The following is a 72,089-nucleotide window of genomic DNA, read 5'->3' as shown; positions in this document are numbered from 1 at the left end:
CCGACTTTCTCCTGGCCCATGGTTCGGAGGTGAATGCGGCCCTTCCTCCCTGTGAGGTAGAGCTTTTGCATTTAGCTCTCAGTGCAAAACACAGCAGTGCTCCCCTGATCCAAGAAAGCATAAGTGACAACAATTTTGGTTCCTTTATTAGATTTAACCTGTACTGGTACAATAGGCAGTTTGCAGTCCTGGTCTCCAGCCCCTGTTAGACCACTTGACATCAGTGCGTTATCAACACGCAGCTCTGGGCTCCACTGCGTCCGCAAGGATTCTTTAACGGGTTCCTTGTGAAGTACAGTGGGATTTCCGACTACCAAGCAGTGATGAGGACCACTCAGAGAAAGAAGATTTTTCCTCATCCAGTTTTTTAGGCATCAAACCCAAAAGAAACAACAGATCACAAAGACAACAAAGCGCAAGACCAGAAGAGGAAGAGGAAGACGTTGGTCCATCAGGAGCCCGACACACCAGGAGCAGAAGCAAGATCAGGATGAACAAGTAATTAACATCTCAGGTATCCCTCTTCTAACCAGCCATGTCTCAGTTCTTTCTAAAGGCCTCACTTTTGCCCCCAAGAACACAGCCAGTGAATTCCAAACTAAAGTGGATCTTTTTAAGTTCCATCGTAACCTCCAACTGAAAGTTTGGTACCACACCACACCCAGCCAAGCTGCCTCTCGTTCATGGATACAACCTACTACAACAACTCCATTCAGACCCAAGTCCACCTTCACACCAAATGTATGTAATCACACTCTCAACACCTTCTATAGAAAAGTAACGTATGAAGTAGACCAGCTTTTTGCATTAAAGAGGAAAAAAAAAGGAACACAACTTGACAAAAGAAGAAACAGAGGCATTGAAATGGCTGTCAACTAATGAAAACATCATAATAAAAAGAGCTGACAAAGGAGGAGCTGTGGTCGTGTGGGGTAGAAACCAGTACATCACAGAGGCCATGAGACAGCTGGATAATCGTGAGTACTATGAACCTTTACTGTCTAACCCAATAGAACAAATGAAGACTGAACTTATGGAAATACTTTCACATGCTAAAAATGAGAACTGGATTTCACAAAAAGAATATGATTTTTTATTTTGTAATAGCCCCAGAATTCCCTCGTTCTATATGCTTCCCAAAGTGCATAAGAACCTAGAGAATCCACCAGGAAGACCAATAATCAGTGGGAATGGGTCAGTTACAGAACCAGCTTCTCAATTTGTTGATTTCTTTATTAAACCATATGTTTCAGAACTTCCTTCTTTCATTCAAGATAGTACTCATGTATTAAATAAAATCAAAGACATTAAGAACATTGGATCTTCTCTTCTGGTTACCATGGATGTGGAGGCTCTTTATACTAACATTGATCATACAGAAGGACTAGATGCCTTATCACATTACTTGGAAGAGAGGCATCCAGAACAGATGCCCCCTGCTGCCTTTATCCTGCAACTGGCTGAATGGACTTTACATAACAACGTGTTTCTATTTCAGAATCAATTTTTTAAACAAAGAAAAGGTACAGCAATGGGAGCCTGTTTTGCACCAAACTATTCGAATCTGTTTATGGGAGTATGGGAAGAAACGTTTGTTTACTCTGACCTTAATGTTTTCTTGGATAAAATCATTTGGTGGGGAAGATATATTGATGATATCATTTTACTCTGGTCAGGTTCAAAAACTGAACTTCTTTCATTTCATTCATATTTAAATGACACTAACAGAAATCTTAAACTTAGTCTTGATTTCTCCCCATCTGAAATAAATTTCTTAGACTTAAAAATCTCTAAAGATGGCAATGGAGATTTACATACCTCCATCTTTAGAAAACCAACTGACCGCAACACAATTCTTCGAGCAGATAGTTTTCATCCTCCTTGGTTAACAGATAATATTCCTTTTGGTCAGTTTCAGAGACTTAAACGTATATGTGATTCAGAAGAAGATTATGAAAAAAATGCTTTAGATATGACCCAGAGATTTAAGGCAAGAGGATATCAACATAAAACTATATTCAGAGCTTACAACAAAGCAAAATGTCTCCCTAGAGAACAACTGTTAGCCCCTAAACAGAAAGAAGAACAAAATTCTGATCAGGTATATTTTGTGACACAATACAGTGACCATGCAAATGCAATTAAACAAATTGTTCAAAACAATTGGGGCATTTTGAAAAGTGATAGTCTTCTTAGAGAAGCTCTTCCAGACTCACCAACTATTAGCTTTAGAAGAGCTCCTACTCTGAAAGACAAACTTGTTAAGAGTCATCTCCCTCCTGTATCACAGAAAACCTGGCTTTCAACCTTAAAGGGTAATCACAGGTGTGGACATTGCAATCACTGTAGCAATATGATAAATGCCAATTATTTTACTGATGTGACATCTGGTCATACATTTGACATAAATGCATTTATTAATTGCAATACCTCTTATGTTGTTTACAGACTTGAGTGCCCCTGTGGACGCTTTTACATTGGGAGAACAAAGCGTAAATTGAAGGCAAGATTGGCAGAACATAAGCATGCCATTAGAACTAGTAACCCACAGTACCCCATGGCTGTCCATTACAAAGATGTAAGTCATGGTAGTTGCGACTCTTTAAAGATATCAGGCATAGAACATATTAAAGACTCTATCAGGGGAGGAGATAGACTCAAAATACTCCTGCAAAGAGAGTCATTCTGGATTTATACATTAAAGGCCACTCAGTATCCAGGGTTGAATGGAGAACTCGATTTTTCTCCTTTTCTGTGAGTGTGTTTTGTGACTATTGGTGTGTTTTGTTGTCCTTTAAGATTGACTCTGATGACGCTTCCTCAGTCTCTTATTAGGCTCAATACTTATATTGTATGCATTTCTGATTTGTTTAATTGATTATGTAATGTGCAATGCTGATTTATTGACTCTGTGATTTTATTATTTTTTTCTTTTTGTACAGAGTCTGCTTGTCATTTGCAGGTCTTGCTGTTCAGGTCATGTGACCTCCTACCTGCTCACACTGAGCAGCTGTCTGCAATTACCTACTTAACTGTGAACTGAGACTGACAAACATTTCACTTTTGTCCTGACGAAGGCCAGTTTGGCTGAAACGCGTTGACTCGCTTTTAATAGATTAGCCATGTACCAATAAAGGCATTTTAATTGGTCGTACCCTCACGAGTGCCTCGGTTTTCTGTCTGCAACCCACTCTTTATGGATCTCCCCAACTGAAGAGCACCTGAGGGATACACTTTTCTGCAACACCCAAGAAGCACTCCATGCACTGCGTTCCTGTCTGAAGTACAGTGGGATGTTTAAGGTTATGGAATCAAAATAAACAGCCATTTCTCAAATCAAGCCAAATATACATGTAACCGGGTGGTAAAACCCGACATGTTTGTGTTTTCACTTTGGTTGTTAAATACCTGAGAAATGTAAAGTTTATTTCATATGTCGTTTGTTGATTTATTTTGATTGTGCCATTTCTATTTGTTAAAACTGTGAAGGAGATTGTAAATGTTTCGCCACAGTCAGTTCTTAAATATGGTCACTAGAGGGCAGCATTTAGCCTGGGGATTTGTTACTGCGCAAAGTGCATTATGGGTTTTGTTTTGATGCGTGTGGACCACGGAGAGATTTCAGCCAGGAAGGACGGTGATGTGATGCCATTGTGTGAGGAAGGAGGTAAAAAACGAACAAATTGTGTTACATATCGGTGTATAAAACCCTTAAATAAAGGTACCTGTTGATATTTGTAACCGATGATTGTATTTACTGTTGATCTCTGCGGATTTTGGGCACGAGTCGCCGATGCACTAATGTTCAATGACATAAGCATGCTAGCTAGTGTAACGCCGTGCGGTGTGATGTTGAGTTTGAATGTGAGCAATGCTGTTTTAACTACAGTTATTTTGTTTAGAGAAAAAGACTAAAGACTGGTGAAATCTATGGTGAAAGGTCCACGTGGCACTAAAAGTTCAAGATGTAAGTGCTTTGAATTCATTAAGTGACATTTTGACATTATCTGAGGTTTGTGATTTTGTAATGTATGTGTAACTGATTGCGTCCTCCATTTGCAGTCGTGGCCACTGTCGTATTTTATCACGTTTTATTGTTCTTTTTTTTACCACATTTTATTGTATTTTATTTTAAACAACACCCTCTGTCAAGATGTGGAAAATGGTGTTCAACAAATAAAACTAAGGCTACAAAAACCCCAGAAGTAATTGTGTCCTGTGTGGCATCAAATTCCACGGGCTACATACAGCACAGACCTCTTTTGCCAGATAGTCTGATTTCCCTAATGAGTACTATGTCATTGTGACATCCCAGGAATTGGTTGAGACGGGCAGAAAATTAGTCCCCTATAAATTCGCAAAGAATGAAATGCGCCGAATTATGTGTTGACATTTAATAAATTGCAAAACGTAGGTGATAGTAGCTTCTAATAACAGACGATGCAATAACATTATTATTTCTTTTGTCATTTGCTTATCGCAGGATATCCTTGAATGGCAAACATCCCGTCAGTTCTTTTATTGGCGCCTGCGGCGCCTGCTGCTGGAGGACACGGTGAAGAGCAAGATCCAAGCAGCCAACAGCGAGCTGACAGACGGCCAGATCCAGGCGATGCTGCTCCGCTGTTTTGTGAAGGCCGTTAAGGTAAAACCCACCGCTTACTTATCGGCTTCGTTTTACAGTCGCTCAATATTCACTGACTTGTGAATATGTGAACTGGACTTTGTATTGAACTCAACATGAATTATTTAAAGCAGCATACCTACATGATGAGTGTATTGATGATGATACTATTTATTCAGCTTGCACCGATTCTTAATATCTATTTAATTTGAGTGATCAGTTTGTGGTTCTGTAGAGTTTTAAAAGGGTAAATAATTACCATATAATTACTCCAAACATCTTCTACAATAAAATCCAAATCGAAGTAAAGCTAAGAGATTGAATATGCCGCCCCCCCCCCCCCCCCCCCCCCCACTCACTTTCACACCAAAACAAAAGACTGTGATAAAGCATGAGCAGCACATTTGCTGGGACTTGTCATTTTTAAAAATGTATTTTTAGATCCACACAGTTGAAGTATCCCCTCATATCCAAAGACATCATGTCCAGCCTTCTGTGAGAGACTTTGATTATAGTTCAGAATTAGCCATTTAATGCTGGCAGCAATCCGTCATTTCAGGGGAGTGTGTCGATGCTCAAGTAAACACCCTCTTAGCCCCTGGGAATGATTACAGACGCCTTTTCTTTTTATCCTGAAACCCCTATCCCGTCCCCTCAAGGTGCACCAGATAAAGAAATAGTAAGCAGTCCTATTAAATCATGGTGATGGAATAAAGATGGTCTGATAGCTGGTAGTTAATGAAAATAAACATCCCTCAGGGATACATACATGCTGTACCTTCCAGCCCAGTAAATAAGTTATCACATGATGTACAACAGTATTCATCCTTGGAACATTCCTGCCATCTTTTTCTCGGTTTAGTCACTCTCATGCACGTACTGATTTAATTTGCCCAAAAAGAGGTCGCTGTTCTCCCTTTGAATATCTCGTCATGGTTTTGAGGAGAGTTCTTGTTGAGTTTCAATCAAAATGCGATGCATCAGAAGGAGGAGTGGCATTCACATTTCACTGAACGTCGTCGTCGTAGCATTGGTAAGTCCGTCATATTTGTGTACTCAGTTTATGTGATTATGTTGTGTTTTGTGCTTGAATTATTACGGTGATTGTCTGCAAATCATGTTTAACTAAGTTAATTTTGACGTTTAAGTTACAAATGAGTTGCGAATGCCACTGAGGTCGTATGATGTTAACTATCAAGCTAAGGTTAGCGCAAATGCCAACACATTTTTATTTATGCTACTGTGGAAGAAAAACTCTTCAGGTCCAATTCTGTGTCTGGTTCAAATGAGGTTTAATCACTGACAGTGGAGAAAAGAAATTCACAGTGTATCCATGAAGATCCAGTCTCCCGAATGGCCTGGCCGAGGTGGATTTATACAGAACATTTGGGAGAACAAAAGGGAAGGCGTCATGATTTGCATTGAATCAACACATGTCTCTCTGCAGAGGAAGAGACATCTGTGGATGTCTACAAGGTGTGACTGTTCTCGGGACAGCTAGACGATGTCACTACAGGGGTCATCCATCGGGCCCTGATCAATGTATGTGAGACAAATGTTACGGAGACAGTTCAGGAAGAGGGAAAGATCAAAGAGTCTTTTCATCAAGACAGCAAGGGTTAAACACAATAAAAAAACAGCTCAGCAGGACATTTGATGTTCCGAGAGAAAGGAACATTATATGAGATACAAATAAGAATTGTAAGGTACATTTTCTCCTACAATTCCCCATTTTGTCCTATAGGACAACACTAAATACACAAGAAAATGTAATCAAGTGAAGTAAGAAAATTACAATACATCAATTCTACACAATTCGTCGAAAAAAAAAATAATTCTTTAGGTATGTCGTGAGTAGTTCGTTGAATCAACATTTTAGTAGTCACCTTAGCTGTAATAATTTTGCACATTGCTCTGATACAAGAAAAAATAACAACAAAAATATAAAACAGATTATACCAACAAAAACATATTGAACTATATATGTACCCCAACGACAAATTAGTGTTTCCAACCATTCAAAAGGGCTACTAATATCGCTGGTGTGCACTTCATCAGCAATGTGTTTAACGTGTGTAATGACATTAGAAAGGCTAGCATTATAATCTGGCACATAAGTACAACATTCAACACCAATCACTGCACAAGTACCACCCTGGGATGCTAAAAGATAGTCTAAAGCTGCTCTATTCTGTAAGGCAACTAGACGGGTTGCAGCCAGCTGTTTTGATAAGAGAGACAAACCTAGGGAAGTGGTATTAGCTAAATCCTCTATACGTTTGGAAAGATCTCTTATCTGATTCAGGGAAGACAATACACCATAACTGGGAATAAGCATGCCGAATAGAAGGCTCCAATATGTGTGTTAGTGGGTGATTAACACATCTCGTTTAGATCTTGTTGACCTTAATCCTGAGGGAATTGTAGGCAATTTATCTACAACTCGCATTGCTGGGACTACGTAGCCCAGGCCACACACTCCGCTCCAACCCTTAGGAAGATATTCATATGCTTTTTGTCCACATATCCAGTACATCCCTTTTCCAGCTAGGACGCAGCAAAAAGAATCCTCTGTGTCTAACCTAGAAAAGTTAATGTCAAGTGTAGAACAAGCTGTAGGTGGAGGGCTGTAGTCCGAAGTCCATATTCTGGGAGAACTTCTTGGTATTGGATAAAACAGCGAGTCACAGTTCGAATGTCCCATGTCATGACCAACTCCGTTACCTTTAATGCACCACTTTAATGGTCGTGGGACTACTCTAAGAGGGATGGCAGCAGGGACATCAGTGCATGCCTGACACTTGCTTGTGGATGTTTTGCAAGGTAAAGGTCTCAGTTCAGGTGTAACTGGGCACAGTTCATGGGTGTAAGATGTGTGTGTATTTAGGTGAAGTAAATGGCACGTGTCGCAGTCAGAAATGAGCAGAGCCATCAGGGGGAGGCCTTCATTTGTGCTATGTGGGATGAATCCACATACATAACAATTGGTAGAATTTGAGCTGTGATAAGCTACCATTCTAGTCAGGTTGATAAAAGTGTTTGTAGAAATAATTTGGTCATGTGTGAGAAAGAGTTTCTCGTCTCTGTTGAAGGATGGAGCATTTAAGGAGGGATGAGATATTGCTAATATGCTTTTTTTTTGGTAGCTCCGTGGTTTCAGTATTAAGAGGGGGATCTTCCAAAGCAACTTTCTTTCTGTCCCCATTGCTTAATACTGGTACTGCAAAGGAGCCACAGAAGTGATAATCCGGTCACAAGCAGCAGCCATGTTGGTGTCGTCCATCAGCATCTGGTCAGAACAGCACCGTTCCGGGTTGTCCTCCTGCTGGGCTGTTGATCTTCACTGGTCCATGTTGGCATCCTGCTGGGCTGTTGATCTTCACTGGTCCATGTTGGCATCCTGCTGGGCTGTTGATCTTCACTGGTGTGAAGAGTGGATCCATGTGGGGTGTCACACACTTCATGACAGTGTTGTTGGTCAGCAGTATTTGAGATGGACCGGTCCACCTGGGCTGGAGAGCGTTCCTTCCCTTGAACTGCTTCAGGGTTGAAATCACCAGGCTGAAGGTTGTGACAGCCCCCGTCAGTGGGAGGCGTGTGGGCTGCAATCACCTGTTAGTGCAGAGCTTAGACAGAAGAACACAGTTCCTTGCAGAGTTCTCGTGTGATAGAGGAGTTGAAATGGGTGCCTTTTGTCGCTGTTAATGCAGCGCAGGATCCCAAACAGGCAGACAATGTCTCTGAGGAGCAGGGTAGTCACTGTTGTGGTGTCTTCAGTCTATGTTGAAAACATATGATTAAAAAAAAAAACAATAACAATAACATGTGAACATATGACTTTGTACAAAGTCAATCTGCATATTTACAAAAGAGTCCTCACGGGGGGAATGCGCTTCTTGGTTTGTGTCGACGAAATTGTTTGAATTTAGGGACGTAACAGGAGCAACGTAAATCTGCTTATTGCAGCAACCATTCCCCATTTGCTCCTGTGAGTCACACCATGTGTCATACAAACAAGTTGAGGAAGCAGGAAATGTGTGGCTAATGCGCGGCCGTCGCAGGAGCTCCACAATTCATAAAACAACACAACCAGGCAGAGCGCTCAGAGGTGTCGGGGGCAGCTTGTAACGTAAATTCTGGGGTCTCAAAAAGGGGACCAATTGCATAACCTGAGTCAAATGTAGGGCTCTCTGTTTCCCACTATGCGCATTGACTGAATCGCAAAATCTGACAAGTATACCTGTAAAACGTGGAATTTGTCAAAAGCTGAAAATCAATGTTTTCTCGAACATTATAAGAGTTTGTTACCATACCTAAGCAAAACGTTGCGGAGAGTCTCTATTGTGTTTTAGTGTAATCAACGGGAACACCGCCTCATCCAGCATGTCTGAAAAGTGAAACATAAATAGTGGCGAGTGGATCGACAGATACGCTGATTTTAGACACGGCGAAAGTCGGGGGCAGGGGGCTGCTAGAAATGTCTTTATTTTGATTCATCACCTACACGATTAGACACTATTTGATGAAAAAAAAATGCTATAAAATTGTAAAATACAGAATTTCTATAAATGAAAACGGAAAACAGAATTTCAAAAATAAAAACGGAAAACAGAATTTTGAAAAATGAGAACGGAAAACAAAATTTAGAAACATTTAAACGGAAAACACAGAAGTCCGAAAAATGGAAAACAGAAAACACCGAATTTAGAAAAATTAAACAGAAACCGGGATTTAGAAAAATTAAAACGGAAAGTACGGAATTTGGGAAAAATTAAATGGGAAAACATGGAATTTAGAAAAATTAAAATGGAAATCAGAATCTAGAAAAATTTAAACAAAACCGGGATTTAGAAAAATTAAAACGGAAAGTACGAAATTCTGGAAAAATAAGTGGAATCTTGAAAAATTAAAACGGATTTCATAGGGTTCTAGTCTACAAACAAAATTAACTCAGGTTTTGCAAGTGGTTTGTCTAGTGGATCGGGACGGGGTGAGCATAATGGTCAACTTTCACAACTATATGGCTTGCCATAAATTAGGGAAAGGAAGGAGGGAAACAGAGTTAAGAGGTGATCAGCACTCAATAGTAAGGTTAGGTTTGGAAAGAAGGGTGAACTCATAACAAGTCTGTCTAGAGGAGGAAAAATGTTGCAGAGCGGAAGACAACATGGGAGACAGAGTGGGGGGCAGATAGTGTTTAGTGGAGATCTCAGTACCATGGAGGAGGTAGTTTCTACAGCGTGACTGAAATAAAAAAAATACTGGGATCTGGGATGAACAGAACAAGAGGAGAGGATAGTGGTTGGATCTGGAACTACAGGGAAAATAGGGTTAACACAGTCATTAACTGCACTGAGGTCTTATAACTTGTCTTATTTGTTTTTTTGGTATGGGCAAAATGGGAGTGTTACAGAGGCTGGAGGTAGCTATTATTATGCCTTGTTCTAACAGGGACTCTATCACAGGTGCAATTCCAAGTTCTGCGTCAAGTTTAAGGGGATACTGGCGTTTCTTTGGGAGTGGTTTATCTGGGTTGACATTCATTTTTACACTAGAAGCAGAAAGAATCAGTCCCACATCATTAGGGTGGGAGGAACACAAAGCAGGTTGTTGAGTGAGAGATAGTTTTACATTGAGTGCAATCCCTCCATGACCAAAATATATATCATTAACATGCAAGAGGGAGGTTGCTCTTTCATCTTGCTCAGCTTTTTGAGTATACTCAGAATTTGGAACTGCATCGTGATGAGCTAGACAATGGAGTGAGGGAAACCAGAGCAAAGAGTCAGATATTTCAGAAATCAGCCAAGAAAGGAAAGGAGAAGTGGGTTGTTGGGTTATATGGTCATAGATTGTTTGAAGTTTGAAAGAAAGTTGAGGAGAGGGCAACTGCCAAGCATAGGTCACTGATCGGGAAACCTGTTGTAGCATAGAAAACACAGTATTAACATTAGCATCAGGTACATCAAGATATACCCCATAAGGGGGGCATTAATGGTGCAGCCAAATTGACATAATAAATCACGACCCAGTAAGTTCAGAGGGGTATCAGTAGCCATTAGAAAAGGCTTGTTCTCTAGATAGGGGGCCTAATTCCACTGTCATTGGAGTACTTACTGGGTTTTGTTTAGTGATGCCGGAAACGCCTACTGTGTTTACAACCTCAGAGGACAATTCAATGGAGGACAAGTCTTTAGGATTGATGGCAAGTCATATAATTCAGTTAATTTATCCCTCTTTTTTTTTTTTTTTTTTTAGAAGAGAGAAAAAATAAAATAAAAATGTACATGTAAAAAAATATGAAATGAAATCAAAACCAACATAATTATTAACGAGAAATTTAAAATGAAAATAATACATTTAAAAAAAAAACTAATATTAACAAAAGGTAAAAATGAATTAATATAGACAAAAAACAAACTAGTTAAGATAAACAATAATACTTAAAGGACAAATTACTAATAGTATGTGAAACCTGAAGTAATAAAATAGAAAAATAATGTATTTACAAAAAGACTAAAATAGCAACAGGTAGGTTGCAGAAAATGCATTAAAACAGACAGACAACCAACTAGTTAGAGAAGCGATACTAAACAGTGTTGTGCCTGAACCTGTTCATTGAACGATAGTTCTTGAACTCGTTCATATTTTGGGAAGAACGTGAACTGAACGTACTGTATTTCTGCCTGATGAACGCTACTGTGAATGCATTCATCCTGGTGTCTGTGAACGCTCTCTCAGTTTAACTCCGTTCAATAGGGTGCCAGATTTGTATAGAGCATTCCAGGCAAAAACCAGGCGAAAATAAAAAATAATAATAAAGATAAAAATGAAATACAATTGAAACAAAAAATATTATAAAATGATTAACGAGAAAATAATAACAGTACTAAAAATTGAGAACAATATTTTTACATAAAAAATAAAACGGGGCAAATTAATTGATACAGAAACAACCGGCTCAAAAGAAATGATAATACTAGAAGGAAAAGGTACGGTATTAGTTATGAGAAACAAGAAATCATAAAATCGAAAAATCAAAAAATACTAAAATAATAGAAAGTAGGTAGAGTGATTTAAAAAAATAAACAAACCAACAGGCTAAAGAGAAGCCAGAATACTAAAAGAACCAATTTAACTACAGTAAAGAACAAAAGAGTAAATAACAAAAGGGCAGGTGGGGGAAACTTATTAAAACAGAGAGACAAACCAACTAGTTAGAGAAGGGATAAAGGGCAAGTTACTAACAGTCGTGAGTAACAAGAAATAAAAAAAAATAGAATATAACGTATTTAAAAAGAAAAATAAAGCAGGTTGGGGAAAATTAATTAAAACAGACAAACCACCCAACAATCAAAGAAGCGATACTACTAAATAACAAAGGAACAGTGAAGAAAAATGTGAATTTACATTAAAAGAAAGTGCTCTTAGCCACGTGGTAAACCAGCAGTCGTGAATCACGGTGAACAAAAGGTTATTAACTAACGGATAAGGAATTAGAGCTGGAATGTTGTGTTCAAATGTAACCTCCCGAACAACTACTCAATTTATTTCTCGCAGGAGAAGCAGGAGGAGCAGCAGGAGGAGGAGCAGGAGGAGGAGGAGGAAGAGGAGGAGCAGCAGGAGGAGGAGGAGAAGAAGCAGAAGGAGGAGGAGGAGCAGCAGGAGGAGGAGGAGGAGCAGCAGGAGGAGGAGGAGAAGGAGGGGGATGAGGAGGAGGACGATGAGAAGGAGGAGGAGGCGGAGGGGGATGAGGAGGAGGAGCAGCAGCAGCAGGAGGAGCAGCAGCAGGAGCAGCAACAGCAGGAGCAGCAACAGCAGGAGCAGCAGCAGCAGCAGCAGGAGGAGCAGCAGCAGCAGGAGCAGCAACAGCAGGAGCAGCAGCAGCCGCCCCCACAGTCCCCGCAGCCCCAGCAGTCCCTGCGGAAGAGAAAGGCGGGGGACAAAGACCTTCCTTCCTCTGCCCCTCAGGTGGGAAGATGATAGATGTTTAATTCAGTGTCATAATCATTTTGCCCAAAGTATGGAACCCAATTCAATTCAGTTCAATTCAATTCAGTTTTATTTTTAGTGCTGAATCATAACATACACTTTACATTTAGAGTTAATCGTGTCTTATTATTGATTTTCTCTCTACCGGCAGAAGAAAAAAGAGAAGACGCCACGGGCGTCTTCGGAGACGGAGGCGAGCGACGATGAGGTGAGTGAGATGGATTAGTTCATCGATCATTTTACAAATCTTTAACAAGCGTATAACCAATGAGCACATGTGATCATGTGGTAGAGACGTTATTGATTGTTGTTTTGATTTCCCAGGACAACGAGCGGGCCGGATGGTCCGACAAACAAAAAAAACTTTTCAGGGCCATGTCCCCGTATTTCACGGGAAAGAGCAGGGGCTCCCTGACCCGGGGAATTACCTTTGGAACCTCCATGGGTAAGAATGAACACATTGTGTATTTGTGCAGGTGTGTGAAGTGTGTTCATGCAGCTTTCATCATCACGTGTTGCATCTTTACAGACGCATACATGGAGGAGTATTCCACATTTACATTCTGCCCTGAAGGAAGTTTAAAAATGCAGGAGAATGCGGTGTCCAAGGTCAGCAGGGCCAAGGTGTTTGTAAAATTCCTGGCCCTGGGCTGGTCCTCCCTGGCGGTCTGGGACTGGGCCTTTTTATACAACATCCCCCTGCTGAAGTTGTAAGTAGTGAATTTACAGATGTTAAGAACGTTCTTTCTCAGCAAGTCTTTTGCCTAGTTAAATAAAGGTTATACGATGATGATGGTGGTGATGGAAGTACTCAAAACATATAACTGATACTAAGTCCAGACTGGTCTTTCCTCAGCTACCCTACCTTCCTGAGGAGCGTTGGCCTGGCCCCCACAACGGTGTCCCTCTATGTGGGCCAGGCCATCTCCTTCATGGAGTTTTTCTATGACACCCCCCCCCCCCCCCCCCCCAAACACTCAAGGCTGTCGCAGGGCCAGCTCAAGGTCCTTGCCAGGGAGCTCAGAAAATTATACAGAGACCTTGGCAGGACCATACAGGGGCACCAGTCTCTCGTCAAACGGGAAACAGGAGAGGCTGGTGTCCCGGGAGGACCTGGGCCGGTGCAGGATCCTGGCCAGGGCCAAAATACCTGAGCTCCTGGGTGAGTCTGTACTGCCTCCCTCTCCCTCTCCCTCTCTCTCTCTCTCTCCCTCTCTCTCTCTCTCTCTCTCTCTCTCTCACACACACACCTTTTTTTCAGTGTCTAAAAGCTTCAAGTGTAACTGTTGTCTTCTCTCTTTGACTCTCATTACAGAGGACATAAAGAACGCCGCTCCCAGGGACCCAAAGACCCGGTATAGGTTCTTTGGGTTCCTGGCAGCATACCTGTCAGCCATTTATGGCCACAGGAGCGGTGTACTCACTAAGATGCGGGTCAAAGATGTTAAGGACGCCATGGGTGACGACACCCGGGGCTACCTGATCAATGCAAGTATTGTTTTAATCTCTTCCCGACATTTAGTTAGTCAGTTTGTGTTTCTGTTCCACACTTACCAATCGGTCATACGTTGTCTTCTGCAGGTCTTGGAGCACAAGACGGTACGGAAATTCGGCCTGGCACAGCTCTATCTGGAGTCGGAGGAGTACGCCTGGTGCTCCGAGTGGCTCCGGCTCCGGAAGAGGGCTGTGCCCACAAACTCCTTCTTTTTCTCGTCCCTCGGGCGCGGCGAGGCGAAGGACCTGATTAAATTCTTCAGGTTCGCATGGACCGAGATGGGCCTGGCCGGAGCGCCGTCGTTCATGGACCTCCGGTCGGCCGTGGCCACCTATGTGGGTATCAAAAACACGTCCTGAGGAATTGGTCAATTTGGTGCACTTGTTCATCAATGCCTCATTTTCGTTTTTTGCAGAACTTTGAGTCCAACGACGCGGAGGTTTGGCGAAAAGTGGCAACGTTCATGTGCCACAATGTGGCAACGCAGGAGAAGTTCTATGAACTCAACAACACTCTGACAAGGGCGAAGCAGATGAGAGAGCTGTTCGTCTGTCTCTCCATCAAAAGCGGAGAAACAGCTCTCTCGTCTGCTTCTGCAGAAGCCTCTACCTCCTCTGCTGCTGCTGCTGCTGCTGCTGCTGCCGCCGCCCCCGGGATGGAGGCTGGGGTGGAGGAGAAAAGAGTAAGTTAAAACCTTGCAATTGCTATCACACCACAGTCCAAATTCAGTAAGCTCATGTGTACCTGTTCTTTTTTCTGAAGGTGACACCACGAAAAAAGAGGCCTTCTGCCAGCCAGACCATGGCTAGGAGGGTAAAACGAACGCTTGGCCTCTCACCGAAAAAATATCCCAGGAGGGCGAGGGTAACCAAGTAGTTAGTTTCTTGTTTCTTGTTGAAGAGTGCTGTTCTTTTGTTGCACAAAAAAACATTGATTGTTGAAAAAAACAACAAAAACGTGCTTGTTGCACACCAAAAAAAAAAAAGTTTATTGTTTACACTTTTGTTCCCAGTTTGTGTTCAATTATTTTTCCTCCACATGGGCACTGCCTTGACGTGGCGTGGGGGCTTAAAGCCTGTGTGATATCAGAGCCTCTGGAGGGGCTCTAAGATCAAACATGCTAGCCAAAGTGCCCCCAAACACAACTTCCCTCCTTTCCAGGTTTCCAGGTGTATGTCTGTTCCTTTCTAATAAGGTGTACATGTCAACAGAGTAGCATTTAAAAGTAGTAGTTTTAACAGTTGAAAACCGCTCGCTTAAAGTCATGATGACAAACCGAACTAACTTCCGGGTTTGTCGATATATTTATTTTATTTGTAAAGGAGCTCGAATGGACAGTACGAGTTACATGGAGGTTCTGCTTGTTATTCTTTCTGTCAGAAATAAACGGAGATCGTCTCCAAAAAAGGTCCCGGTGTCACAGCATCATTCAAACCAACACAACGCAGAAGTACACGGTCACATCTGGATGCCCTGGTCGTGATTAAAGTTTATTTTTAAATCTACATATTCTAACTTCTTCGAGTGAAATGTACACTGATGGAAAAATGAAGTGAACCACCGACCATCCTCCACCTCCACTCCCAGCTCACGGCCTCTTTGGACGGAGGTGGTGTCTCGAGGTAGGAGGCAAATAACCCGGACTGTCTCTCCTCCACCTCTCAACCTCACAAACCGCTTATCCGTGTTGTCGTCCAATGTCACCGTTCACCCCGATGGCGTCCTCAGGGCCGGGGCTGATGCATGCCCTCTGAGCGCCGAGCTCTCGGCTGGTGTGCCGCCTGTCCCGGTGGACACCATCTCTTGGGCTACTCCAGCGACGGCTGCTTCGGTGACCGTCTCGACTGCCGCTGTGAGCCTCTCTGGGAGAGGGGGCTCTCCTGGTGCCGTCACATCTCCACCCGGCGCTGGTACTGAACGGTCGGCTGACCGTTTTTCCGCGGGACAGCACAACACCCGGCTGGGAATGCCCTCCACTGCTCCGGCTACTAGCATCGTTGGTGCTAGCACCATTAATGCTAACACCGTGCTTCGCTCTCCACCTCCACAATACATCCTGGTTGGGGACTCCATGATAAGGTCTGTTGCAATCCCAAATGGCATTACTTATTCATTTTCTGGTGCAAAAATCCTGGACTTACACAAACACATCCCTGCTATTTCGGACCGTCACCCGTCTGCCCGCATGATCATCGTGCACTGTGGCGCGAACAACCTCAAGTGCAGACAATCAACGAAGCTCCGCACTGATTCTTCTTCTTCTTTAGTTAGGCAGACTAGACGCAGCTTTGGCGTATTGCTGCCCCTACAGTTTTTTTTATTAAGAACTACATCAAATCCTTTTGTACAATCCTGTTTTGTGAAGATAATCCACCAATTTCTTTTTTTTAACCCAAGAATCGACCCGCGCTGATTACGAGCAGCTTGCAGACCTCATTGATAGCCTGGGGAGGACCTGTATTTTTTCAGGATTGATTCCATCCCCCAAACATGGCTCTGAGTCTTTTAGCAAGTTATTTAGCATCAATCAGTGGTTATCGGACTTTTGCTCTGCATGTGGGCTTGGTTTTATCAATAACTTTGACACATTCTGGACAAGGACTGATCTATTCTGGCATGACAACCTCCACCTCAACATCAAAGGTCTCACTGCACTAGCCTCCCGCATTACCACACATCTCCCCTGTCCCACAGATTGACGCCACAAGTCCACCACCATCTCCACCTCCATCCCCATCACCACATCACATCCTACACACATCCCAGTCATTACAAACAACAGACCACTACACATCCACCGTCCCATTACACCTCCCTGTCCTTCCCGTCATAACCTTAAACATATCAACATCAACAAGGTCTCACATTCAACCAGCCCACATGCAGCCCTCCACATGGCTCTTTTTAACGTTCGCTCCCTGTCGAACAAGTCTTTTATCATCAATGACCTGATTTTAGAGAACAAACTTGACTGTTTATTTTTAACTGAAACGTGGCTGAGCACTGATGCACCAGCTGTTCTCACTGAGGCTTCCCCACCAAATTTTAGTTTTTTATTTTCCAACAGGAGTGGAAGGAGAGTTGGTGGGACTGCAACAATAATTTTAAGCTCTATTATGACAAAGGTCACTTCTTTTACCAATTATACATCATTTGAACACCATGCCTTTGTTTTTAGCAGTCCTCCGATTTTATGTGTGACTATTTATAGACCACCCAAGCACCACCCCTCTTTTATTAATGAGTTTTCCAAACTTTTATCAATTTTACACTCAACTTACAACAGGGTTTTAATAACTGGTGATTTTAACATGCACACATATACACACATACATACATATAGATAACAATTCAGATCCCACTGCGACTGAATTTTTAAATCTTTTAAACGACCTCGATTTTAAGCAGCACATCACACAGCCCACTCACAACAAAGGACACACCCTGTAACACATGGCCTGTCCACAGGTGTGTCCTCTGTTGTCGGCCTGGCTGTGTCTGACCATTACTGTGTGTTTTTTGATCTCTCCAGTTTTATCCAACAGGGGGCCCCAGTGAGAACAGTGAGGAAGCGCTACCTTACTCCTGAGGTGGCTGCAAATTTTATTGAAATTTTACAGAATAGCACTGCTGACATTTTACCTGCATCCTGCGATTTTATTGTTGACAATTTTAACAGTAAACTCAGGTCAGCCCTAGATTCAGTGGCTCCACTTTCCACAAAAACAATGTCAACCAAACCTACACCACCTTGGATAAAGACTGAAATAAAACAACTGAAAAGAAATTGCAGGAGCGCTGAAAGAAAATGGAGGCAGTCAAAACTAACAGTTCATCACGAAATATTCCGGGACAAACTCAAAACCTACAATAAAGCAGTAAAACAGGCAAGAACTCTCCATTTTTCACAACTCATCTCAGATAAAAAGAACGACCATAAATTCCTCTTCTCCACAATCGCTCGTTTAATTAATAGTGATTTTAAGAAATCCTCCATAGTCCCAACAAACAATCTAATTTGCAGACCACTTCAGAGGTAAAATCATTGGCATTAGGTCCACTCTTTTAGAACATAACATTGTTGCTTTTATCAGACCCAAACCATCAGTTTTATCTGAGGAGACAATGGAGCATTTTGTCCTGGTTGATGCAGAAACCCTTTGTAGAGTTTTCTCCCGAGTAAACCCAACAACCTGCCTTTTAGACCCAATCCCCACATCACTCTTAAAATAATTGTATGCGTTTTTTGAGTTTGAACTTTTAAATCTTGTGAATTACTCACTCCAGACGGGTATCTTCCCCACTGCCTTTAAAACGGCCTGGTGCTACTGGATCTAAGCGCTGCTTTTGATACAGTAGATCACCACATTTTGTTAAATAGACTTAGACACCTGGTGGGCCTCTCTGGTACTGTTCTTAACTTGTTTTATTCCTACCTCACAGGTCGTCACTCTCTTGTAAGTATGGATACATGTTCCTCAGGAATGCATGAACTTAAGTGTGGGGCGCCCCAAGGGTCAATTTTAGGTCCAATACTTTTTAATTTATATATGCTCCCCCTTGGGGACGTCATCAGGAGGCATGGCATCAATTTTTTACAGCTACGCTGATGATACACAGCTCTGCATTGCTGTGTCTCCTGATGACACGGGACCTTTTGATTCCCTTTTAAACTGTATTTTAGATATAAAGTCATGGATGGCAGAGAACTTCCTGCAGCTCAACCAGGACAAAACGGAGGTTTTAATTATTGGTCCTGAAGGCAAGAGAGAGAAACTTTTACCAAAACTAAATGCTTTTAAACATTCACAGTGCGTAAAAAACCTGGGCGTTCTTTTCGACTCTGAGCTTGATTTTATTCCACACATCAGAAATACTACAAAGATTGTTTTTTACCATCTTAAGAATATAGCCAGAGTTCGCCCATTTCTCTCTCTGGCCAGCACAGAGCTGCTAATGCATGCTTTTATCTCTAGCCGGTTAGATAACTGTAATGCCCTGCTCTCTGGTCTCCCGAAAAAGAGCATTTCACACCTTCAGCTGCTCCAGAACTCAGCTGCACGCGTGCTGACGAAAACCAGAAGGCGGGCTCACATTACACCGGTTTTAGAATCGCTGCATTGGCTCCCTGTGCGCTTCAGGATCGATTTTAAGGTTCTTTTACTAGTTTTTAAGTGTCTTAACGGCCTCGGGCCTTCTTATTTGTATGACCTGCTTTTACCGTATCGGCCCTCGCGGACCCTGAGGTCCTCCGGTACTGGTCTTTTATCTGTTCCCAATGTTAGAACCAAAACCTTTGGTGAAGCCCAGGGCTGTAAACTAACTTTTTGGCTCACCTGCCAAGGGGACCGGTATTCAACTTTTTCAGGAGTGTAATATACTCTGTGCATTGTTTTAAAATGACAGATTTTGTATCTTGTGTTAATGAATCTTTTTTGTGCATAAGCGATTAATGAGGACCAACGATCGTCGTCTATTTGGGCTCCAAGGTCTTTCTCCCATTTTTCTTTGACCAGATTAGTGCTAGTTTTATTATTAGTCATTAAAAGATTGTAAGTTCTTGAAATATGTTTTCTATTAACTCACCACTCATCATCGACCCAAGCCATCCCCCAAAACTCCTGTGCTCATTAAAGGTGAACCCATCTCCATCACTGACACATTCAAACTCCTTGGAACCCACATCAGCAATAACCTCAAATGGAAAATAAACGCAGACCACATCTACAAAAAAGCCCAGCAAAGACTTTTCCATCTCCGTCAGCTCAAGAAGTTCAGGGTAAGGTCCCATCTTCTGCTCCACTTTTACACAGCCATCGTAGAAAGCATCCTCACCTTCTCCATCACAGTCTGGTTCGGCAGTCTAGACTCACTCTCCCGGAAGAAACTACAACGCATCATAAATAGAGCATCCAAAATTATTGGCACACCCCTTCCATCCCTTGATTCACTCTACCACAAACGGACACTACGCAGAGCACGGAAAATCATCTCCGACCCCACTCACCCTGCACACTATGCCTTCCAGCTACTGCCCTCTGGGAGGCGTTACAGGACAATTGCTTCCAGAACATCCCGGTTAAAAAACAGTTTCATCCCAACTGCAATAAACTTTCTGAACTCTGAACATTAAGGATTAAGCATGGCCCTTATGTATTGTGTAGTGTGTATGTCTGTATGTATATCTGTGTTATATGTTTTGTAAGTTGGAACCTGTACCAAGCTGACATCAAATTCCACCAGCCTGGCTGTGTGGTCATTAAAATGAATGAATGAATCAATCAATCAATCAATTAATTATTTGAGTAAGCAGCGATTCCAATTGAGAGAGCTGTGGTTTTTCCAAGGTTTCCCTCAGCTGTGATCGTATAAAATGACGTAGCTGGAGATATCTATAAAAATGTGTGGCTTGGATATGATGGGAGTCTCTCAGATGCTGAAATGATTTTAGTGTGTTACCGTCATATAGGTCATCAATCTTAATTATATTCTTCTGGGCCCACACCTTTAAACCCAGGTCTTTCTGTACACATTTTAAGGAAGGGTTGGACATTATAGGGGTGAGTGGAGATAAAGAAGTTACTTGTCCTAAATAATGGCTAATTTTGTCCCAGATTTTAAATGAGTGAATAATGATTGGGTTATTTGTGTGTTTTTTTACAGTTTTAATATTAAAACAATATGGTATGTGTGATAAGTCTTCTATGTTTAAGATATAGCTTTCTATTCATGTCCAGGAGGGAGTCTCATCGCCTCCGAACCAGTAAAAAAGTGGTCGTAATTGGGCAGCCCAGAAGTATAATTGTATATCTGGTAGTCCTAGTCCTCCTCTCTCTACCGGTAAACATAGCGTGGATCTTTTAATCCTTGGGGCCTTGTTACTCCAAATGAACTTTCCGGCTATTTTATTGTATTTGTTGAAGAAGGAACGTGGAAGATCAATTGGTATCGATTGTAATAAGTACATAAGTCTAGGGAATATGTTCATTTTGATAACGTTTACTCTGCCTATAAGGCTCAAAGGAAGGGTTGTCCATCTAGCCAAGTCTTTTTCAATCTTTAGTAGTAGAGGTAGGTAGTTGAGCTTATACAGGTTCTTAAGAGTACCGTCTGTTATGATTCCTAAATATTTGATCTTAGATTTGACCTGAAAGGGCGAAGAGAGTCCTTGTGGATAAGCCTGGCTTAAATAATGGGAGGAGCTTGCTTTTAGTCCAGTTTATTTTGTAGCCAGAAAAGCTGCTGAAGCCGTCAATTAGGTGTAGCAAGGCTTTAAGTGTTTAAGTTTCCGGATTAGTTAAAAACAAAAGTATATCGTCGGCGTACAACGCAATTTTGTGTGTAGTGTTCCTTATTGGGATTCCCAATGTGTTGGGATCTTCTCTAATTTGTTGAGCCAAAGGTTCCAGGATGAGAGCAAAGATCAGGGGCGACAGGGGGCACCCCTGTCTTGTGCCACGCCCAATAGTGAAGGAGCCAGATACAGTTCCGTTGACGAGGATGAAGAGGAGGAAGTGGATGAAGACGAAGATGATGACTTCAGACTTCAGCAGTTCACTCTTCTCAGCGTCTGGCAGGGATTTCGTAAAGAGATGTTTCCCGGTCGCCTCCCCTTTTGTCCTTCCGTCTCCGTCCCTTCTGGTGTGAGCCGTCCTGAAGAAGATCCATCCTTGGTTCCTCAGGGGCCAGAAGATTCCACTCCCTCAACCTCAGGCTGCAGCTCGTCCACAAAGAGAAGCAGAGAAGAGGACGCACAGGTAAGTGTGAAGAGGCAGAGGATCTCCGAGGACAGCAATGAAGAGGATGATGATGATCACTTCAGCTGATCGCCATGGAAACCCATTCCATGAAGCTCTCTATGCACTGTTCTTGAGCTCATCTGAAGGCCACATGAAGTTTGGAGGTCTGTAGCGATTGACTCTGCAGAAAGTTGGTGACCTCTGTCTGCGCACTATACACCTCAGCATCGCTGACCCCGCTCCATCATTTTACGTGGCCTACCACTTGGCTGAGTTGCTGTTGTTCCCAATCGCTTCCACTTTGTTATTATCGCACTGACCGTTGACTGTGGAACATTTAGGAGCGAGGAAATTTCACGACTGGACTTGTTGCACAGGTGGCATCCTATCACAGGACCACGCTGGAATTCACTGAGCTCCTGAGAGGAAACAGAAACAGTCTGAATGCCGAGGTGCTTGCTTTTATACACCTGTGGCCATGGAAGTGATTGGAACACCGGATTTCATGGCAATATAGCGTGTCTCTTTTTAAATGATTTACCTTCCGAGTCATAGTTGGTGATGAGAAGGATGGAGGACTACAGGACCAGATGAGAAGGATGGAGGACCACAGGACCAGATGAGAAGGATGGAGGACTACAGGACCAGATGAGAAGGATGGAGGACTACAGGACCAGATGAGAAGGATGGAGGACTACAGGACCAGATGAGAAGGATGGAGGACTACAGGACCAGATGAGAAGGATGGAGGACTACAGGACCAGATGAGAAGGATGGAGGACTACAGGACCAGATGAGAAGGATAGAGGACCACAGGACCAGATGAGAAGGATTGAGGACCACAGGACCAGATGAGAAGGATGGAGGACTACAGGACCAGATGAGAAGGATGGAGGACTACAGGACCAGATGAGAAGGATGGAGGACTACAGGACCAGATGAGAAGGATGGAGGACTACAGGACCAAATGAGAAGGATAGAGGACCACAGGACCAGATGAGAAGGATGGAGGACTACAGGACCAAATGAGAAGGATGGAGGACTACAGGACCAGATGAGAAGGATAGAGGACCACAGGACCAGATGAGAAGGATGGAGGACTACAGGACCAGATGAGAAGGATGGAGGACTACAGGACCAGATGAGAAGGATTGAGGACTACAGGACCAGTGGACTGAGTGAGTAATCTCCTACAGAGACTAATCTCTGTAATCTCCTGAAACTACAGTACCAGTAATGACATAAAAGTTAACTTTACATCAGTGGGATGTATTTATTATAGGAGCTTTCTAGAATAGTATTCCATTGTTTATAATATAATTTCAGACCTTCAGGATTATACACACTGCACCAGACTTCCAACAAGAAGAAACCATGTGGAAGACCTAGACTCATCTTCCAGGGCCAGATGAGAAGGATGGAGGACTACAGGACCAGCCATGACATGTTTGTCAAAAACTTGTCTTAATAACGCTCCAAATGCTAAAAGTTTTCCCAAAAAATTAAGTAATTTCTATATAAGACCTGTTATTTTATTATTATCTTCTCTTTTCAGGTAGCCATACAGATGCAAACGAATTTAAAGAATTTCTGTGTAAAGCCTATCCAAAACTCAGACGAGGGGGTGGATTTGAGTTGCTCAAAATCTCTGGAACAACACGCAGTCGCCACCTGATCCTCATCCCCTGTCCCAATGAGGGTTATCATGTAAGACACTTGAAAGATCCCCAAACCCAGATTGGTCATGCCACTCTTTTCATACGACCACTCCAAAGGAACCTGAATCTGGACCCTGTAAGTTTTTCACTTTTCAACTGGTGCAGACTGTGAATGACAGTCACATAGTTATTGCTTTTGTTGAATTTTTAAAATGATCTTGTTTGTAGGACAGTCCAGATTGCAGTAATGAGCTAATTGGACCACCTCAGAAATGTGTCGGGTGTGGAGAGGAGTTCCCTTTTTCACGCATAAAAGCTCATAGCGATGAATGCATGAGGTGTGCTCTACAAAACTGCTTTACACTAGGTGTAAAGCAGTTTTGTGTGTGTGTGTGTGTGTGTTAAACAATTGTAACTATAGATGTCTTAGTGCAGGGCAAACATGACAAATCAGCACATCTAATGTTTCATTATTGTGGGCCCAAATATTAGTTATTTTGATGCCAAAAATCCCTCTGAAAAGCCATATTGTTCATACATTGTTGTGCATCCAAATGTGGAGGATATAGATCCTGGATATTGGTGTTGAGGGAAAGTTGAGTTTGAATGGAATTGATTAATTATATTTATATGGCCATCCTTTTGTACTTTTAAACTTTAGTTTTACTAGATTGCAGTGTTTTTGTGAGTGTGTTATGCAATATAAAATATACTAGCCAAACTAACAAAAATGACCTCTTTTTTACTCAAGACCATCACAGAGCAGTGGTGAGGTAGAGGTTGAGGTTGCCACAGAAAGTGCCAACTCCTCCCGAAGTGAAGGTAGATTTGTCAGCATGTTGACGAGACCACAGGTGAGGGAGACAACAAGGGCCAACAACTCAAACTACTCAGTGCCACCTCAGGGATGTGTGCCAGCTCCTGACATAGTTGATCTAGATCCCATTGAAGAGAGAGGCTTCCCTGGTTTGTTACGTAATTAAACATTACATCATTTATTTCAATAACTTGTTGCTCTCTGTATATTAATTGATCCAGTATTAATTTGAACATTTGAACAACTACTTTTAGATTGGCAAATTGCACCAAATCCTACAGAGGCAGTAAAGAGATTCAAAGAAATTAAGTAAAATTACGTTCTTTTTTCAACTTCATTTATGATTGATGATACAAAATCATTTCAGGCAATAAAATAAATGTTGACTTTCTTCTCTATTTTGGTAGCGTCTCCAAGCATCCTTGGGAAACTCCTGCAGTTCTGGATAGGGTGGAATGTGCTGCCCAGACACTTGGATGTTAACGTGGTGGAGAGCAACTTCCCCAGTTCTTCCACCTGCTTTAACTTCCAGGACATTACAAAGAGTCCTCTAACTTTGAAAGAGACATTCTTGCTGCTATTTGTAGCTCTGACACTGGGTTTGGACTGGTCTAAGGACACATCAATATATCACTGTACACCTTAGTGTACATTTGTTGTCCAGCAACAAAATTTGGATTGCAGCATAAAAGCGTTTGAAAGAGTGATATCAACTAGGGCCTAGTTCTGCCAGTGTGTGTAACACTGGTGCATTAAAAAGGTCTGCATGCTTGTGATGTGGTGAAGCATATTTGTTATTTGCTTCATGTCTATACCATTGTCTTTTAGGTTTAATCTCACTGTTCACAATTGTATTAAAGCTCAGGAGACTGTTACAGAGACAAAGTGAGTTGTTGCTGTTCTTTATTTGTGGTTTTGTTCTGAAACAGGATGCATGTTGCAGTTTCTCGAGCCTTCTGATTCAGAGACTTAAGTCTCCAATCACATGTGAAATTAATACTTCAAAACAAGTTATCTTGATAACTACAGGACAGTTTATCATACAAGGCTCTGTTACATAACCATAATGGTTTTCAATGTTTAAACTTAATGGTTCACAAAAAGTTCATTAATAGTAATAGACATAAATTGCTTATTGCAAAAAGTTTGTTTGCAGTCATATTGTACAATGCAGCAAGTTTTATGACATCTGGTATACAATAAAAATGCTGTCATTACCATTCTTTTTAAATCATTTTAGACACTTGAAACAAAGATATCAGAACTGCTAAACCATAATACCGGCTTCTTTATCAGAACTAGAGCAATATGGATTTACTGGAGCATTTCTGATAATAAGCTCACACTTTGTACATAGACATCTAACACATTGGACAGAGGGCAATCAGGGTCTGGTAGACTTCCAACTTCCTGGTCAGTCAGTGAGCGCTGCAGCTGAACTTCAGGGACCACAACACCAGGCTGATGGTGACCACACGGTCCGGTCCAGTCAACTCCAAACTCCGTGTCAACCTGCAATTGCAAGAGCTGAGGTTAAACGGTAGGATAAAGGGTAAATCAAAATCAAAGTCTTAAAGATTTTTATGGTCAATATGTCTACAGAACTGTAAGTCATATTAATTCATTTTACAGAAGCTAGTTTGAAATATCACCTGTTTATCATCTGGGATTCTGTATCTATGCCCCAAAAACAGCTATGGCATTGGAAAGAGCTTGACTACAATTTCCAAGAGCCAATACATTAATTTTGAGAGCTAAGATGTATAATTTTCTCTCTAAATCACTGCTCCTTGTTTGACCACAACATTGTAGCAATACCTTATTGTGTTGAAAGTGACAATGATAGGCCGTATAAATCCATCACATTTAGTTCCTGAACAACAGGCTACTATAGTTACATTTTGCTACTGATACATGCACTTTATAATGGACATAAAGTAGAGATAATGTTGACAATATCCCATGTAGGAAATTAAAAGTTAAAGCAAAACAGAATTACTGAATAAATCCAAACCTGTATGGGGCCCTGCTGCGCCTCATGCTCATGGCGAGTCCACAGTTGCAGCGGTGACTGGTTGCCCTCAGTGCGTAGTCTGTGGCAGTTCCAGCCACGCTGGAAAAACTGAAGGTGCTTCTGTATGTGGGGCACAAAGCACCAGTGCAGAGCATAGAGATGCATTTCATTGTCAGGATTGAGAAGGCCTTCTCTCTCAAGGTTGGTAAAGATGGTGTAGAAGAGATCAAGAACTCCCACATAAACGTCTCTCCAGAGCCTTTCGATTCTGATGGGTATAAAGGAAAAACTATTTATTCTACCTACAATGAACAAAAACAAAACATACAGGGAAAATACCTTTACCTAATACTTTTACCTACTGTTGGTGTATGACAACACTCCCATCAATGATAACCACAGTAAATTAGAACTGAATTAAATACGTAAGTAATAAGTGATGTATTCAATATTCACTCTAAATAACAGTTAATGACAAAGTTTAATTTTAATTCTCTTAAAGGATAAGTTGATTTTTTCAAGTTTGTCTTCAAACAATGCTCACATGCCCACATGTATGATGAAAGAGTTTTTTGTTGCTGTAGTTGTTCCTCTGTCCATCTATACTGGCTGTGGAAAATCTAATGCTAACCATTCTATTGTAAGTGATGGCTGGCCTTGTTCTGTGACTGCTGAAGCCTCATATATGCTTCAGAATGAAGTTCAGCTGAACTACAGAATGAGGACTAGATTTGTCATCACTTACATTGGAATCACACTAGAATAGTAATGTTCTCCTGGTCAGTATAGATTACAGAGAGACAATTAGAGAACAACTCTTTTGATATTTACACTAACGTTAATGTTGAAAAGCTCATAATCTGCTGCCACAAAAGCTTGATTGTATTAAGATAGACTTGAAGAGACAGGTTAAGTCAGTTTATATTGCCATCTTTTACAAAGTGTTATTTTGATACATTTTGAATGGAAGATTATGTTACCTTTGGTTATGGACACTCCTGCCAGCAATGTGTGAATTCCTGTTCAGTCCTCTATTAGCCACCATGTAGCGTGCAACATCAACATTTTCCCCGCCTTTATCTGACCTCACACGTGATGGCACACCATAGACATCGACAGCTTCCAGAAAGCTTTTTAGGACTGTTGCTGCACGATTGTTGGTGGCGGCACTCAAGTATACAATCAAACGACTAAAGCCGTCAATACCACCATGCACAACAATACGCCATCTGAAATAGATATGCATGAGAACAGATTAAGATCAGTACCACTACCTGCATCATGCATCTCTGTATGTGCAAGTTGAGGCCAGATTTACACAGAGCATACTGTATATGCCTATTTGATCAGAACTTCTTTATCTGAAATCTTTAACACACAAACATAAATAAAATCCTGATATACTTCTAGGTCACCATTTCTTTGTATTCAATCCAGCTCACAAAATGTACACCCACACCCGAATTTATACAAGGTTCTGGTGAGTATTTTGATTAAAAATAGCCTTTGAGGCCAGCTGCAAGTTGTCTTTTTTAAGAGTTTTCAGTCTTTGGTCACTGACATTTTCTGTTTTTAGCACTGTACTCCAGCATATTAGATTTCATAGAAGACAATGGCTGAGGTTAAAATGTCGAGTGCCACTTTAATTTGGGAATATTGGGTGCACAGTGTGGGAGCCGTAGCCATTTTAGCCCCTGTCAGACTGTATATACAAAGATTACAATTTCAGTACTGTGCCAAAAACAGAAGGTTTATCACAGTTTCTAACTGACCTGTTCGGACCACTTTAAAAAGCCACCCCACCTAAAAGTTCAAAGAACCAACCAGCATTACTCTTAATTTTGATGCTGGTAGAAGTCAGTAAAACTGATTTGCATGCACAAGAACACTGATGGATTAAATAATTTGATCCATCCACCATTGATAAATCCCAGTCCGGCTTGCAGTGATACTTGTAGGTTAATTAAAACCTACAAGTATGTAGATGAGCTTTTGTAACTGCTATGGATATACACTAAACTGGGTAGTAAGTATCTTACAGTAGTAAAATCTACAATAAAGTGGATGCTTGAGATGGTTAATGTTTTTTCGATACCTTATCAGTTTGTGATTTCCATCGATGTGCCATAAACTGTTCGGTGCTCTAACAGAGTACTTCCTACGCCTTCTTGGGTTCAGCTGAAGGGTGCGCATCAAAACTCCACCAGGATCCACTCGCCGCATGGATTCCTGGACACGCTGTCCTATAATAGGCAAAAAAATTCACAGATATGGTGTACAGAAAAAAAGTAAAGCATTCCCCAATCTGGCAGTGAATTCACAAATCCAGATAAAATCCAGACTAGCACTAAATAAAGCAGCTTCCTCACATTGTGAGTAAATCGGCAAGTAGGCCAAATCCCAACATAAAATAACCCCTGAACAAATGAATGGGTAATGAATACAATTCCTTACTTTGTATGCGTATGCCTTGTGCATTCAGGTGCCCAACCATCATTTTGTATCCAGACATGGGATGCTGCTGCAGAATTTGGGTCACAGTTTCATCCAGATTGTTGTCCTCTATTGGAGTTAATAGATTGTGGACTCTGATCATCAAAAATAACAAGAAAAAAGTCACAAGAGGCAACGAAGAAATGTCACCCATCTCACAGTAAAAACAAAACCACGATTATTTTAAATCGGTGTCACCTAAAACAAACCTCATTCCTGTTTAGTCTAAATTCAGCTGCTGTGTCCTGTAGAAGTTTATACATTTTATTTATAATTTAAGTTAAAATCTTTCGTATTGTATGAGTTTATATATGCAACACTATCATGTGTCAAACTAATGCAATTGTGCTGAAATGTCACATCTGACTCTGTTCACTTTTTACTCCAGAAATAGGGTTACAGATCATCTGACAAACTGAAGATGTTAATTAATGGCACCCATGTACAGTATCAACAAATGCAGCAGCACAAATCCACTACCTGTAAGGAGTACATATGATAAACTAAGTGTAGCGACTAATTGTCCAATTTAAAAGGCCGCCAAGAGGCTCAGTGTTGTCTTGTCTGAGACATAACACACCCAGGTGTTAATTGCCGGAAATGATAGGAAGAGCGTGTGCAGGATAAACAATTAATAATACAGGCCAAACCAATGTTGGCTCCTACACTAAGTTTGTCAGTAATATAAGCATGTTAGTCACCAGTCCATCTGTCGTTGAAAACCAAAGCATATAGGCCTATATAATCAAGTATTGTTAGACCTATTCCCAGTGCATATTAATGTAAGTTAATATCAGTAACGTTAGTTAATTTTTAGTTAACTTAAACTCAGTGCAAAACTCAAAGCAGTGCAAGGAGACATATTATTGTATAAATGTTCTATGATATCATGAACAATTTATACTAAAAGCTTGGACTCAAATGTACACCTAACGTTAGACTATATAAGATAAACACAGTCTATTTCCCAGTGGTATTTGGAGATAAGGTGAGCAACATTACCATCAATAAACACTAGCTAGTTAAATATCTCTGTGAATTTGCACACATATATTGCCACCTTTAAAAGACGAGACACGGGAAACCAGACAAACAGACAATGTAGCGTTAGGAGTAAAAATTACCCTATTCCGTACTGTGCCATCCTCCGACGAATTGTTCTCTCGCACACTCCAAACACCTGTGCTATTTCCCCAGCAGTGTGCCCCCGCAGTAGGTGTGCTTCGATTAAAGTGGGGGGTATTTTGTACGACGGACGTCCAAGGGTCCCTTCTTCTGACTCTGACAGGGTGTAAAGTTGGCGGGCGACTTCTTCAAGACCGTCTAACACTGCTAGCTCCATTTCCACATCCATATCGGCGTTGAGCTGAGCCAAGTCATCCATCAATCTATCCAGACGAAACTGAACATAGTCGTTGGTTGCATGGTTCTCTAAATCGTTCGCTAATGATCGTAATTCATTCGCAATCGCTCGTACAAAAAATGCCATTACTAAACCAGAGCTACATAAATAACAAATGTCAACAACTGCAGCTAACGGTTAGCTGAGCGGGCGGGCTAGTAGCCAGCAACATTCCTGTACAGGAATCAGCTCCGCTAGTAAGGCAGAAGTAGTAGGCCCGAATCGAGCAAGCTCCTGTAACCAATCATGCTGTTGACTGAGGTTAGGACCTCCTACTTCATTAACATATGGACACAGAAATACAGAAATAAATAAATGTAGGTGAACAGAAATGTAGAAATAAATATAAAGCATTTATTTATTCTGTTATTCATTCTTTTATTTATTTATTTATGCATTTATTTATTTTTTTATTCATTTCAGCATTTATTTATTTATTCCTGTATTTATTTATACATTTATTTATGCATTTCAGCATTTATTTATTTATTCCTGTATTTATTTATACATTTATTTATTCATTTATTTATTTATTTATACTTAAGTCATGTTTAGTCCTCCATAAATTCTTGCACGGCTATGTTCTAATTTTCTGCAGTGGAGCCAATGGTCCTGTGCCGCTTCTGCTTCATGGAGGAGGACACTCTGCACTCTCCTGGGCGGTGTTCACTGTGAGCATAATACCTCATAACGAATTAGAAACTCAGTGCATGTTCATAATAGAATATTTATGGAGCTGTTCTTTAATTTCAGCGTCTTTGCTATACGCTATTTGATTGATTAAATGGTTTCCATATCGTTAGCCTAATAGCATAATTGCCTAAGTCATATTTGAACGTTTTCGGAAAAAGAGAAAAAACACAATTTCTAGCAAGCAGATTGGTATTTTTTATTGATAATGTAACAGCAAGTTCAACCAGACCTGTGAACAAGTTTGAAAAAAAAAAAAAGACACAACATCAACTCCATAACAAATAAAAGTGACTTAGGCAGAATATGTCATGACTTAGGCATTTTTTTCTCTTACAGTATATGTATATAATGATAACATAACCAAGTCTAACCTTATCTAAGGTGTTTTAAAGTATAATCTTAACAAAGTTGTTTTAAAGTTTAACCTTGCCTAAGTTGTTTTAACCTTACCTAAGTTGTTTTCACCTTAACTAAGTTGTTTTAACCTTACCTCAGTTCTTTTAACCTTAACTAAGTTCTTTTAACCTTAACTAAGTTGTTTTAACCTCAACTAGGTTTTTTTTACACTCACCTAAGTTGTTTTAACCTTGCCTTGAACTCCTTTTCAGCTGTCTAATGATGAGGGAGGTCATCATAGTACTGGTGGTAATGTTTAAATTAAAATACATTTGCAGAAATGCTTTTTCATTTTAAGAATGCATCTGCATCATTTGACTGATAAATATAATTAATCAACAACCATAGTTGCATTTTCTTCTTCATGACTGCATATTTTATGCCATAATGAAAACAAACAAAGTGCATTGACAAGGCATTTTGAATTATGTGCACTATTTTGCAGATCATGAGAATGAAAATGCAAATATGATGATTGATGATTAAATCAAATAATGCAGCCACATTCTTAAAGTGAAAAAGACTTAGACTTGAAAAAGACCATATTACCAAGAATACTTCTTGTATTTCTTGTCAAAACACTTAAAATCAACACTTCAAATTAAGCTTTGCTAGCATAAGCTAGCTCTTACACTACATCATATCTTGTTGCAGAATTGTGATTAAAAGTTTAAACACACAGTTCCTAATCTCCTTGATTGACTGAGAGTACATTTACTGTCTAGAAAGTTGAAGGAATAAACCAGCTTACAAAATGAATTGAAGAGAAGATCTAATGCTTCACTTCTGTTAAACTTTCTTATGCGATCAGCCATGTTTGTTTATACCGGCAAACATGCCTAAGTCAAAAAGATGACTTGGGCAGATAGTGATTTTGGACTCTAAAAAGTGTTCTGATAGGTTGAGGACATAGCCAATAAGGCAAGGTGATGCAGCAGTGGTAGGAGAGGAAGGTTAGGCAGATATCTCAATTTGGCCAAAAAATGACTTAGGCAATTATGCTATTAGGCTAACGATATGTGTCTTTGCAGGCAGTCATATGCAGCAGGATCATGGTATATAAAGGTTCTAGTGACCGCACATTACACCACCGCGCGGTGGCCGAGTGGTTAGAGCAGGTGCTTAAAGAGTAAGTGCGCAATGCCCATGCGCAGGAGACTCTGGCCCGGTCTTCACCGGTTCGAATCCAGCTCGGATCAAACCAATGACGCAATCTGCATTGCTGCGTCATTGTAAGATGGATCTTTTTCCAGACGAGTGTCCCCGATGCAGCCTTTCTCGTCTTGGCTGCTCGCTTTACTTCACTAAGTCATTTTGCTTCGTATTAGTGGCATTTTGGAGTGGCGATGAAACCCTCCAACGTGTGAGGGGCTCAGCAGCCTCTCAGGAAGGAAATGAAACAAAAGAGAGCATTAGTAGGTGAGTAGTGCTTTACCAGAGGTAGGCCTATGTGCTACAGGCAAACAATCTTTGTGGCCGTCAAAGTTAGCTTCCAAATTATTATTAACAAGCTATTACTTTTGGAGAGTACAAATGAACGCAGGCAAGTTACAAGCTTTTAAGTTTCAAGCGCAAACTCACATAAAAACATCACCATTCCACATTTCAAAGTAATTCACAGTCACCTCCTATGAAGAACCAAATTGAAGGAGTTCTAACAATGAGCACAATCTTCAGTGGGCAAATCATTTACATTAAGAGCATTTTCAAATCATAAGAAATGTTGTGTTGTAGTTTCATATCCAGTAGATGGCAGTGAAGCAGGATGATTTAGCGTGCTGTGTTACTTTTTATAGCTTCCACCATCCCACCGATGCTCTCTGCGTCTCCGCAGTTTTTTCAAAGGCCTGCTGAAGCCAACGCGTTAGCTAGCGGGAGTTAAGCTAGCTGTTGCTGCCATGGATGCCAGAGTTTTAGCACGTAGCTTTGGAATGCAACCTAAGCATTATAACAATAATTATGTATTTTAGGTTAAACTATTTGATCCGTTATGTTAACCGACATGAGCTTAGATATGTCAGGAGCATTCATTACACGAAAAGCAGTGTCTGGAGATATTAATGTACATTTAAGGGTGAGTGGTCTCCAAAGAGACAGGTCTAATGTTTGCGTCCTGTTTGGTGATGGTCAGGGCAGAGGCGATTCTAGAGTCTGTTGGGGCCCCAAGCAAAATTTTCAGTGGGGCCCTTCTGACTAAACAATAACAATAATAATCTTCTAAATAATCTGACGCCAACGAAAGATGTATGAAACCAACGTTTTTTATATTCAAAATGTCCATTGTGGTGTTTAGCGGCAGCGGCGGCGGCGACATGTAGAGACAGACAGGTAACCAGTCTATTACAGGGCTGACATGTATAGACAGACAGGTAACCAGTCTATCACAGGGCTGACATGTAGAGACAGACAGGTAACCAGTCTATCACAGGGCTGACATGTATAGACAGACAGGTAACCAGTCTATCAAAGGGCTGACATGTAGAGACAGACAGGTAACCAGTCTATCACAGGGCTGACATGTGGAGACAGACAGGTAACCAGTCTATAATAATAGATATATAATAATAATATATTACTGAATTTCACAATTTATTGTTTGCATTACTTGTGTCCCATCATCAATCTTTAATCTGTATCTTCTTTAATCTATTTGGGACTCAATGTAGTAGCATTTGACCGTTTTAATTATCCTGTTGCAATATGAGATTGGTTTACACTTTTGCTCTTTTTTTCTATACAGACCTGGACGGAAGAGAGATTTCTCACCCCTGCCCTGGAGTCACTACTTTGAAACCATGTTGAGGTGGAAAATGAAAATGGCAAAGATATATCCTTCTTGTGTTTGTCAGAAAATATTTATATCATATTTGACACTTTTGGTGTGGAAATCACCCAGAGCATCCAAAGCCAACTAGGTCATTTCAGATTTAGCCTTTTCTTGAGACCAGTGTGCTGTCTAACTTCAGCTTAGTATAGAAAATTAGCACTTTATGCAATTCATGTGTATTGTATTTTGAGCAGCTAATTCTTGCACGGCTATGTTCTGAATTTCCTTGACTACCTTGAACATTTTCAGAATTTTCTGCAGTGGAGCCAATGGTCCTGTGCTGCTTCTGCTTCATGGAGGAGGACACTCTGCACTCTCCTGGGCGGTGTTCACTGTGAGCATAATACCTCATAACGAATTAGAAACTCAGTGCATGTTCATAATAGAATATTTATGGAGCTGTTCTTTAATTTCAGCGTCTTTGCTATACGCTATTTGATTGATTAAATGGTTTCCGTATGTGTCTTTGCAGGCAGTCATATGCAGCAGGATCAACTGCAGGGTGGTGGCTATGGACCTTCGAGCTCATGGTAAATAAAGGTTGTCACGGGAGACAACATGTAACTAGACATATTTTATTTATAGTTTAGGAAATTGAGATTGTGATGGAGATGTATTAGTTTGCTTAGTTATAATGGGAAATAGTCTACTTAATGAATTAAAAAAAATAAAATGTTGATCACTGCATCCTCACGATTTTAGCTCACCATTTGCATTCTGTAATAACGTAATATGCCCTTAACATTGATCTATTTCTAGAACATATTGTAGTTTTGCGTTTATTTCACAGACACTGTTCTGTGCACAATCTCAGAACTGATTGGCTAGCTAGCTAGATTAACCTGCAGATATCCAGAGTCAAGACTTCCCTTTCTGTGTGTTGCTCATTGTTTACAGTCCGATTAGCAACTTGAGATGCGAGACTGGAGTTGGAGTTGAGAGATGACGTTTTCAACTGGATTGTTTCACAAGTAGCAAGTTAACAAGCTAATTTTAAACCAATAAAAAGTTAAAGCCTTGATTGCACTTCGGCCAGTGTGTTCCCCTTTTTGCTCTTCCCATGGATTGTTTACCTGTGTGACGGGTGGGAGGGGGACACCTGGCGTTAATCCTAACAATCAGAGCGCAGCGAGTCACCGGCCGGGTCCCCCCTCACGTGATCAGAAGTGACGTGGGTAAATAGAACGCCGTGCAGTCAGTCTTCCTTTTCAAACCGAACGGCGCGACTATTGCAGTGGTGAGAGCGCTGTTAATTCTGCCGGCGGTGATTCAACACAACGGGTAAGGGAAACGTTTTTGTTGGCGCTTAGGCGTAGAGCAGTCGATATATGCTGTAAGCTTACAAACTGCGTTTCTAACATTACAGTGTACCTTTCGTCTGTGATCTGGTCACAGCTGTAGTTATCAGCTGTAGTCGTCCTTGTCCGTGTCGGGTGGATGGCTGGCAGAATGAATGGTCGGTGAAGATTTTATCAAGGTAAATGCTATGTATATTAAAGTGTGATTCCTGAATTAAGATAAGACATGTATGTGCTGCTATGTGTTAAATATGTATTCATTGTACGGAAATTTCAATTCCATTTTACATCGTATAAAATCCATACAAATGTAATCAGGTACGAACTGTTTAGCTTTCTCACCAGAGAGTATATTAATTCTGTCGGTTGTAAAGACATGTGACTAATGTGGTCTTTTGTTGATTTCAGAAGCTGATTGTAGCCACTGTTTTTCCCTAGGTTATTATGGGTCAAAGCTATGTTGCATAGCTACTCTGTATGCCTTATTTGAGTGTAAAACCATCTCCAATTTGTTATTTATCATTTCTTTATTTTATTTTGGCGAGGCGTGTTTTCTTTTCTTTTCTTTTTGTCAGCCGGGGCGCGGAGAATTTAGAGGGTAGTGTAGACTGCATGTTCAGTCCAGTGGGTCTGTTTTGGCAGTAGCCAGTAGTGCAGTGAGGCCTTTTCCTTTTTGTTGTTTGTGTGCAGTAACATTAGCCTATGAGTGGTGCTTGATTTGCAGTGTACTTTTTGACTAGATGGTGCGTCAGTGAACTAGTTAGAGGACTCCATTGATAATATATATACATAACTAACCGTGTGCGGCTAGCCTCATTATAGTCCTGCTATGATCTGTCCCTCTGAATGATTCCACTCGAGGCTGGTTTCTCCTTTTCCCTCGCCCTTAGTGGAATGCTTATGCCCGGGTTTTGGGTTGATTGTTGTGTGCTGTGCTTTTCTTTTTGAAGCAAACAGAGTAGGTAAATCTAATGCAAGTAGTGACGTACACCTAGTGTTACAACTTGTGAGTGTGTGGAACAGTTAACGAAATCTAATTTATTCTGTTTATCCCTCTGCTATTCCAATATTTATTGCTAAGTATTTATTGACACATGTCCATATGTTTTTATTCCAAACAAATTCAGAAAATAAAGTGCAGTATTTTTGTACATTGTCTCCTCCCTCATTCATTCACTTGAATACCTGTTAGTGGGGAATACTGGAATTACACTGTAGCTTGTTAGCCCTGACACTTGGTTGTAGTCTTAGGGTTGGCTAGGTTACATTTGGCGTTGTCGGCAGGATTGGAGTTGATGTAAAAAAAATTTGCCTAGTTGCTTGCATTTATTTTTTTTCCTCTTCTGTTTTGCTGTTTTATTTTCTTTTGGAGGTGGTTCTTCAAAGTTGTTAAAAAAAAAACAAAACAAAAAAAACAAACATCAAATAGGTGGGAAAAACAGTGGTTACTACAAGGAAGATCCATCCCTCATCGTGCTCAAGTCGGGCTGCCTCATCATCATGTCTCTGGAGGAGCAGGTTCAGAGTTTGACGGAGATGGTTAACCAGCTTAAAGCTGACAATCAGAGACTCAGAGGGCAGGCAGGTGCCTCTAATACATCAGACTCAGGCCATGAGCCTCTTGACAATCCTAATGTTCCAACCTCAGTTGAACGTTTATTATGTGTACCACGAGAAAGAAAATGTCCTCGGTTTTCGGGTAAAATGTCTGTTGATAATATGTCTGTAGAGGACTGGATTGAAGAGGCAGGCCGGTCATTAGCAGCCCGTCGAGCATCTAAACTTGAGCAGGCTTTGTTTTTGTATGATTTGTTGGATGGGGAAGCTAAGCGGGAGATAAAGTTTAGTCTAGCAACTGATCGAAATGACCCACAGAAAATCTTTGAAATTTTGAAAAACAACTTTCGTTGCTCTAAATCCCTTAATGCATTATACCGCCAGTTTTATCACCGCCGGCAGTTCGAAAGTGAATCGGTAAGGGAGTATTCCCATGTGTTAATGGAATTGATGGAACAGATTAAAGAGAAGGATGAAGATTTGGAGCATTCTGATCGTATCCTCCGTGACCAGTTTGTTGAAGGCCTTCGTAATGACAAACTTCAAGGTGACTTACTAGACCAAATTTCAGCAAGCCCACGCCTAACTTACAGGGACATACGTAGTGAAGCCCTTGACTGGCTAAATAGGCGAGCACAATCTACAACTCGTGCCCGAGCTTACTCCTGCAATTCATATGAGGCAGATACTAATGCAGTGACAGCCAGTCCTTCCTCAGAACTATCAGAATTGAAGGAGTGCTTCCGTAAACAGCAGTCTCAGCTAGATGCAATTTTATCTCAGTTAGGGCAGACACACAGTAATCCCAGTTCCAATAGACCAATGTTCCAATCTAGACCATACAAATTCCAAGCAGATGGGAAACCTATATGCTTGCGTTGTAACAAAGCTGGTCATGTAGCAAGAATGTGCAGGGTCACGATTCCAGGAGGCCAGGGGGTGGCAGCACGGGGGGACTTACACATGGGAGGGCAGACAATGGTAGCCAACAATAACGTCATGCAGCAGGAAAACTAGCGCCCTCCGGTGTTGGGAGCTCAGCACCTGGAGGGGGTTTCTTGGGCTCAGATCAGAGTAGGACTCTCTCGACCAAAGCTCGTCTTATTGGAAGTTGTCCAGTCATCGACATCCGTCTTGGAGGTGTACTTACACGATGCCTTCTTGACACCGGTTCCATGGTGACAACAGTAACCGAGAGCTTCTTTCGGCAGCATGTGCAGCCTCAGACCAATGAAACGATGCAGCCATGTGCCTGGCTACAGCTCAAAGCTGCTAATGGACTGGCTATACCTTACTTAGGCTATATTGAGCTGGACTTGGAGGTACTGGGCAAAGCACTCCCAAAGATAGGAGTGTTAGTTGTGAAAGATGCAGGGGACCCCACCACTCGACAACAGAAGATGTCGGTGCCGGGCCTGTTGGGAATGAATGCAATCAGCCGTTGCTACCAGGAGCTCTTTGAGGAACATGGGCAGGATCTGTTCCACTGTCCGCCAGTACAGACGGCGGATGACGGGTGGAAACGAGCTCTCTCTGAATGCCAAACCTTAGAACGTCTCTCCGGCTCTGGCTGCATTGGAAAGGCAGTGGTGCAGCCAGGTCCAGCCCTTCGCATACCTGCGGGGTGCCTTATGTTTGTGCAGGCGACTTGCTCCCTCCTCCCAAGCCCTATTACATCATGTCTTTTGGAGCCCCTGCCTTATGGTGAGGGACGATTGCCAGTGAACCTTCTTATTTCATCTGCCCTTTTGCCAGTCATCCAAGGCAAAGTGAGTGTACCAGTGGTTAATGTAGGGACAGAAGATCAATGGCTCCAGCCCCGCATTACTCTTGGAAGCCTTCATATAGTGGACCCCACCCCTTGTGATGATCAGGTAGTCCTAGTGCAATCAGCAGAAGCTACTACCTCAGCTTCAGTAGATTTCTCGGTGCTACAATGGCCGAATCTTTCTCCCTCACAACAACAGGAAGTTTGTGGCCTTCTAGAGAAATATAGAGAAGTTTTTAGTGAAAATGATGGGGACTTGGGTTGTACGTCACTAGTCCAACATGAGATAACCTTAGAGGATACAGCCCCAGTACGACAGCGTTACCGTCGTTTACCGCCATCACAGTTTGCACAAGTCAAAGCTCACGTTCAAGAACTAGTGGAGAAAGGTGTGGCCCGAGCTAGTAGTAGTCCCTATGCTTCCCCAATCGTAGTGGTGCAAAAGAAAGACGGTGCCATCCGACTTTGTGTTGACTATAGGCAACTCAATTCCAAAACGAGGAAGGACGCGTATCCCCTTCCAAGAATAGAGGAATCCTTGGATGCACTGACGGGAGCCACACTGTTCTCCACGTTAGATTTGGCCTCTGGATACAATCAAGTGCCCATGGCAGAACGTGACAAGGACAAAACGGCCTTTTGTACACCTTTTGGCTTATTTGAGTTCAACCGCATGCCATTTGGGCTATGCAATGCACCTGGTACATTCCAGCGCCTGATGGAAAGAATCTTTGGCGATCAAAGTTTCCAGTCTTTGCTATTGTACCTCGATGACATAGTCATATTTTCATCCTCTTTCCACCAGCATTTACAACGGCTACAGTTAGTCCTGAGCAGGCTCAAAGAACACAACTTAAAACTCAAATTGAGCAAATGTCATTTTTTCAAGGAGGAGGTACAATATCTAGGCCATGTAATATCGGCTAGTGGAGTGGCAACTGACCCTGATAAAATTCAGACCGTCCTGCAGTGGAAACACCCTACTACCCTGACTGAACTACGGTCATTTCTGGGTTTCGCCTCCTATTACCGCAGGTTTGTGGCAGGTTTTGCCAAGCATGCAGGTCCCTTACACAAGCTTGTAGCTGAAGTCCAGGGTAAGGGAAAGAAGTGTGGAGGATCTAATGCCAAGCTGGGGAACCGCTGGGATGACCACTGCGAACAAGCATTTCAGACATTAAAACAGGAACTTGTAAGCGCCCCTGTACTTAAATATGCTGACTTCTCAAAGCCGTTCATTCTTGAAATTGATGCTAGTCATCAAGGTCTGGGGGCTGTCCTGTCTCAGGAAGTAGACGGCAAGAAAAGACCCATTGCCTTTGCAAGCAGAACTCTGAGACCAGCTGAAAGAAATATGTCAAACTATAGCTCAATGAAACTTGAGTTCCTGGGCTTGAAATGGGCAGTGACGGAGCGCTTCAGGGAGTATCTACTGGGAGCCAAATTTATTGTCTATACTGACAATAACCCCTTAAGCCACCTGCAGACTGCCAAGTTGGCTGCCGTGGAGCAAAGGTGGGCCTCCCAGCTGGCCGTCTTTGACTTCCAGTTGAAATATCGGCCTGGAACAGCTAACCGGAACGCCGATGCCCTGTCCCGCCTGACAAGTGACTCGTCCACACAGTCCATTGCAGCCCTCGTCTCTGGCATTACTGTGCCGTCTGAAGTAAGGGCACCCAGGGTACTATCACCACAGCTGGCACAAGAAGCAGTGATCGCCACCATAGATGCAGCTCCTGTCCGGTCGCAAGCAGACGTACGAACACTCCAGGCAAAAGACCCAGTGATCGGCGCGTTCTTGGCGTATTGGAGGAGGGCCCGACCACCTAATAGACAGGAGCGGACACAAGAAGCGCAGTCGGTCCTGGAGCTGGCCCGTCAGTGGCGCAGAATACGAGAACAAGAAGGCATTTTGTATCGGGAGATACAAATGCCCCCAGCACGTGATGCCAAGCTACAGTTACTCCTGCCCAAAGCCCTGCAAAAGGAAGTATTAGTGAGCTTACATGACAACCATGGCCACCAGGGGATCGAAAGAACAACACTACTAATCCGTCAGAGGTGTTACTGGCCGAAAATGCATCATGATATTGAGCAGTGGTGCAAACAATGTGAGCGGTGTACCCTAGCCAAGGGGGTGGTCCCTACTGCACGCAGCTATTCGGGCCACTTGTTGGCTGCCAAGCCTCTGGAAGTCCTCGCCATCGACTTCACATTAATGGATAAGGCCAGTAATGGCTATGAAAACGTTCTCATTGTCACCGATGTCTTTTCTAAATTCACCCAAGCTTTCCCCACTACTAATCAGCAGGCAGAGACGGTGGCTAAGGTCCTGACGGAAAAGTGGTTTTACTCCTTTGGAGTGCCTAAAAGGATCCACTCGGACCAAGGCAGGGCATTTGAGGGAGAACTACTGAAGCGTCTGTGCAAGTTGTATGGAATTGACAAAAGCCGAACAACCCCATATCACCCAGAAGGAAACGGACAATGTGAACGTTTTAATCGTACACTCCATGATCTCTTGCGGACCCTCCCCCCTGAGAAGAAGAAGAAATGGCCACAAGCACTTCCACATTTGCTGTTTGCATACAACACATCCGTCCATCAATCCACAAACCATTCTCCATATGAGCTCATGTTTGGGCAGAAGCCCCAACTCCCAGTGGATTTCCTACTCGGGCTGACAACGGCAGATGCGGAGGACACCCCCCCAGTTGACTGGGTCACTACTCATAAAGAGTATTTGGCTGAAGTGTATGCCGATGCCAAGACCCGTCTGGAGGCCGCAGCAGCCTCTAGAGATCGTCACAGTCTGCCTCCAACCCTTCTTCCAGTGGGCACCAGGGTGTATCGTAAGAGCCACCTGCTTGGTCGGCATAAAATTCAAGATCGTTGGGATCCAAGAGTACATCGTGTGGTGAAATGTCGAGATGAGAAGAATCTTGTGTATCACATCACCCCTGAAGACGGGCTGGGCCCAGATGTGAATGTCCACCGTACAGAGCTAAAGACTCTCCCATGTCAGGATGAACCACCTGTTGACATTCCTGTAAACATCTCACGTGACCCAGGAAAGGAGGAAGAGAGTCCGGAGGCGGAGGAGGAGGAGGAGGAGGATGCATGGTTCCAAGTTCTACCTCACCAGCCAGACACAATCCCTCTTCGTGATATACGGCAAGATGACTCTACGGCTGAAAAACAAATACCCCACCTTAGTGCATCAGCAGGTGACCCGCACGTAAATCAGGCCACCCCAATGAGGACATTGGGTGGCACAAGTAGTACCCCTCTGGAATCGTCAGATTCAGGACCCCCTCAAGATGCGATGCCTTTGGGCGAAGACATGATCTATCGCCCTCGGCGAGTACGGGCGGGCCAACACTCTAACCCCTTCCGGTTGCCACAGACGGCTACCCAACATCTGGAGGGCCAACAAAATGCCATTCAGTCAGTTGATCTTACTCCCAGCTGTTATTTTAGGCCGTGGCGTTAGAAAATATTAGATAACAGGCACCGGGGACGGTGGCCTTTCAAAGTGGGGGGAATATGTGACGGGTGGGAGGGGGACACCTGGCGTTAATCCTAACAATCAGAGCGCAGCGAGTCACCGGCCGGGTCCCCCCTCACGTGATCAGAAGTGACGTGGGTAAATAGAACGCCGTGCAGTCAGTCTTCCTTTTCAAACCGAACGGCGCGACTATTGCAGTGGTGAGAGCGCTGTTAATTCTGCCGGCGGTGATTCAACACAACGGGTAAGGGAAACGTTTTTGTTGGCGCTTAGGCGTAGAGCAGTCGATATATGCTGTAAGCTTACAAACTGCGTTTCTAACATTACAGTGTACCTTTCGTCTGTGATCTGGTCACAGCTGTAGTTATCAGCTGTAGTCGTCCTTGTCCGTGTCGGGTGGATGGCTGGCAGAATGAATGGTCGGTGAAGATTTTATCAAGGTAAATGCTATGTATATTAAAGTGTGATTCCTGAATTAAGATAAGACATGTATGTGCTGCTATGTGTTAAATATGTATTCATTGTACGGAAATTTCAATTCCATTTTACATCGTATAAAATCCATACAAATGTAATCAGGTACGAACTGTTTAGCTTTCTCACCAGAGAGTATATTAATTCTGTCGGTTGTAAAGACATGTGACTAATGTGGTCTTTTGTTGATTTCAGAAGCTGATTGTAGCCACTGTTTTTCCCTAGGTTATTATGGGTCAAAGCTATGTTGCATAGCTACTCTGTATGCCTTATTTGAGTGTAAAACCATCTCCAATTTGTTATTTATCATTTCTTTATTTTATTTTGGCGAGGCGTGTTTTCTTTTCTTTTCTTTTTGTCAGCCGGGGCGCGGAGAATTTAGAGGGTAGTGTAGACTGCATGTTCAGTCCAGTGGGTCTGTTTTGGCAGTAGCCAGTAGTGCAGTGAGGCCTTTTCCTTTTTGTTGTTTGTGTGCAGTAACATTAGCCTATGAGTGGTGCTTGATTTGCAGTGTACTTTTTGACTAGATGGTGCGTCAGTGAACTAGTTAGAGGACTCCATTGATAATATATATACATAACTAACCGTGTGCGGCTAGCCTCATTATAGTCCTGCTATGATCTGTCCCTCTGAATGATTCCACTCGAGGCTGGTTTCTCCTTTTCCCTCGCCCTTAGTGGAATGCTTATGCCCGGGTTTTGGGTTGATTGTTGTGTGCTGTGCTTTTCTTTTTGAAGCAAACAGAGTAGGTAAATCTAATGCAAGTAGTGACGTACACCTAGTGTTACAACTTGTGAGTGTGTGGAACAGTTAACGAAATCTAATTTATTCTGTTTATCCCTCTGCTATTCCAATATTTATTGCTAAGTATTTATTGACACATGTCCATATGTTTTTATTCCAAACAAATTCAGAAAATAAAGTGCAGTATTTTTGTACATTGTCTCCTCCCTCATTCATTCACTTGAATACCTGTTAGTGGGGAATACTGGAATTACACTGTAGCTTGTTAGCCCTGACACTTGGTTGTAGTCTTAGGGTTGGCTAGGTTACACCTGCAATCATCCAAAGCCTGCCAATGTGATTAGTCACTGACTACAAACGGGAACCAGAACATTTCCTGTACCAAAAGGTTCTGCATATGAATGCAGGCACTTTTTTTGTTATAGAGATTATACATTGCATCTTCATTTCTTTGGTGGAACAAGTTGTAAAATGTGCTTCTCTCATTACCTATAGGTGACACAAAAGTGAAAAATCCTGATGATCTCTCTGCGGACACGATGGCCAAGTAAGTTGCTTTGTGTGCAGTTGATATAACATACGCACTCACTCTCCACAGCTTGGCCTTGAATCACAGAAAAATATGGGAAGCCTGAGGGGACAGTAATGATCCTGCAGGACAGCCGACAGAATTGAGTCACACACACAGTCAGCTTACGTCCGTGCAGCTTCCCACCTAAAGGCAGGGTATGTTTGGTGCATCCTTGTATGGTCTTGCTTTCACGGCTCAGTCCAGAAGGAAGAAAGTCATTTGAGAGTTGTATGGATTCTTGTGATGGTGTGCATTTAGATGAATGAGTTGATAAATATGCTTTTAAAATGAAAATGAAATGATTAGTCGTTATACACTCTGTCTGGAGGTCTCTGACTGTACACACAGAAACACTGACACATGACAGGAATGTAAAACGGTTATTCTTGCCTTTTCTTTCAAAAGGGACATTGGCAAAGTGGTGGAGGTGCTCTATGGGGAGAGCCCACCTCCCATCATGATTATTGGACACAGCATGGGTGGGGCCATTGCAGTTCACACTGCCGCTGCCAACCATATACCATCCCTGCTTGGCCTCTGTGTCATTGACGTTGTAGAAGGTAACTAACTGGAGACAGATATTTTTCTATTTATGACGCTTAATTTACATGATAAATGTTCGTAATTAAATCAAATGATCTCCGTATTAATCGGTGTATTCATGTCAAGTGATTGTTGTTTATTGCATTCAGGCACAGCGATGGATGCTTTGAACAGTATGCAGAATTTCCTCAGAAGTCGGCCAAAGACATTTAAATCTCTGGAGAATGCCATTGAGTGGAGGTAAACCTGCTTCGATGTATGATTGGACTAAAATATACTACTCTGCAATTTGGTTAATGGTAGCATATAGTGTCATACACATTATTTACTAAAACCGAAAAGAACCTCGCTGAAAGCATTTCCCCTGTGTTGCTTCTCCTTTGCCGTCAGTGTGAAGAGTGGCCAGATTCGAAACATGCACGAGTCAGCACGAGTGTCAATGGGAGGCCAGGTGAAAAAGTATGTCTTCTCTGCTTCTCATCTGTACGTTAAAGGAGAAATCCGGTAATTTTTGACCCCATTTCCGTTGTCCCTAGGGTCATCCCGACTTATTAGAAGCAAAAAAACAGACAAAAATTGACGTTGCCTAGCCCGAGATCTGTACCTGCCTGGCAGCCTTCCAGACTCGCTCCAATGCTAACCCATTGGGGCAACTTTTATCTGCTTTCCTGGGCCTCAGAAACCAATTCCAAGACCTATGCAACACAGGTTGGGTCCATACGAGACACCACGGCGCTCGTTTAGCTCAAATAGTGTGGCAAAACGACATAAATATGTGTGTTTTAGCATGAAGTTACTCACCTCAAATCACTCCGTAGACATTAGCAGTCGATAGCCGAGCGCCATGTTGCTGTTGTAACATAGTCATACATATGGATATAACAGCTTCCTGGATTTATTACGGACAGGACGACTGCACTGCTCGGTCGTTTCTTCATGGATACAAAATCAAAACTACGAGGAAAACGTTTTCGTTTCTGCGGTGACTGGGAGGGACGACAGGCGCTCGGCTATCGACTGCTGATCTCGGGCTAGGCAATGTCAATTTTTGTCGGGTTTTTTGCTTCTAATAAGTCGGGATGACCCTGAGGACAACGGAAATGAGGTAAAAAATGACCGGATTTCTCCTTTAAGGCGCCGTCTTCATCGACAGTCACTGAAAAATGACTAAATAGTAAACCAAATAAATCTACTGGACGCTAACCTGGCGGTGGTAAAACTTAGACACGTAACGTTAATAAATCCAAGCTTTCGGTGTCGTCTCTCCGGTGTTTCCTGCGCTGGAGGCTGCTGCTGCTGCTGCCGCGACGTCAGTGCAGACGAACTGTGGTGCTGAACGGTCACAACGCGAAAAAAACAAGTGCAACTTTTAAATATTTCCTCTTTATCTGGTCAAATTAAAGTGACATAAGGTTACGTACGCATCAACTATAGACTGTATAAAATATACAAGACAAAATTTCAAATTAAGAATGACTATTTCAGCTCTTACTAATGATTATCCTTCAAACTTCAAATATGAATGATCATGTTATTTTCCCGAGATTCTCAGCTGTAAGCAGTAAATAACTGTGAAAAGAAACATTTGACCGTTGGGATGCTTGAGTAGCCTACGGAAGCGCATTGCATTCACTGGATAAAAAAAAATTAGACGCCTTATCTCGTAATTAGGAGAAAATATCTCGTAATTATGAGAAAACATCTCGTAATTATGAGAAAAAATCTCGTAATTATGAGATCAGGATCTCGTAATTATGAGATCAGGAATCCCAACGTCTTGAGATGCGTGCGCAGTGTTGACATACTGATATTGAAACCATCCTCATTTCCAGAAACCTCAAAATTTCCCAGTATCTCAAGCCGAGAAGGTGGTAATAGCAGATTAACTGCGATAGCGCCATCATTGCCACTGAGAGAGGACTATCTTTTATCTTTTCTCATAATTACGAGATCCTGATCTCATAATTACGAGATCTTTTCTCGTAATTACGAGATAAGGCGTCTAATTTTTTTTTTATCCAGTGAATGCAATGCGCTTCCGTACTTGAGCAAGCGTCATGACTCCCAGAATGCTTTGCTTTCACAGCAATACACTGTACAATCGTAATTCAGTACTTCACCGTTAGAATTTCACTGTAAATTTCCAGGGAAGTCTTACAGTATACTGTGTAATGTACAGAAAAACAGCTATTCGTTATTATTTTTTCTATATTTATTTTTACAGCGTGACACCGTGAGTGAGAGCGGTGGAGAGGAAATACAGCTCCGCTCAGCAGGCCATCTTAAGAGCGTGGGCTGGCCAGTTCATGGGGAGTGATGAGAAATCAGTACACGGTCGATCCGTGATAGATCCATCTCTCTGACCCCTGAACTGGAACCAACGCTCACTAAAAGTGTCAATGCAACAAAACATTAAGGGGGGGGGGGGACTTTAATTAACGCTACACGAAGACGCTGTAGTCACGTAGCGTTATCTTCCCGCCAAAACTTGGGAAGCTTTTGTGCAGGTAAGATTTGGGTTGTGATGCTCTCTGTCTGTTGGTTAAGTTAGCATACCGGTAAGTTATTTTGTCTTAAACTGTATATAAACGTAACAATATCATTGCTAACACACTTCTGAATATTCACGTTTGTTTTGGTCGGTGAAAACCGCCGTTTGTTTTGTTAAATTTGACGGAGATTTTACCCTCATTTGCATATTTAACGACCTGCTGCAGCAGACAGAGAGCTCTGACAGCCTGTGTGTACCGACTGTGTCCCTCGCTGTCCCTATAGCGGACATCAGATGTATGGATGTAAGAATTACCAGACACGCACAGACATGCATGCACACACAGAGATAGACAGAGACAGACACAGACAGACAGACAGATAGACAGACAGACACACACATAGAGATAGACAGACACATACACACAGGCCAAAATCCAAATCCAGAGGAGCTACAGGTAGACCTGCTGGAGAGAGCAACCATCCTTTTTAAACATTGAACCAGTCCGGCCCTCGACTTGTACCAAATTTTACATTTTGTCCCACAGTGTATTTGAGTTTGAAACCCTTGGTGTAGGGTAATGTAATGGTAGTTCAATGCAAATCAATGCAGGTAATTCTCTTTCACTATTTTCAGGTCACAACTCTAGGACTTGCTGGAGGTGCAACTGTGAAAGACACAGTTTGGGGCATCCTCAGACGAGCCATGATGAACGATCTGGCTCTGAAAATTACCTGGAGTGGTGGTAATCGAAAGCTGGCCTTTGACAGGCTTCAGCTAAAAGCTGTGGTAGTGGGTAAGTTTAATAACTATTAAAGTTTTAATGAAGCATTCCAAGGTTATAGTTGATTTAGTAAGTCTGTTTATGTTGTCTTTGTATATACTATCACTTTTAGCCGCTGTGAGAAGAAACCCCGCCTGCTCTTCAGCCACCGACGATGAAATTGCCAAATCAATTAATAAATGGTTTTACTGGGCTGGAGACAGAGACGGCGGGAGGAAGAAGCGCCAGGACCAAGCGAAGACCAAGCCAGGACCCAGCCAGAACCCAGCCAGGAGCACGCACACACACACACAGATAAACAGAGACGGACAGACAGACAGACAGACAGATAGGCAGACAGACAGACAGACAGACAGACACACACACACACACAGAGATAGACAGAGACAGACAGACACACACACACACACACACACACAGATAGACAGAGACAGACAGACAGACAGACACACACACACTGTGTGCAGCCTGGACGGCTGTCTCCTCCAGACTGAGCGGCTTCCAATAATAGCCGATACTGAGCACACACACACACACAGTTGGGTTAGAACCTTCACACTATTGTGACTTGTATTGTTTTATGAAACAGTTGTTGTTATATGTTCTATATATTGGAGTTATCTCACATACGTTTTTTGATGTGATTTAATTTAAGTTTTTGACTTGCCTTGTCTTTTTCATGTTGTGATGTTGGGGATCTGAACAAATAAAACCAAAACTATAACGTGTTTATAAAGTTGTTATATTTAATTTTATTGTTATTGTCTGTTTTTGGCCTGCATTCTCTTTGTGTACCTGGCCATACAACTAATTAAAAAAAGAAGAAATGGTTTAAATCTTCGTATTTGTTTTTATAATACAGCAGTAAATAATTATGAAATGGGAAGGGTGGGGGGTGTCAGGTTTATTTAGCTTTGGCTACTTTTTGGCTGGGTTGTGGGGATTTGGGGCTCTTCTGGGACGATTATGGCTGTATTTTGGAAGGCCACAACTAGTTTTGGGTGAGTTTTGGCCTCCTTTTGGTTTGATTTTGGCTTGCCTATTTTGGGCCATTTAGGGCCCGGAAGCCTGGCCATAATCTTGCCAAAATGACCAGCCAGATTTGGGCCAAAATGATGCCAAAAGGTTTTTGCTATCTGGGTTACCTTGTAACGACTTGCCTGTCATTAAAGTCGTTTGAGAGGAGGTCCTGTATGTTTGTGTGACGTGCTGCTGCTGGTTCAAAAGCACGCTGAGTCCAGGTAAGTTTCAATCATTTAATAACTTAAAACAATCACAGCTACTTCAGCGGCTCGATTACACACGCCTAAAGGATGGAAACGAGGTAACGAGTCCAGCTCCATGTCCAACCCTTCAACACCTTTTGCTCTGTGATTCTCTGGGATGGCTTCCAGCACTCCAGGCCTGTTACTCAACCACCTTATGAGAGAAATCCACCCTTCGAACACAAAGAGACCAGATTCCTGTAAAGGCGGGTCCACACCGCACCGACTGCCCGACTCGCGTCGGTAAATGAAGTCGGGCTACTTAATATGGCCGACTCGAATGGCGGATTACACATTTGAATCGGCTAAAATGAACGCCGACGTGGGCCGATTCGAGCGACCACACCAAGGAGACTCATGTCACGGATGCCGACTCTCTCAAAGACGCCGATTTTCGGTCCGGTGTGGACCCGCCTTAAAGCAACACTGCTTCCTTCTCCGTGGCCACTGACACGAGGCAATCATCTCCATAAAAGCAGTGCAATAGTTTGTCCACCGTTTCCTCACTGTAGTGATGCCATAGTCCATAGTCCTACCTGCTCAGAAGGTAGTTGCTCCATATCCCCGTTTGGCCACCAGAGGAACCTGAGGAGGTCTCTGTCGTCAGGAGGCACCTGATGGAACATGGATTCAATGTGGGCCATGATCACAAGATCAGAGAGCTGGGAAGATCAGGGCCCTGTAGAAGTTGAGCATTCAATGATGTACCTTGATATCTTGCTCCACAGTCAATGGTGTGGTATGTACCATACTTTCCCATCACCACGGTCCAGCTCCTCTTTGGGCACCTTCTCAGCATAGCCTTTAGCCAACAGGTCATTTATAAAGGTGTTATACTTGGTATGAAATGTTGAGTCCTTCTTAAACCTTCTTTTCAGAAAACACAAACGCTGCTCAACAATTCTTTTGTTATTTGGCATATTGACATCAATGTTCCTTAAAGGCAATGAAATCTGGTAATGCCCCTCCACCTGTTTTGCTGAGTTGGTAACAAACTCCAAGAATCTTTGATCCTCTCATGACATTGCAGGTTTTTCATCAATGCTGCCTTCAGGGAAGTCAATCTTAAACTGTTGCTGCCAGAGGTCATCCAGGTTCACGACTGAAACTCTGTTGACAGTTATTTGTGGATGCTCCCAGTTAACGGTATCTCCACTGTTTCCTGTCAGTGGACCTTTGACAGTCCAGCCCAGCATGGTACGGAGAGCATACGGTCCATCATTCACGCTACACACCACTTCCAGCGGTTCCAGTGCTTTAGGAACATTGGTTCCTATAAGAAGCTCTATTCCTGCATCAATCTGAGGTAAGTGAATGTCTTTCAGATATGACCATTGTTTAATATCCCTTTCAGTCGGAATGTTTCTGTTATATTCTCTGTTTACAGGCATGGACTCTTACGTATAAGCTCTTGGCAGCTCAAGAAAATTGTCCCCCTCCAGTGCTGCAAACTCCAGTCCTGACACAATGTTGCTGCTTCCAACTTTCTCCTGGCCCATGGTTCGGAGGTGAATGCGGCCCTTCCTCCCTGTGAGGTGGAGCTTTTGCATTAAGCTCTCAGTGCAAAACACAGCAGTGCTCCCCTGATCCAAGAAAGCATAAGTGACAACAATTTTGGTTCCTTTATTAGATTTAACCTGTACTGGTACAATAGGCAGTTTGCAGTCCTGGGGCCTCATGTATCAATGTTGCGTACGCACAAAAACATGGCGTACGTAATTTTCCACACCAACGTTCAGATGTATCAAAAGTGAAATGAGCGTGGAAATGTGCGGTGTCCCACGGCAGCTTCACGGCTGGCGTACGCACGTTTCTACAGCTATTGTTCCTTTGGCGACACTCTGAGGTGATGCTGGGAAACTGTTAATTATGTGAAAACAATTAGTCCTCAGAGTAATGTGCACATCAGAGACACATTAATGGACAATTAACACACACGTGTTTGCAATCATATGGATGAATATAAAAGCATGCACAAAGTGATGAAAAAATGGCATTAACAATGGCAGCCTTGGCCTTGTTAGCTGGCTGGCTGCAACAGTTAGAAGACATCGCAAACGGTAACATCAGACGTGAGAGGGTGTTTAGAGAACGGGAGGATATGTTAGCAAATGACGACAACTGGCTCATGAGTCGTTTAAGGTTGCCGAGGCCAGTGTTACTGGAGCTGTGCGCAGAGCTGCGGCCGGCCCTAGAAAGAAACACAGCCAGGAGCCAGGGGTTGTCCGTGCCCACACAGGTGCTGACCACTCTGGGGTTTCGTTTCTGGCAACAGGAGCCTTCCAGAGGGAACTGGCCGATCGGTCAGGAGTGTGCCAGTCCACTCTGAGCCGAGCCATGCCAGCTGTGTGGGACGGGATCATAAGAATGTCATCCAGGTACATCAAATTCCCATACAATGCTGTTGAACAGGCCAACATTAAAGCGCAATTTGCAGCAAGAGCCGGTTTCCCTAATGTAATCAGAGCTATTGACTGCACACATGTTGCTTTAAAAGCGCCATCACAGGATGAATTTGTTTTTGTCAACAGGAAACATTTTCATTCAATAAATGTTCAAATAATATGTGATGCGCAAATGCAGCTCACCAACATCGTGGCAAGGTGGCCTGGTTCAACGCATGACTCGTTCATTCTTACTAATAGCATGGTTGGTAACAGGCTGGAGGCTGGCACGGTGCGCGATGGGTGGCTTCTCGTGAGTTAATGTATCCGTTTAATTGCGCCCCGAATGTAAACCAGCACGATGCCCATTTGGGCACGTGCATTCAAATATGTGCATTTGTTTTTCCCTGGTGAAAATAGAGCTGCAGAGCTATCTAACAAGCCCTTTATTGTCTCCTTGTGTTCAGTATTTGTGTCGATAAACGCGTGCGTAAAGTTGGAAATGTCACACTGCAGTAGCCACGGCGCACTTCTGCAGTCATTAATATATATAATAATATAATATATAATATATTAATATCCTCCTGTCCCCCCGCCCGTTGCGGTCACGCTTCGGCGGTGGGCCGAAATCCTCCGCTTCACCTCCACCTTCACGTCGGACCATTTCTTTTTTATTTCAGGGAGTGTGCGCTGCTCCGACCCCACAGTATTCACTGCCTCACACACACGCTCCCACTCACATTTCTTTTTTTTGTGTTTATGCCTGATGAGAGGCTACCAAATAATACTGGTCTTTGAGTCTCGACTTCGTTTAAGAGCGTTTCCAGCTCAGACTCGGTGAAGTTGCGCTTCTTCCCTTTTTCATTTTGTAGATCTGATGGTGCAGAGAGGGGAATCCCCGGTGCAGGCCCTATTTAAATGCATTTGCATATTTAAATGCAGGCGTGGACAGGGAGGAGTTTAGCACTTCCACATGTGCGCTTAATTCCACGTTGATTGGGATGTACAAAGGAAAAGTGCTTGGATCCATGTGTACGCACACTTTGATACATCTGATTTTTTGTGTGCGTACGACCGTTTCTGGATTCTAGCGTACGCCATTTTTCAGTAGGAAATCCACGCAATTCTTAGTACATGAGGCCCCTGGTCTCCAGCCCCTGTTAGACCACTTGACATCAGTGCGTTATCAACACGCAGCTCTGGGCTCCTCTGCGTCCGCTCGGAATCTTTAACGGGTTCCTTGTGAAGTACAGTGGGATGTTTAAGGCTACACCTTGAGCAGGAAATCCTTTTACGGCAATCTTTACTGATGTGCCCTGTACACAAGCATCCAACACAGATGCCATTTTCCTTCAAGAAGCCTGTTTTCCTCTCATGAGGCATTCTTCCCGTAGGAGAAAGGAGGAATAGGGTTACCAGGTCCAAGATTGTACCTCTTAGCATTCCAAATGTTAAAATTAGCCAAACACTGGAAAAGAGACGGGAGACACAGCTGACTGGATGGACAATGAGAAAAATGTGTGTTCTCTCTTTAATCCGATTGAGAGACTGTCTCAACGGTCAACACAACAAATCCAATTCTTGTTCACTTTGGGGATGCATGGACCAAAATACATGCAGTGGTCTGCATGGTCAACTCAAGTCCATCTGCAGAGGAATCTGTAATAGTGGGTTCTAAAATCCTCCCTTCGTCAGTCCACTTGCTTTACAGTGTGAGAGGTTTCTGTGACATACATTAACCTATAAACAGTGTTACACTTGTACATTCACAACAGATGAAAAGATTCCTACACACAGACCGTTGCATATCCTGTAAGTTGTTTTATGAACCCACAGCCTGATGTTATGGAATCAAAATAAACAGCCATTTCTCAAATCAAGCCAAATATACATGTAACCGGGTGGTAAAACCCGACATGTTTGTGTTTTCACTTTGGTTGTTAAATACCTGAGAAATGTAAAGTTTATTTCATATGTCATTTGTTGATTTATTTTGATTGTGCCATTTCTATTTGTTAAAACTGTGAAGGAGATTGTAAATGTTTCGCCACAGTCAGTTCTTAAATATGGTCACTAGAGGGCAGCATTTAGCCTGGGGATTTGTTACTGCGCAAAGTGCATTATGGGTTTTGTTTTGATGCGTGTGGACCACGGAGAGATTTCAGCCAGGAAGGACGGTGATGTGATGCCATTGTGTGAGGAAGGAGGTAAAAAACGAACAAATTGTGTTACATATCGGTGTATAAAACCCTTAAATAAAGGTACTGTTGATATTTGTAACCGATGATTGTATTTACTGTTGATCTCTGCGGATTTTGGGCACGAGTCGCCGATGCACTAATGTTCAATGACATAAGCATGCTAGCTAGTGTAACGCCGTGCGGTGTGATGTTGAGTTTGAATGTGAGCAATGCTGTTTTAACTACAGTTATTTTGTTTAGAGAAAAAGACTAAAGACTGGTGAAATCTATGGTGAAAGGTCCACGTGGCACTAAAAGTTCAAGATGTAAGTGCTTTGAATTCATTAAGTGACATTTTGACATTATCTGAGGTTTGTGATTTTGTAATGTATGTGTAACTGATTGCGTCCTCCATTTGCAGTCGTGGCCACTGTCGTATTTTATCACGTTTTATTGTACTTTATTTTACCACATTTTATTGTATTTTATTTTAAACAACACCCTCTGTCAAGATGTGGAAAATGGTGTTCAACAAATAAAACTAAGGCTACAAAAACCCCAGAAGTAATTGTGTCCTGTGTGGCATCAAATTCCACGGGCTACATAATTTTGGTACCAGGAGTGGGGTGTAGCTAGAACATTTATAATTTTGAAATTGGCAACAGAGTGGTTAATCTTTATTTGATAAAATACGGTGGTGGTGAAGATATCCGATCCAGTGGTGTTTGAGTCGGTGAGGCCAGCGGTGGAGGTGTTGAGCAGCGAGAGACGTCCTGAGGCGCTCCAAGGTGTGCTGCTGATCCCTAGTGGGGGATGACTCATCTATACCAAATTGTCTATGCAGAGGATCTCCAACACAATCTTCAGCGGCAAAGAGCAACATTCAGCCCGGGCTCCAAGTGAAAGACTTCACTACTGTCTTCACAGTATCCTTAACCCATATTTTGGACTTGAGTGTTTTGCATTCCTACTGAACTGTTTAAAAGTTAACATTTCATCATGTCAAGTGAGTCAGATGATGATGGTGCTGTTGGGTATACAAATGACCAGTCAAACCCGGTTGCGGGCACAAGTAGTGATGCTACAGAAGAAATGCAGAGTCAATTGCAAGAGCTCACTAGATTGAAAGATGAGCTTACCAGGTTAAATGACCAAACAAGGGCTCAGAGGGAAAATAGTAACCTTGCACCCACACTTCATACATCTATGTCCCACGAGAACGTCAGATCCAAGCATTTAGTGGGGAGGGTGGTGCAGATGCGAGATCTGTGGAAGACTTAATTGAAGAGGTTGAAAGGGTTTTAAGGTCCAGAGAGCAGACACCAGCAGAACAGTGCGACTACATACTATCTCTTCTACGTGGTCCGGCTTTAGAAGAAGTTGTGCATGAGGGGCCAGTCTGTGGGCCCTAGGGATTTATACTCTTATTTGAGAAATGCTTTTGGGGAGAAGCGCAGCACCACACAGCTTTTGCAGACCTTTTACAACCGTAAACAAGCTGATGGGGAAGACCTCCGTGATTACTCACATGCACTGTCCCATATCTTGAGCTCTGTAATAAAGCAGTCCGCAGGGTCAATTAGAGCTGTGCGATATTACGATATATATCGTAGTACGATATAAAAATGTCTACCGTAGGATATAACCCTCTGTCGTTTATATCGTAATTTTAACGTGTAGGCTACTTGTTTAGCACTGTTGCTACACGCATTTCCACTGCATGCGTCTCCGCTGCGTAGCGTCTCCGCCACGGAGATGGAGGACAGCAGGTCCCATAGGCCCAGAGTTGTAAAGAGCAGCCATGATAAGTCAGAGTTTTCAGGAACACAGAGCTCTACTATTAAAACAAACTCAAATGCCCAATGTACGGTACTGGATGATGTTCAACGAACAGTAGCCAATCAGGAAAAGCAACTGGCAGAGTTAGCCAAAACACTTGCTTAGCTGACTAGCGCTTTAAGTGAACTGAGTAGACGGAGCACTCAACCCACATTTCAAGAGCCTCAGCATCAAGCTAGATCCCAGCCTAAGTTCACATCAGATGGTCAGCCTATCTGTTTCAAGTGTAGAGGCGTGGGCCACATTGCAAGAAAATGCCCACAGGCCAGAAGGGGCCAAGAAGTTAATGTAACTGATCCTACCGTAGCACAGGAAAACTACTACCCTCGGTTGTCATGAGCCAAACAACTCGAGGGGAAGCAGTGGGCTCATCAAAAGACATAACGGAGAGAAGTAAAATCTTAGAGAATGCAGTTGGGGAATGCAAAACTGTTGAGGTGAAACTCCGGGGTGTTACAGTATCATGCCTGCTTGACACAGGTAGCCAGGTTAGGACCATTTCAGAGGGTTTCTTCAGAGAACGCTTGGCAGTAGAGGGTGAAGATTTGCATCCTGCCTTCGAGTGGTTAAAGATAACTGCAGCAAATGGATTAGAAATACCCTATATAGGCTATGTGGAGTTTGATGTAGAAGCCATGGGTTTGACTATCCCAGAGCGAGGGTTTCTTATAGTCAAAGATTCTGCACACTCTTCCTCTGTTCCAGGTCTCATTGGGATGAACGTCGTCAAAAAATGCAGAGAGTTAGTACACACAGAGTTTGACATTACACGGCAGAGTGGACTCGACTCACACTGGAGGGAGGCTTTTCATCGCCTTCATGCTGTAAATGTTGCAGACAGGCTTTCATTTGCTAGGGTGGCTGGTAAGGATGTAGTCCATGTACCTGCTTCATCTGCTGCTACAGTCATGGCTAGGGGACTTAGAACTGTGGGTGGGGATGTTCCTTTGTTGTTGTTGGAGCCTGTGAGTACAGCTGTGCCCGAAGGTTTGGTTGTTGTGCCTACTTTGGTTTCTTCTGAGAGACACATTTTCCCTGTGCAAGTCATGAACCTGTCTGATGAAGATATCTGGCTGAGGCCAAGGACAAGGTTAGGAATTTTGACTCATGTGGATAGTGTGAAAAGTGATGAGCTTTGCGAAGTGCAGTTTAGAAGAATCTCAGCTGACACTGAACAAATTAGTATTGACAAATGCCCTGAAACATCAGCAGATGTACAGTCCATCCTCACTGAGCTAAATGTAGGTGGTAGCCCAGAACAGCAAGCACAGTTGGCTTTGTTGTTGGAGCAGTACTCTTTTGTGTTTGCAAAAGAGGATGATGACTTGGGTTACACTGATAAAGTACAACATGAGGTCCATCTTACAGATGACATACCTGTGACACAGCCGTACAGACGCATCCCACCAACACAGTACAGTGAAGTCAGGGAACATATTGGCAAGCTGTTAAAGAAAGGGGTCATCCAAGAAAGCACCAGTGCTTATGCTTCGCCGATAGTACTTGCGAGAAAGGCAGATGGCAGTCTGAGACTATGTGTCGATTACCGAAAACTCAACTCAAAGACAAGACGTGATGCATTTCCTCTTCCGAGGATAGATGAGTTTTGATTCACTGAGGGGTTCCAAGTTCTTTACAACCATCCATCTGGCGAGTGGATACCATCAGGTGGCCATGCATGAGAGAGATAGGGCTAAGACAGCATTCACTACACCATTTGGCCTTTATGAGTATGTGAGGATGCCCTTTGGCGTTTGTAATGGGCCAGCTACTTTTCAGAGACTTATGCAGGTTACTATGAATGACCTAATTTTTCAGATACTCCTGGTTTATCTCGATGACATTTTCTTTTTTTCTGAGACATTTGAGCAGCATCTGGAAAGACTTGAGACAGTGTCGAAGAGACTAGCAGAGACAGGTCTTAAGGTGAAACCACAGAAGTGTGCTTTTTTACAGCAGTCAGTGAAGTTTTTGGGACATCAGGTGTCAGCAGCAGGTGTGGGGACTGACTCCTCCAAGGTCTCTGCTGTTAAGGACTGGAAGGTTCCAACAACTGTAAAAGAGATGCAGTCATTTCTCGGGTTCTGTAGTTACTACAGGAGATTCATTCAAGGTTTCTCACAAGTTGCTGGACCACTGCATGACTTAGTCAACAAATGTTCAGGTGTGAATCTTCTTTTGAGCAGTTAAAGGAAAAACTTACTTCAGCTCCCATTTTGGGTTTTGCTGATTTCACACAACCCTTTGTAGTTGAGACAGATGCTAGCCAGCATGGATTAGGCGCAGTGTTATGTCAACAGCAGGGAGACACCAAACGAGTCATAGCATATGCTAGCCGCCGACTACGTAAGGCTGAGAGAAATGACCGGAATTATAGTAGCATGAAGTTAGAGCTACTTGCCTTGAAATGGGCAGTTGCGGAAAAATTCCGGGGCTACTTGCTGGGTGCGAAGTTTGTTGTCCTGACTGACAATAACCCTCTCTGTCACCTAAAGACAGCCAAGTTAGGTGCAATAGAGCAGAGGTGGGTAGCACAACTGACGGTTATTCATGATCCGCGTCATGGTGAGGTGTGGCAGTTACTTGTGCCTAGTTGTTTGAAAGATCAAGTCCTGGGGAACGTACATAACAATATGGGACATCAAGGCATAGAGCGCACTATAAACTTGTTAAGAGAGAGGTGTTTCTGGGTAGGGCTATGTGTGGATGTTGAAAACTGGGTTAAAAACTGTGAGCGGTGCATTCTTACCAAGATGCCCCAGCCAAAAATCCATGCTCCTGTTCAAGCCTTCCTGGCCTCTCGACCACTAGAAGTAGTGGCGGTTGATTTTACAGTGTTGGAGCCAGCCTCAGATGGCCGCGAAAATGTCCTGGTTGTGACAGATGTGTTCACCAAGTTCACCCAAGCATATCCGACCAAAGATCAGAAAGCTGACACAACAGCTTAAGTTTTGCTGAGGGAGTGGTTCATGAAGTATGGGGTTCCTGAGAGACTACACTCAGACCAAGGCAGGAATTTTGAAAGTGAAGTTATAGCAGAACTTTGCAGACTCTATGGGGTTAAAAAGACATGAACAACTCCTTACAGGCCACAAGGAAACGCTCAGTGCGAAAGATACAACCGAACACTTCATGATTTGCTTAGGACACTTCCACCAGAGAAAAAGAGGCGTTGGCCAGAGCATCTTCCTGAACTAGTATATGCCTATAATGTCACTCCTCATTCCTCCACAGGGTACTCACCCTATTTTCTGCTTTTTGGGGTGCAGCCACATCTTCCAGTAGATGCATTACTAGGGCGTGAGTGTGTGTCAGACAGAAAACAGGACTGGTTGACTGTTCATCAGGAAAGACTTAGACAGGCACATGAGAGAGCCCGAGTGTACTCAGAGCAGAAGGCAGCAGAGAGAATCACCATAAAAAATGAGAAAGTGTATTGTCCCCAGGTCGACATTGGTCAGTTGTTTTTTGTGCGTCACAGACCGTTAGGTAGACACAAGATTCAAGACGCATGGAGTCCAATAGTCTACAAGGTAGTTGACATCCTGGGTACCACACACACAGTTGAACCTGTTGAGGGAGGTCCTATTAAGATGATTCATAGGTCAGAGTTGCGACCATGTCCCAGACCAGTCCCTAAGCCCAGAACTAGAACTAGGTTACAGACCAGAGCACAGCCTGTAGCCGAGGACTTGCCAGAGTCACCGGGGCCTGATTTTGTTGTTGTTGAAGAAGTCTTTCCTTCTCAGATTGTGCAACCACCAAATATTTTTCAGGGAGCAGAAGGAGTCGATGTATCAGAGACGGCACCTTTAGGTGAGAGTGATAGAGTGGGAAGTTATCCAGATGTGAGAGGTGTTGACATAGAAACAGAACATGTGACCAGTGATGTGCATCCAAGTATCAGTGACAGTGATTTTCAAATCACCAAAAACAGGGACGAGCATACACTACCAGTCATTGCAGGTGGGGTGGGAAGAAAAGCCGGTACACCTACACCTGCTGTTAGGAAAAGCAAGCGGGCGACAGCTGGGTCTCATCCTAACCCAATTCACCTGCCAAAATCAGCTTGTAATGCTGTAGCGGTCAGCACAGACATGGTCTCTCAGGTTTTAACAAGCCTGGGTACTGCTCTCTTTGAGAAGGCATTACAGGGAGCGTTTGAAACAGTTCAAGTGTTATAGTCACCGAGGGCGTTGACTTGCTGCAGGGGAGTATGTAACCGGGTGGTAAAACCCGGCATGTTTGTGTTTTCACTTTGGTTGTTAAATACCTGAGAAATGTAAAGTTTATTTCATATGTCATTTGTTGATTTATTTTGATTGTGCCATTTCTATTTGTTAAAGCTGTGAAGGAGATTGTAAACTTGACTTGTTTCGCCACAGTCAGTTCTTAAATATGGTCACTAGAGGGCAGCATTTAGCCTGGGGATTTGTTACTGCGCAAAGGGCATTATGGGTTTTGTTTTGATGCGTGTGGACCACGGAGAGATTTCAGCCAGGAAGGACGGTGATGTGATGCCATTGTGTGAGGAAGGAGGTAAAAAACGAACAAATTGTGTTACATATCGGTGTATAAAACCCTTAAATAAAGGTACCTGTTGATATTTGTAACCGATGATTGTATTTACTGTTGATCTCTGCGGATTTTGGGCACGAGTCGCCGATGCACTAATGTTCAATGACATAAGCATGCTAGCTAGTGTAACGCCGTGCGGTGTGATGTTGAGTTTGAATGTGAGCAATGCTGTTTTAACTACAGTTATTTTGTTTAGAGAAAAAGACTAAAGACTGGTGAAATCTATGGTGAAAGGTCCACGTGGCACTAAAAGTTCAAGATGTAAGTGCTTTGAATTCATTAAGTGACATTTTGACATTATCTGAGGTTTGTGATTTTGTAATGTATGTGTAACTGATTGCGTCCTCCATTTGCAGTCGTGGCCACTGTCGTATTTTATCACGTTTTATTGTACTTTATTTTACCACATTTTATTGTATTTTATTTTAAACAACACCCTCTGTCAAGATGTGGAAAATGGTGTTCAACAAATAAAACTAAGGCTACAAAAACCCCAGAAGTAATTGTGTCCTGTGTGGCATCAAATTCCACGGGCTACATACAGCACAGACCTCTTTTGCCAGATAGTCTGATTTCCCTAATGAGTACTATGTCATTGTGACATCCCAGGAATTGGTTGAGACGGGCAGAAAATTAGTCCCCTATAAATTCACAAAGAATGAAATGCGCCGAATTATGTGTTGACATTTAATAAATTGCAAAACGTAGGTGATAGTAGCTTCTAATAACAGACGATGCAATAACATTATTATTTCTTTTGTCATTTGCTTATCGCAGGATATCCTTGAATGGCAAACATCCCGTCAGTTCTTTTATTGGCGCCTGCGGCGCCTGCTGCTGGAGGACACGGTGAAGAGCAAGATCCAAGCAGCCAACAGCGAGCTGACAGACGGCCAGATCCAGGCGATGCTGCTCCGCTGGTTTGTGGAGGCCGTTAAGGTAAAACCCACCGCTTACTTATCGGCTTCGTTTTACAGTCGCTCAATATTCACTGACTTGTGAATATGTGAACTGGACTTTGTATTGAACTCAACATGAATTATTTAAAGCAGCATACCTACATGATGAGTGTATTGATGATGATACTATTTATTCAGCTTGCACCGATTCTTTATATCTACTTAATTTGAGTGATCAGTTTGTGGTTCTGTAGAGTTTTAAAAGGGTAAATAATTACCATATAATTACTCCAAACATCTTCTACAATAAAATCCAAATCGAAGTAAAGCTAAGAGATTGAATATGCCCCCCCCCCCCACTCACTTTCACACCAAAACAAAAGACTGTGATAAAGCATGAGCAGCACATTTTTAAAAATGTATTTTTAGATCCACACAGTTGAAGTATCTCCTCATATCCAAAGACATCATGTCCAGCCTTCTGTGAGAGACTTTGATTATAGTTCAGAATTAGCCATTTAATGCTGGCAGAAATCCGTCATTTCAGGGGAGTGTGTCGATGCTCAAGTAAACACCCTCTTAGCCCCTGGGAATGATTACAGACGCCTTTTCTTTTTATCCTGAAACCCCTATCCCGTCCCCTCAAGGTGCACCAGATAAAGAAATAGTAAGCAGTCCTATTAAATCATGGTGATGGAATAAAGATGGTCTGATAGCTGGTAGTTAATGAAAATAAACATCCCTCAGAGATTTTTTTATTTTTATTTAACCTTTATTTATCCAGGAAAGGATCCATTGAGATTTGACAATCTCTTTTCCAAGGATGTCCTGGTCAGGAAGCATTACAAAACAATCAGACCAAACAGGCGAGAAAATACATAGCAAGTGTGATGGGAGTTTTTCATTTAGTAGTTCATTATAGTATAATTAGTAGTTTGAGTAGTTTTTACTCATACTATTCCATGTGTGTCATGAGGTAACCTGTATTCTGCACTTATGTCATGTCATGTGTTACATGAGTTGTAAAATGCATCTTGTGACACCAGCACAGCTGGCAAGTCAATATGGATCTATGGACACTGATGAGTGGTTCAAACACCACATTCTGGACAAAGTTCTCCGTCTACACAAACAACGGAACAATGCTTCTCTGATGACACATCACAAACATCTGTATAAAAAGCCCTTCTCAAGACTGAAGAATTGGTCAGACTCTTAAGGAGTCTGCCCCTATCTGGCCAGATAGTTTGCTCTGAAGCTGTATGTCGGTGATGCGGTCCGCTTGGACACCCTGTTTGCGAGGGCTTTGACTTATTCGACTTTGTCTGTTTACAGTCTGTCTGTAGCGACTGCTAGCCTGTTTTGGACTCTTTATAGAATAAATGACTAAAAGCGCTGTTAGGAGTTGTATTCTTATTTCTCATCAGGTGATCATAAACTGATTTCCACCACAGCAAGAGCAAGGTAGCAAAGAAATAATGATAATTTATACAATAAAAGAGACCCCAAAAGTGCAATACAATTTGAAAGCTAAGAGTCACAGGAACAACTGGTGATTAAATGTTCAGAGAGACATTTTTTAAAGCCAGAAAGAGGGATGAGAGTTCCAATCCTCATCTTGACTTGCAGGTCATTCCAAGACCAAGGCCCAAAGTAGGAGAGGGTCCTCATCCCTAACTCTGTCCTCATTAAGGGAACCTTGAATCGCAACCAGCTATTAGCTCTAAGATCATGTGTAATTTGAACAGCAGTAAACTTTGAGCAGAGGTATGGAGGCAGTTTGCCTTAAATAGCCTTATATATAAGAATATACCAGTGCTGTAACCTCCGGGTGTTAAGGGGGGAAAAACCAGCGAGTGTGTATAAAGTGCAATGGTGAGTCCTGTAAGCAGAACCTGTTATGTACCTCAAGGCAGTATGGTAAATGGGATCCAGTTTGGCTAGGGTGGACGGGCAGGCAAATCTATAGATGGCATCGCCAAAGCCAAGCTGTGATAGAAATAAACTGGTGACTAAACGCTTAAGGGCAACAGTAGAAAAGCACGATTTGGATCTGTATAAGAAGCTCACTAAGAATTTGAGCTTTATTTTTAAGTAGGAGATGTGATGTTTGAAGTTGTGATCCTTATCTAGCCAGATGCCCAGATATTTATATTTGTCTACAGCCTCTATGACGGTGCTATCCAATGCCTTAAATGGAGGTAGGGTGGTTGTGAGATTATGGTTTAAGAACATGATTTTGGTTTTGTTAGCATTGAGGACTAACTTGGCATCAAGGAGAGCATGCTGCAGGAGGGTAAAATCAGTCTGCAGGTTAGTGTATGCCGTTTCAAAAGAGGAAGCGGAGGTGTATAAAACTGTGTCGTCAGCATTGGTAAGAGGAAAACCTCAGGTGATCACGAATATTATTTATATAGAGTAGAAAGAGTAAGGGCCCTAAGATTGACCCTTGAGGGACCCCTTTGTTCAGAGTGACGGGGTCGGAGATAACTGTACCGAACTGGACTGACTGAACACGGTCTGTTAGATAGCTTTTAATCCACTTACCCACGTTTTCACTGAAGCCAATTTTCTGAGTGATTTTAAGAAGATGACAGTGATCAACCTTAAGTGCGGGGTTCCCCAGGGGTCAATTTTAGGCCCAACCCTTTTTAATCTCTACATGCTTCCCCTGGGTGATGTCATCAGGAGGCACGGCATCAGCTTCCACAGCTATGCTGACGATACACAACTGTACATCGCTGTGTCTCCTGATGACACAGGGCCTTTAGATGCCCTTTTTAATTCCATTTTAGATATCCAGTCATGGATGGCAGCAAACTTTCTACAACTCAACCAGGACAAAACAGAGGTTTTAGTCATAGGTCCTGAAGGCCAGAGAGAGAAACTTTTACCAAAATTAAATAATTTTAAATCATCGAAATCTCTGAGAAACCTGGGCGTGATTTTAGACTCTGAGCTCAGTTTTATTCCACACATTAAAAATGTAACAAAGGTAGGTTTCTACCACCTGAAGAATATAGCCAGAGTCCGCCCGTTTCTCTCACAGGCCAGTACAGAGGTGCTGATGCATGCTTTTATTTCCAGTCGTCTAGACTATTGTAATGCCCTGCTCTCTGGTCTTCCTAAAAAGAGCATCCATACTCTCCAACTGCTGCAAAACTCAGCCGCACGCGTGCTGACGAGGACCAGAGGGCGGGAGCACATTACACCAGTTTTAAAGTCGCTGCATTGGCTCCCTGTCCGCTTCAGGATCGATTTTAAGATTCTTTTACTTGTTTTTAAATGTCTTAATGGTCTTGGGCCCTCTTATTTATCTGACCTACTCCTATTATATCAACCCTCACGGACCCTGAGGTCCTCTGGCACCGGCCTTTTAACCTTTCCACAAGTCAGATTGAAAACACACGGGGAGGCGGCTTTTAGTTATTATGGTCCCCGACTGTGGAACAGCCTGCCGCAGAACCTCAGGGCCGCAGAGAATGTTGATGTTTTTAAAAAACGGCTCAAGACTCATCTTTTTAGTCTGGCTTTTAATTAATTAACTTTCTATTATTTTAAGTCTGCTATTTTATTCCCCAACTTTTAATCTATTATTTTAAGTTTGCTTATTTTAGTAGTTTATACTGATTTTATTCTATCCTATTTAGCTATTTAGCTTTTTTATCTAGTTTTTGCTATTTATTTTATTACTGCTATCTTGTTCTATTTTACATTATTTTATCTCTTTTACCGTCGACTGACGGGAACCAGAGTCCCTCATGGTGTGGATGGCCTTTCACTCACCGATGTCTCAGTGCCGAGCCATGTCTCTACAGTTTTAGCCAATGCAGTGCGTGGGGGTGTGTGTGTGTGTGTGTGGTGTCCATACCTGAGTTGCGTGCATGTTAGTGTGAGTGTGCGAGTGTGTTCCGGGTGGGGGGTCGGGTCTTTCTTTCTGTTGTTGTTGTTTTTATTGTTGTTGTTGTTTTGTTCTTATTTTCTACATTTGTATTTTCTGTACGGCACTTTGTGTTGCATTTACCTGCATGAATGGTGCCATATAAATAAATAAAATTGAATTGAATTGAATCAACAGTATCGAAAGCCTTTGTAAGGTCAATAAACATGCATACATGCTGTACCTTCCAGCCCAGTAAATAAGTTATCACATGATGTACAACAGTATTCATCCTTGGAACATTCCTGCCATCTTTTTCTCGGTTTAATTCAATTTTCAATTCAATTTTATATTTATATTGTCAAATCACAACAGAAGTCATCTCAGGACACTTAACACATTGAGCAGGACTAGAATACGCTCAAAATTTCAAGTGTCAACACAATTTCAAAGTCCCAACATCACCCAGGGGCAAGCGTTACAGCGACAGTGGCGAGAAAAAACTGCCTTAATAGGCTTTTAGGCAGAAATCTCGTGCAGCCCAGGCCCTTGGGTTCCAACTGCATTTGGTGTTGGTAGTATGGAAATAGTAGCATTGACAGTAGTGGTGGTATTAACAGTAACAATAGTATCAACAGTGGTAGTCCATGGCAGCAGGCACAGCCACGCCGAGATGGATCCATCCAACAATGTCGCCTGTAGACCAAAAAGCAGGAGTAGTTGAGCAGTCACACAGCGGGCAGGTGGAGCTACAATGTGGTGTTTCCAGCATCAGGCCAGTTAGCAGTCTGCATCGGTCAGGAACTCTGGACTCTGCTGGACCAGAAAGCATACCCAGACTCCCGGGAGTAGTCAAGTTAGTGACAGTAGAGATGCCGATTTTAGTCAATTACTTTAATTAAAAATACTGGCGGGATAGAAGCTGTCGGCCACAAAGCCTTTAGCAGCAGGAAGTTTTGAGTGCTTGTCAAAGTGAGGCAGGGATCGAGGCAAACAAGACCACAACATCGGTGCAGTCCGGATCAGGTTCCACCACGGTCCAGGGAGACCTGCTAGGCAAGAGAGCACAGGGACTCCGTGGAACATACACAGAGAGAGAGAGAGAGAGAGAGAGAGAGAGAGAGAGAGAGAGAGAGAGAGAGAGAGAGAGAGAGAGAGAGGCTCAGTGTGTCACTATAATCCCCCAGCAGTCTAGGCCTATAGCAGCTTAACCAAGAGCTGGCTCAGGGCAAACCTGAGCCAGCCCTAGCTATAAGCGGTGTCAAAGAGAAAGGTTTTAAGCCTACTCTTAAATGTGGGAACAGCGTCTGCCTCACGAACCAGAACCGGAAGACGGTTCCACAGAAGAGGAGCTTGATGGCTGAAAGCTCTGGCCCCTGTTCTAATTTTGGAGACTTTAGGAACTACAAGTAACCCTTTATTCTGAGAGCGTAGTGCTCTAGGAGGACAGTAGGGTTTAATGAGCTCTTTAAGATATGATGGTGCCTGTCCATTAAGAGCCTTGTAAGTGAGGAGAAGGATTTTAAATTCTATTCTGGATTGTACTGGGAGCCAGTGCAGAGAAGCTAATACAGGAGAAATGTGATCCCTTCTTTTGGTTTTAGTCAGAACACGAGCTGCAGCATTCTGGACCAGCTGGAGAGATTTAAGAGATTTATTAGAGCAGCCTGATAATAAAGAATTACAATAGTCCAGCCTTGAGGTAACAAATGCACGGACGAGTTTTTCTGCATCTTTTTGAGACAGCATTGGCCTAATTTAGTCACTCTCATCCACGTACTGATTTAATTTGCCCAAAAGAGGTCGCTGTTCTCCCTTTGAATATCTCGTCATGGTTTTGAGGAGAGTTGTTGTTGAGTTTCAATGTTTTCCTGCCAATTTAAATAGCTCTTCGTACATACTGTAATATTAAAATAATGTAAAATGCTGGAAAACAAGTCCTTGGGTCCTTTCATGCCCTATCCACATCTGTTACAAAGGCTAACAACATTTTTGGAAATATCTACAAATGAGAAACTGTCTTAAAATTTAAAGTAATCATAGATAATCCAACTCTGGGGGGAAAAATGTTTCTCTTTGATTTTAGCGGAGTCACTGGATGAAATCCTGCAACTTTCTGTGGCAAAAAGAATTCACTCAGAACCCCACATGTATATGTATCACATGAGGGTGCATGCTGGAGAGAAACCACATGTTTGTAAGAATTGTGGCCAGGGGTGTACCAGTGGAGGGATGTGCTACAGGCATGTAAAATACTGTGAGGAATTGCAATTTTTCCTTTTCGAAATTATTTGAATTGATCGTTCATCATGTTGAGGTTTAACTTTGTTGCAGCTAAACGGCTGCATATTTCTCATATATTGACTGTAAATCTAGAGTAACAGGAATGCATTTTGATTTTTAACAAAAATACCTAAATTTAGCTTCTATGAATTGTTTTCCAAATGGTTGAAATATGATCTTATTCAGCACTGTGCAGCACGCCTGCACTGACGGATCTTACTGGATGTGTTTATGGAGCATTGTAAGATGATGCTCCTGTAATACAGCAACATTGGTTCAGGAGTGGTTCAGGAATCATTCTTGAAAGTAGTTGATGACTATCACTATTCATTTCCCGCTGAAGTGGACGCACTCATACATAAACACCTCTTTGACCGTCTCCCTCGCCAGTGTAACAATAGGACTGTTTATTTAAGTACTGTTGTATGGGGGACTGATCTAGAGGTTACACCGCGCTCGCGAACCAGTTGAGATAACGTTACAGTTGTGAGATGATGACTGCACTCATGCAATAAAGTTCAAGTAAGCAAGACTGCTTTAATCGTCCATTGTGTATAGTCCAGATAGAGACGGAGCACAATGAAACAGCCAGCAGCCTATTGAAACAGCACCACCAGCCCTTTGACTCTCTGCTGTGGCTGATGTTGCACACTTCAATAAAGACGCCGTGTGGCTTCATTCAATTGCTTTACTGGACAGTCTGAGAAAACACAGTGCAATACAGTTCTGCTTCTGTCCAGCCGGATGCAGAATACATACTGTGTGTATGGGCTGTGTTTCCTCGACAGGGTTGCTCATTTGTGGGGATACTCCCTCTTGTGGCGTAACGACGCCACTACACCCCTGTATTGCCTGATGGAAGAACAAGAGCACAGTGATTATTTTAGATAAAATAACAGAAAATATAAATATGAAATAAATAAAAAATATGAGTGTCCCTTTTATAAACATCTGAACTTATTGACCTCACAGTATGATGATGTAGTTAAACATGAAAATATCCATTATTACAAATAATGACTGTGCTTTTAACACGTTTTAGAAGTGTTCCACAGCATGGAGCACAGTAGCAAAGCTGACATTGTAAAGCTGAAATGTGACTTTCACTTCTCAGACGCATTTTTCCATTCATAACTTGTCACCAAGAAATTAGGTATTTCTACTTTTTCAGGGCAAGTTTACGTTATTTTTTCTAAAAGCATCCCAATTTCCTAAGATGCATACATGTTGGAAAAGTGTATAAATAGCATGTTTACGTATCAAACCTTTAAAAGATTAATTGAGCGTCATAGTTTACATTACATGCCAATCTGTTATTACATGATGCACTCATGGTTTTCTTACATTTGCTGATTTAAATGTTATGTGCGTTATGAGTTGTCCACGTCCCGTATGCCAAAAAGGAGAACAATTTATGGCCGTTCTAAACTTGTCGTTTTTTCTTCTTTTCTTTTTTACAGAAGGACAACACGGTGGCTGGATAATACCACAGTGACGGACCCTCAAAGAATTGTAGCCCCTCGTCACAAAATGATTCCTGTTGAAGATATTCTTTGTTGTCAACATTCGACGGAACGAATGAAGACGTCCTCTCAGTCACCAGCAAGAGTCGACTGCTGGAGATCAGGGGGTGAGAGTGCAGCTCCCTTTTCTCCACTTCGAGAGTTAGACTGTTTGTGTTTTTGGCCCACTCATTGAGTTTGATAAACAGCCACGAGATGGACGAGAACATGTGTAAATACCTTGCATTGGAGTAAGTCTGTATTTTTGCATCAGTCAAGTTCATTTCTGACTGAAGTCGTTTGATATTCAAAGCTGTATGCAGAAAAGCCCACGGATACTGTGAGTGGATCACAGTTCATGTGATCAATAGCTTTATTTTCTATTTTCCTTGTTTTGATGATTTATGTCAAACTGCCTGTTGCACCATAATTTTCTCTGCTCAGATTTCTTAGTTTCTTTCTGCCATGTGTTCAGTATTGTGTGTTTTTTCTGGACATTTATTCATTTTCAATGAAGTAGTGAGATCAAAGCCAGCTGAAAGAAACAGAATCTCAACTGCATATTATAATGAATGTATCATCTGAGCTTACCTTCTACTTAGTGTCCCCCAGCAAAGTGTGGCTCACCAAACAGACTCCCTTGTAGTTAATTCAGTATTTAGAATCATGTAGATCATACTCACATCTGATAAATTATGTTTCTGCGTTATGTTTGTGGCTGGAACCATATGCTTGTTAATGGTGGCAATCAATAGAGAGCAGCCATTTGGTCCATGTATGAGGTTTACAGCATTAGGGTTAGAAGGACCTTTTTGTTGACTTTAGTTTTCCTTTCCCAGTCTGTTTTTTTATATAGTTGACTAAACAAAGAGCATTCCCATGATTTGTGTCTGAGGAGCATCTACTACTATTAATGCCTTCAAAAAACCTTTAGGAAAGAAAAGCCTCGTGTGTATTCAGTTAAAACCTGCAGCCCGAATGACCTTGAACAAGTAAGATTTAGATAATAAGAACAAAATGCTCTGCTATTTAGCCAAAAATAATATGTAAGCATCTGGTTGAGGTAAAATAGTTGGCCTATAAGTGCATGTTTTCTCATTGGAGTCTGAGCCACCTGTTAAAGCATGCTCTCTTTTGTTATCAGTGTTAGCGTTGGGAGATTGGAAGAAGAACTGAAGTCCCGACTATTCTTTGGTGCAGAATACATGTCTTTGCACAAAGTAATCACTAGTGATGATTGCAATCATATTTATAGTATTATTGAGGTTATTTACATTGCTATATAACAACAACATGAATATTTACACCATTTTATGATTATTATGATTAATAATAATAATCATAATAATAATAATAACATATTATCATTACAGTCATGTTTTTGTATTATATTTAATATTATAGTTATTAATATTGGTATATTTTGTATTGGGTATTATAATAATGTATACATAATATGTTAATATTAACAGCTAAAATAATAGTAATTGTTATTATTATTATTATTATTGTTATTATTATTATTATTATTATTATTGGTTTAATTCATCTTAATGCTGTTTTCATCTCTGTTCAGTAACTGAAGAATAAACAGCCTCATATTTTCAATCATTTAGTTTCCGATCACAAAAATGTATTGATTTTTAAACTCTTTTTCAGCCACATATTGAATATACTTATACTATATATGTGTGAAGTGAAAACATTTTTATTTTTTTTTAGAATTTTAACATTGGCTAATTTAAACAGGATTATTGCTTGGTTTAAATCAATGATAAATCCTTATACTTTGAATTTTCTTCCCCCTCAGTTGGTGCCAACGACGTCATCGGCCGTCCTGCACGAGGTGGACGTGAGTATGGACTCGTGGATGAGGTAGGTCAGGTTGGGTTTTTTTGGAGACTTCTCCGAAGATGAGGACAGCGAGCAGGAGGACGTTCAGGACGATGGATGGACGAGCGATGATTCTGGCTACAGCTTCATGTTTGAGGCTTCTGATGACGAGGATGAAGAGGAGGAAGTGGATGAAGACGAAGATGATGACTTCAGACTTCAGCAGTTCACTCTTCTCAGCGTCTGGCAGGGATTTCGTAAAGAGATGTTTCCCGGTCGCCTTCCCTTTTGTCCTTCCGTCTCCGTCCCTTCTGGTGTGAGCCGTCCTGAAGAAGATCCATCCTTGGTTCCTCAGGGGCCAGAAGATTCCACTCCCTCAACCTCAGGCTGCAGCTCGTCCACAAAGAGAAGCATCGAAGAGGACGCACAGGTAAGTGTGAAGAGGCAGAGGATCTCCGAGGACAGCAATGAAGAGGATGATGATGATCACTTCAGCTGATCGCCATGGAAACCCATTCCATGAAGCTCTCTATGCACTGTTCTTGAGCTCATCTGAAGGCCACATGAAGTTTGGAGGTCTGTAGCGATTGACTCTGCAGAAAGTTGGTGACCTCTGTCTGCGCACTATACACCTCAGCATCGCTGACCCCGCTCCATCATTTTACGTGGCCTACCACTTGGCTGAGTTGCTGTTGTTCCCAATCGCTTCCACTTTGTTATTATCGCACTGACCGTTGACTGTGGAACATTTAGGAGTGAGGAAATTTCACGACTGGACTTGTTGCACAGGTGGCATCCTATCACAGGACCACGCTGGAATTCACTGAGCTCCTGAGAGGAAACAGAAACAGTCTGAATGCCGAGGTGCTTGCTTTTATACACCTGTGGCCATGGAAGTGATTGGAACACCGGATTTCATGGCAATATAGCGTGTCTCTTTTTAAAAGATTTACCTTCTGAGTCATAGTTGGTGATGAGAAGGATGGAGGACTACAGGACCAGATGAGAAGGATAGAGGACCACAGGACCAGATGAGAAGGATAGAGGACCACAGGACCAGATGAGAAGGATGGAGGACTACAGGACCAGATGAGAAGGATGGAGGACTACAGGACCAGATGAGAAGGATGGAAGACTACAGGACCAGATGAGAAGGATGGAGGACCACAGGACCAGATGAGAAGGATGGAGGACTACAGGACCAGATGAGAAGGATGGAGGACTACAGGACCAGATGAGAAGGATGACACCACCCGCCTCACCCACCAGCCAAAGGGTGAGGCGGCTCCCGAGCAGCACAGAGGACGTTTTTGTTGTTTTTGGGAAGCTCCTCTCACACACACACACACACACACACACACACACACACACACACACACACACACACACACGCACACACACACACACAGGATTTATTTCGGATTATTTATAGTTTATAGAATTAATATTTATTTTCTAGTAGATATCTGTCTGTGTAAATCTGTATATATCATCTCAATCTGTACAGTATTGCTTGCTTTGTTTTGTGTCAACATTTATTGTTGTACAGCTACTCTGT

At 42.4% G+C, this 72,089-nt stretch overlaps 2 protein-coding genes across 2 annotated transcripts; one reads left to right on the top strand and one right to left on the bottom strand.

Annotated features, from left to right (window-relative positions):
- Positions 1–25,633: 25,633 nt before the first annotated feature.
- LOC311025690 (uncharacterized protein) lies at positions 25,634–28,926 on the bottom strand. The gene is made up of 5 exons (XM_084028760.1): positions 28,794–28,926; positions 28,435–28,582; positions 27,320–27,568; positions 26,340–26,607; positions 25,634–25,837 (listed from the first exon to the last, which is right to left on the bottom strand). The coding sequence occupies exons 1-5, from the start codon at positions 28,849–28,851 to the stop codon at positions 25,640–25,642; spliced, it is 921 nt and encodes a 306-aa protein (XP_083884886.1). The 5' UTR covers positions 28,852–28,926; the 3' UTR covers positions 25,634–25,639.
- A 5,471-nt stretch (positions 28,927–34,397) lies between these two features.
- LOC311025294 (protein phosphatase methylesterase 1-like) lies at positions 34,398–45,121 on the top strand (the record flags this gene model as incomplete). Its single annotated transcript, XM_084028145.1, has 6 exons — positions 34,398–34,484; positions 34,623–34,680; positions 43,995–44,046; positions 44,476–44,630; positions 44,763–44,853; positions 45,004–45,121. Coding segments are annotated over 6 exons (561 nt in total), but the record flags the coding sequence as incomplete, so codon positions are not given.
- Between the last annotated feature and the right edge of the window lie 26,968 nt (positions 45,122–72,089).

The sequence above is a fragment of the Eutrigla gurnardus genome, assembly GCF_963514095.1.
Source record: "Eutrigla gurnardus genome assembly, chromosome: 15".
NCBI lineage: Eukaryota > Metazoa > Chordata > Actinopteri > Perciformes > Triglidae > Eutrigla > Eutrigla gurnardus.
Note: the sequence above shows the minus strand (reverse complement) of the source record. Positions and strands in the feature narration are given on the sequence as shown.

Coding starts and splice junctions, on each gene's coding strand:
- LOC311025690 (XM_084028760.1), bottom strand. CDS start 28,851: ATGTCTGGATACAAAATGATGGTTGGGCACCTGAATGCACAAGGCATA. Junction 28,583..28,793: donor ACAAGGCATACGCATACAAA/GTAAGGAATTGT, acceptor TGCCTATTATAG/GACAGCGTGTCCAGGAATCC. Junction 26,608..27,319: donor AGGAGTGTCCATAACCAAAG/GTAACATAATCT, acceptor TATACCCATCAG/AATCGAAAGGCTCTGGAGAG.